Below are 65,802 nucleotides of genomic sequence, written 5' to 3'. Positions count from 1 at the left end.
CATTTCACTGATAACTTTAATTTTGACATATCATGCCTAACCAAATTAAGTTATAACACAAAACAAAGTTTAAAAAATGTAAACAGTTTTAACAGGTGAACCTGCAAACCCGTCATGTTAACTTATCAATGACTTGACCCGAAACCGATTGAACACGTTTAAAATTATGCAACTGACCACCATATTATTGAATGTGATCCATTGTTCTGCTAACTTTGGATCATTCTAGGGTAACTTTTATTAGTGTTTGAATTATTATCAACTTAACGTTAAAATTTATGGATTAGGTATGGTGACATAATAGATAACATAGCCATTAAAAATTACAGAATAAAAAAAGAATTGCCTTTCTAGAAATACGTAGTAATCAACAAGCCCTTTGGTACTTTGTCTCATGTACCTATGTACCTGGCCATAACCTTTAAGAAAACCTATGAGGGCATCCAGGGCACTCCTTGATGAGTGCCCGGGTTCACTTGATGGCGTAAAACACCGCTACAAGTCATTATTTTAATCTTGGCATGATGAGGCTAGAGCTGGCTCACCATCACAGGCTAGATGGGGTGGAATGTGAACATTATCCAACGTTCATGTGGCAGTTAATTGATTAAAAAATAGTAATAATAAACCTTTTTCCCACCATATAAACTATTAAAATTCTTGAAATTTTTCACAAATTTCTTCCCCTACTCTACTACAACTTATAATTCTCTAAATAAAAATCTAATGGAGGGTTTAACCACTTTGTGTCCACCCGACTTATATTAATTTCTTCAGATTCTACTCTTGAATTTCTTGCCATGATGGCCAAAGCAGCGGAAGAATTTGAAGATATGGGTCGATAAAAAAATTGTGCATCATGCACATGAAGGGGCTCATGAAGTTTTAGTGAATTAATTACTTTGTCATGACAAAGCCCAAGGTACAATGTTGCAACGTTTAGAGCGTGATTCCGATGACGAGTAATTTATATTTTATTTCATATGTTTTATTTTTTATTAGGGAAATTGGCCTGTAATAATCCCACCTAGACCTTATTAGCCATTAATAATCCCACCTCAGAATAATCCCCCCACCAGTCCCACCTTTCACTTATTTTTCCTACAATGGTCCCCCGTTAAAAAAACTTAACGGAGTTAAGCTTTTTTCCAAATGACAAACGGATTTTTTAGGGCTTTTGATTAGAACGACGATACGAGTCCATTGATGTAAAACTTGCCTCGAAACGGTGCTCCAAATGATGAAAACGACACTTCAATTCAGGTGTTTAAATTTCCAATTAACCAAAATCAAGTCACTTGGAGCACCATTTCGAAGTAAGTTTTACATCAATGGATTCGTATCATCGTTCTAATCAAAAGCCCTAAAAAATCTGTTTGTAATTTGGAAAAAAGCTTAACTCCGTTAAGTTTTTTTAACGGGGGACCATTGTAGGAAAAATAGGTGAAATGTGGGACTGGTGGGGGGAATATTCTGAAGTGGGATTATTAATGGCCAATAAGGTCTAGGTGGGATTATTACAGGCCAATTCCCCTTTTTATTATTGTTGTTTTTTTTTATTTTAAATTTATGTCGTTTTTTTTTTTTTGTATTTTAGTTTCATGGTTAATTATATGTGTTTAAAATATGTTGTTTTTTAATATTTTGGTTTTATATTTAAACTAAATTAAAAATACTTGGGTTTAAGTGATCGAGTAATGAGTGTTCCATGTAAAAATGGATGAAATTGGTTCAAGTGATGAAATGATGCGTCGAAGTATGATACTGGTTTAAGTGATCAAATGGTGAGTATTACTAACTATTCTTAATAATAGCATTTTACTTTTCTTTCTTTTTGTTTTATAAAATAATAAAAAAAGTTTATTACACTACATGTTTATAGTATTGGGAACTAGGGTAAAGATCAAATAGGAAGTTAATTTTCTCTAGGAAGGATAGGAAGCCATAGGATTATGACATGTGGCAAATTTTAAAATAAAGAGAAAGGGTATTTTAGTCAATCCAACTCTTTCTTCTTCCTTTTTCAAAACCCAGTAAATTCAAAAACCCATCATTTTCAAAATCCACCATCTTCAACTATTTCTTCACTTTATATCTCAATAATCCCTACATTATAGTGCGATTTTCATCACAAATCAATGATTCAGAACCCGATCATCGTGTTCTTCAGCTTTTTTTTTGAAGAAAACCCAGTTTAATTTCATAAAAAAATCTCGTTTTTTCCGGTGATTTTGGAGATAATCACTCGATTCGTTCGATTCGAGCGTTGATAAGTGTTTCTATCATTCAAATTCCGTCAATTGATGAAGAAATCGGCTTCGATCCATGTAAGAAATTCTTTAATTTCATTTTCATGATCTGGGTTTTTTATTTAGTCATTGCGTTTTACGATCTTTGCGGGGGTCCGGGGGCGGCAGCCCCCGGTAGCGGGGTCCCAGGGGCGGCAGCCCCTGGCGGGGTCCAAGGGGCAGAGCCCCTGGCTGGGGAGCTCGGAAATTTTTTTTTTCTATTAAATTGCTGTACTAAAAACGCATCAGAAAAATTAAATTTCCATAAATTGGCTCATTTCGAAGACAGTAATTCGTAGACAATCCAGACAGTTCACAGTGACAGACAGTTTTATGTGTCCATTGCGTTTTAGAAATAAGACAGTTCACAGTGACAGACAGTTCACAGTGACAGACAGCTATTGCGTTTTAGAAAAAAAACACATTTTTAAGTGTTTTTAGTCATTGTGTTTTAGGTAAAACACATTTTTTAGGTGTTTTCAGTCCATTGCGTTTTAGAATGAGTCATTTTTAAGTGTTTTCTGGCCATTGCGTTTTACATATAAGACATTTCTTTGTGTTTTTGGTGCATTGCGTTTTAGGTAAAACACTTTTTTATGTGTTTTCAGTCCATTGCGTTTTAGAAAACAGACATTTTAAGAGTATTCTGGCCATTGCGTTTTACATATAAGTCATTTTTTTGTGTTTTTGGTGCATTGCGTTTTAGGTAAAACACATTTTTATGTGTTTTCTGGCCATTGCGTTTTACAAAAAAGTCATTTCTTTGTGTTTTTTGTGCATTGCGTTTTAGAAAAATGTCATTTTTTAGGGTTTTTTTTTCATTGCGTTTTACGATACTGGGGTTTTTTCTATTGCGTTTTACGCAACTGGGTTTTAAATTTTTTTTTTCAAAATATAGCAATAGTATACTCGTTTTAAAGATAAAAAAACACTCGTTTTTTTGGTGCAATTTTTATAAAAAAATAATGTCGTATGAAAGAGTTATTAACGTTTAAAAAATGGGGGGAATTGGAGGAGAGAGAAACTATTGGCTTGGATTGACTAGATTGCCCCTGAAAAAAGTCACGCGCCTCTTTTTTTACTTTCAATTTCCCTGATTTAATCTTAGCCCTTGATTAAGTAAATGGATGGTCAAGATCACTTCCTAGCCTTCCTAGCCAAATAAACTTCCTATTATATCTCCACCCTTGGGAACTAAAGCCTTTAGGGATCATAATGGGTCCAGTTTGTGATGGATTTAGATAATTCCAATCTTAAATCCGGTTAGATAAGTTTGTCCTAAACTTATCCTAAATCTTATTGGGTTTCTATTGGATAAATACCGTCGGTTATCGGGTATATCAACGGGTTTTGAGTAAACCGGTTAATCTAAAAAAAATTACCCGTTGGGTATACACGACCATACCCGTCGAGTAACTATTAATCAATTACATATAGCATTATCACTACAATAATAAATCAAATAACTATAATATATATAAAATAACATCCCTAAATGTATATAAAAATTCTCAAATGTATAGATGACAAAAATAGACTAATAGTGTATGCAAATTGTTAGCACAAGAAAACAAATTGACACTCTAAATATACCATAATAGTTACACCAAAAGATTGTGTATACCATTCGGTGATGTTTCAGTTACCTTAATAAAAGAAAAAAAAATGAATATATCATATGTATATACAGGGTAGGGATATGGTAAAAAGTGTCCAAAGTGTAAGAAGTGTAAGAAGTGTTTTAAGCCATTGGATCTTTGATCTAATGGTTGAGATCAATAGGGTATTAAAGTGTAAATTGTGTTTTAATTAGAAGGGGCTTTTGTAAAATTGAAGGGCAATAGTGACTTTTCCAACATTTCAAATATGGTAACCGTTTCAAAACCACCCATCAAACTCCTAAAGATCAGCGAATTATATGTAACCGCCATCAATCTCCAAAAAAAAAATCAGCGAATTTCTTCATACTTTAAAACATTCCCAGATTTTTAAAACGTAATCGCAGATTCAAGTCATGGTGTTTTATCTGGAGACATTGTTGATGGCGTGGTGTTTTATCTGGAGACATTGTTCATGGCGTAGTGTTTTATAAATACAAAACATTCCCAGATTCAAGTCATGGTGTTTTATCAGGAGACCTTGTTCATAGTGTGGTGTTTTAAACATCTATGATTCAAGTCATGGTGTTTTATCAGGAGACATTATTCATGGCGTGGTGTTTTATCTGGAGACATTGTTCATAGCGTGGTGTTTTATCTGGAGACATTGTTCATGGTGTGGTGTTTTATCTGGAGACATTATTCATGCCGTGGTGTTTTATCTGGAGACATTGTTCATGGCGTGGTGTTTTGTCTCCAAATGTTTAAAACACTATGCCATGAACAATGTCACCAGATAAAACACCACGCCATGATTCAAGTCATGGTGTTTTATCTGGAATCCCAAGCAACCTTCTATGAATATAACACCATACAACTTAATAGAACACCAGAATAAAACACTATGATACACATTAACCTGCATCGCTGGACTCCCTAAATATATTTTGTTCAAATCGGAGAAGATGATCTGAATCGGAGTTCGGAGAAGACGATGACGGAAGGTTAACAAGATGACGTGAACTGTGATCAATCCCTAAACATTCTCATAGTCAGTTTTTTTTTCAGTTATATTGTAAATCAATTAAATGACAAAAAAATACAATTACTAATCTACCCTTTTGAATTAATTAAGAGGAGGGACACTTGTCATTCCAAGATTATTTCTTACACTTCTTACAAAAGACCCATTTTTTACAGGATCCTCTACCTGTATATACATATTTAAAAAATAAAATAAATTATATCGGGTATATAATCGGGTAAACAAGTGTACTTATCAGGTAATCGGGTCGGGTAACGAGTATATCACCAAATCCTAAACGCGCGCAAAAAAAAAGAACAACTAATCCCAAACATGAATATCAGACCCCAAACCACTCCCAAATATTTTGGGTTTACCTATCGGATTCGGATTCAATTGACATCTCTAGAAGCCTTTTATTCAATTGATTTCACCTCCCAAACCCATATTTTCAGTTTCATAGCCTACATTCCTCTTTAGGTTGGACGAAGTGGGCATGGAGAAAAAGCCCTCCAGGGAAAAAAGATTGTAGGTCTCACGTGGAGGGGACGACGTTCCCTCACCCCTTTTCCCCGTTTCACTTCCCATTCTCTCACATGATTTCTTCACCATCGGCCTATACTTCCCGACCCTTCTTGACCATCCTAATCGCTTTTTCCCGATGGCGAGCATCTTCCTAAGAGGGCGGCAGGATGGACTCTGTCCAGCCTGAGTAGGAATTTTATTCTCAAAACAATCAAGGATCATCATCAATCATGATTACATTACACTAGTTTCCTACAATGACTTTTTGAAAGTCGCCTGCTCAGCACGGGTTGTGATTTGCTAGATCTCGTAGGCTGGGTCCCGTGAGTTTTACGACAATGGTTTCTATTGGTTAAGAAAAATCTTAAGATCATCTTGTTATGCCTACGGTATATACCCGTTAAGAATCAATTCAAACAAACTAAAGATACCAAGACTACTCGATTTTTTATTAAAGTTTAATTAAGATAAAAATAGTTTGGTTATCGTTTATTACAACTCATTTTCGGACACATTTCTTTTGGATTATCATATTAATTTATCTACCCTTTTTCAGGCCACTTGCGTAAGACACCAATTAAAACGTAATTTTGGGAAGTCAACCAAGAAAATGCATTCCTTTTGTATTATTTTAATTAAAAGGTTGAAAGTTAATAATTAAGTAATAAAAAGTAGGCTTGGGATCTAATGACCTAACTTAATCACATTTTGCTTAATCATAGTCATTAATTATGTATGATTAGCTTATTTCATACATTGAATTTAAATATAATATCCTCAATCAGGTATGTCCTCATATACATGTTAAAAATTCTGGCATAAATATATGTATATTCTCATCTACTACTTATTGTAAAAGGTATATATAAACAACCTTCTTTCATTGACCTTACTTGCATTTTAGTGTAAAAAGAGTTTTTGGTTACGGCTCTAAACATAGCAGGATACCGATGTGATCAGTGGCCTAATCATAGTCATTAATTATGTTTGATTAGCTTATTTCATACATAGAATTTAAATATAATATCCTCAATCAGGTATGTCCTCATATACATGTTAAAAATTCTGGCATAAATATATGTATATTCTCATCTACTACTTATTGTAAAAGGTATATATAAACAACCTTCTTTCATTGGCCTTACTTGCATTTTAGTGTAAAAAGAGTTTTTGGTTACGGCTCTAAACTTGGCAGTATACCGATGTGATCAGTGGTGAATCCATAAAATTTTTTAGGGGGTTTTTTTTGGTAGATTTTTACTAATTCTCGTTAATTTTTTTTCCAAGTGATACAAGATTTCCACAATTTGTCCATTTTTTTCATACCGAAAGGGTTTCTAGAAACCCCCCAGAACCCTCTGGAATCCTGGATCCACCCCTGAACGTGATATTAAATAATATTTTTGGACTAATAATACGTAATAACAATAATAAGTAAAATAAAATTTTATAAATATATAAAGACAATAGGTTTGAGCATGACTCTATTCCAATATGATATTTGGTTTGTATCCTAGTCGAGCCTTGCTAATAGGTTATAACTTGTGCCCAACTTTGTTTTGCTATGATGGGAATTTGGAATTTGTATGTGTGGGTTTGGCATCTAGGTTACCCAAGTGTTGACTCGCTGAATATATATTATATATTTTAAAAAGCACTTAAGTTTATTCAAAACACTTTATAACTTTATAAATTATTCAATATGCTATTAAATACAAGATAAAAAGATTGCAAATCAAAATAAAGTTACTTTTTAATGGATGAAAAAGTATTCAATTTACTTTTTTGAATATTATTTATTAATAAGTAAAATAATATGTATGTCAACATTTTTTAAAGAGTAAATTGCAACAATTGTCTCTGAGATTTAGGTCTGTTTGCCAGTTTCATCCAAAATGATTTTTTTTTTGCCAAATAGTCCTTCACATTTGGCATTTTTTTGCCATTTTCATTCAAACCACTAACTTAGTTTACTTTTTTCTGTTAAGTTGAAAAATATTTGGATGAAACTGGTAAATATAAAACCTCAGGGACGATTTCGGCAATTTACTTAAATTCTTTTTAATGTCTTTTATTTAATTAATTTTGTCACATATATATATATAAAACAGAATATACATGTGGTTCTTATAAAAAAATTAATAGTTTTGTCACATAATTTTTATAAATTTTCATCCAACCACTAACTCATTTTTTATTTCTATTAAGGTGAAGAATCTTTTAAATTTTATAAAGTAAGACAAAAATTAATTTCCAATTTTTTTATATACATCAGTTTTTAAAAAATAAAATATACTTCCAACCTCTAAATTTTATAAAACTAAAATGCTAGTGACCTTATAGAAAATGTCAAATAAACAAATCTTATCATATGTACCAAGTTTGTAATTTATCTTATACTCTTTCAAATTCGCTTATAACAAAAAACAGAAGCTACTACCCCCCCCCCCCCAATCAAACAACGTATCGTTACAAAACCTTAAAATTACCCACCAAATAGTAAGTATAATGCCATGAACCAAAAGTTTCTTTACTCAAACCACTCGGAATAAATATTAGTTAGTTATCCTCATAGTATTAATTAGATAAATATTTTATTTCTACCAACATATTTCTTAGGTGCTCAACACATTTAAAAATATGTAACATTTTACATTTTTTTCTATCTCTACACTTGATTAAATACTAAAAGTTGTAATCGACTGTTATGTGCTGCACACCATTGATATTTAGTTTATATATCGTTTTCTGTTTATAAAACTGATCTATATAAAAAAAACTGGATATTAATTTCTGTCTTAATTTATAAATTTAAAACATCCTTCACCTTAATAGAAAAAGTAAACTGAGTTAGTGGTTTGGATGAAAATTTATAAAAATTATGTGACAAAACTATTAATTTTTTTTTTTATAAAAACTGCATGTATATTCTGTTTTATATATATGTGTCACGGCCCTCGGCCCCGATTTGACCCGGTCCAGAGCCGCGAGACAGGAAATACTGTGGTATTAAATTTAAGTGACAGCGGAAGTCTTTTAATACAGGATCTTGTAATATTAAAACTGTCCGTTTATATAATTTAGGGATAAAACCTTGTAATTTTACAATAAGGTGATTTCACTAGGAAATCTTTATTTTACAAAACATGTTTCTTTTATTCATTTACATTGAGCCACTTCTCTAATCTGGTAGTGCTTCACGGCACTTTTCTTGGATCACAACAGATTACCTGAAACATGTTTGAAAAGGTTTTGTCAGCGGGGAAATACTGAGTGAATCATTCAGTTTACTGAAAATGACACATTTGTTATAATTCACAGTATTAAGAGAGATTACAATGTTTCTATGTCAACCAATTACCCACAGTATTTGTCACTCGGCCGGATCTGTGACTGTGGTCATATCACTGTTGGGTCCGTTCACCCACAAGTGACGTAAATCACTATTTAGGTCCGAGTACCTAATAGTGTATATCATGATTTAGGCTCGCTCACCTAAAATGATAAAAACAGTAGTAATGTGCACAATACCCCACATACCGGCTGTAATTGAAGACTACATAAACTTAATCACTGTAATTATAACTTTGGAAAATAATTTGGAGTATTGTAAAACAGTTGATAAAAAGAGAATGACTCACATTGCAGATTTAACGAGCAGTGTATAAGCCTACTGATTAGCCTTGATCAACCTAATTTTAATTAACAATGCACATAATCTGGGTTAGTAACTAATACAACATTTACGACAATTCACGAGATTAAACCCTCACAACGATTGACAAAGTGCGATACTTAAACATTCAGCGGATTCACAACGAATGACAGAGTATAGCCCGAGTTCGGGCAGCACTCAAACATGCTGTCGGAATCACGACGAATGACAAAGTATAAACCCTAATTTGAGCAGCACTTAAACATTCGTTGGATAGTTTCAATCGATCGGACGTTGAATCGTAATAGCGATCGAGTTAATACCCGGCATCGTGGCAGCGCCTCGCTATACTAATTAAAATTTCGACTTCAGAGTAGTGAGAATTCGTTTTTACGAAAAGATTTCGACACCAGTGGACTGTGCATGCAACAGGCTATTTATAGCTGAAATTGGGACTTCACGCGGCCCGCGTAAACCCACCAGTAACATTTACGCGGCCCGCCTAGCCGCCCAGTCTAGGCGTAGGCTTGATTGGTCATGAGTAGGCCCCCCAGGTAGTCAACACGTGGCCCCGGCATACTTATCCGGTCAACCTCAAGTTGACGCGGCCCGCGTAAGACCTGGATTGTCTTTTACGCGGCCCGTCTGAGACCCTTAAATGTTTATCTGATAACTTCCTAGTTGACACGGCCCGTGTAAGGCTATGCTCAACCTTTACGCGGCCCGCCTGAGACTCAAGAACTTTGTTTTCTTATTTTTTCTCATGTACAATAAGGTTTTAGAGGCCCGAGGTTTGTATTTATAGGTTAGTTAGGGACATTTTTGAAGGTCTTTACATCCTCCCCACCTTGATTAAAATCTCGTCCTTGAGATTTATTGAAATAAGTGTGGATATTTGCGTTTCATCTCTGATTCCAGCTCCCAAGTATACTCCGATCCTCTCTTTGAATCCCACTTGACTTTGACCAGCACTAGGCGCTTGTGTTTGAGAAACTTGACTTTCTTGTCTTCTATTTGCAGTGGTTTTTCTACAAATTTTAACTTTTCGTTTACCTCTATTTCTTGAAGAGGTACTACCAGGGATTCATCTGATAAACATTTCTTGAGATTGGATACATGAAATACATCATGTATTCCAGCTAATTCTTCTGGTAGTTGTAAACGATAAGCAACTGGTCCTATTCGTTGGATTACTGGAAATGGTCCGACGTACCTTGGACTCAGTTTTCCTTTCTTACTGAATCGTACTATTCATTTCCAAGGAGAAACTTTCAAAAGTACTTTGTCTCCGACTTGAAACTCTAGTGGCTTGCGACGATTGTCTGCATAGCTTTTCTGGCGATCTCTAGCAGTCTTCAGTCTTTCCTTGATTTGAGTTATTTTGTCTATGGTTTCTTGCACAATTTTCGGACCTGATAGTTGACTTTCTCCTATTTCTGCCCAACAGACTGGAGTTCTGCACTTGCGTCCATACAGTGCTTCGAATGGGGCAGCTTCGATACTTGAGTGATAACTATTGTTATAGGAGAATTCAATTAAGGGTAAGTGATTATCCCAATTTCCACCGAAATCAATCACACATGCTCGGAGCATGTCTTCCAGGGTTTGTATCGTCCTTTCACTTTGTCCGTCTGTTTGAGGATGATATGCCGTACTTAAATTTAGTCGGGTTCCCATTGCTCTCTGGAAACTAGTCCAGAAATGGGAAGTGAAACGACTATCCCTATCTGATATGATGGAGAGTGGAACTCCATGTAAGGATACCACTTCGTCTACGTACAACTTTGCTAACCTTTCCATGCTAAAGGTTTCTTTCATGGGTAGAAAATGAGCTGATTTGGTTAATCGATCCACAATTACCCAAATCGCATCATTGCCTTTTCTGGTTTTGGGTAACTTGGTAACAAAATCCATTGTTATGAGTTCCCATTTCCATACAGACATTTCTAATTGTTGCAGTAGTCCTGAAGGTTTCTGATGTTCTGCTTTGACTTGTAAACAAGTAAGACACTTAGATACATAACTAGCTATATCTTTTTTCATTCCTATCCACCAGAAATTATTCCTTAAATCTTGGTACATCTTATTGTTTCCTGGATGTACGGTATATCGAGATTTATGAGCTTCTTCTAAAATCTTATTTCTTAATTCTCCCTGCTTAGGTACCCAATTCCGTTTCTTGTGGAATCTCCAAATTCCATCATTTCCTTGTTCTAGTTCCTTTACATAACCTTTCATTCCTTCAGCATCGTCCTTGATTGTTGTTTCCTAAACTTTCTTCAATTGTTCCATTAAATCTAATTGTAGATTTAATCTAAGCATACGAACTCGTCGTTGTTTCTCATGATACTTACGACTTAAGGCGTCTGCAACTGCGTTTGCCTTTCCCTCGTGATATTGAATATCACAGTCGTAATCGCTTAGGATTTCCATCCATCTTCTTTGCCTCATGTTTAATTCTTTTTGCCCAAATATGTACCTTAGACTTTTATGATCTGTATAAACAGTAAATTTACTTCCATACAGATAATGTCTCCAAATTTTAAGGGCAAAAATTATTGCTCCTAACTCTAAGTCATGCGTTGTATAATTCTCTTCGTGCTTCTTTAATTGCCTGGAGGCATACGCAATTACCTTCTTGCGTTGCATCAGTACACATCCAAATCCTAATTTTGAAGCATCATAATATACTTCAAAATCTTCTGTTCCTTCGGGCAAGGCTAAAATTGGAGCATTTGTCAATCTTTGCTTTAAGATTTTAAAAGCTTCTTCTTGTTTAGGTCCCCATTCAAACTTAATTGCTCTACAGGTGAGCTTGGTCAAGGGTACAGCTATTTTGGAAAAATCCTTAATAAAGCGTCTATAGTATCCAGCTAAGCCTAGAAAACTTCTAATTTCCATAGCTGTTTGCGGGACCTTCCATTTGGTGATTGCTTCTATTTTAGCAGGATCTACGTGAATTCCTTCGTGATTCACCATGTGACCTAAAAATTGTACTTCTTGCAGCCAGAATTCACACTTCGAGAATTTGGCGTAAAGTTTTTCCTTTCTTAACAAAGTTAAGAGTGCATGTAGGTGCTCACAATGTTCTTCCTGACTTTTGGAATAAATAAGTATATCGTCAATGAAGACAATTACGAATTTATCCAAGTATGGTTTACAAATCCGATTCATCATGTCTATGAATGCTGCAGGAGCATTTGTGAGTCCGAAGGGCATGACTGTAAACTCATAATGACCATACCTAGTTCTGAAAGCAGTTTTAGGTATGTCTTCCTCTTGTACTTTCAATTGATGATATCCGGATCGTAAATCTATCTTAGAAAAATACCTAGCGCCTTGGAGTTGATAAAAAAGATCATCAATCCTAGGTAATGGGTATCGATTCTTAATTGTAACCTTATTTAGTTCCCTATAATCAATATACATCCGCATCGATCCGTCTTTCTTTTTCACAGACAACACTGGTGCTCCCGAAGGGGATGAACTAGGTTGTATAAATCCTTTGCTTAATAATTCATCTAATTGCGTTTTCAGTTCTAGCATTTCAGTGGATGCTAATCGATAAGGTGCCTTGGCTATTGGTGTAGTTCCAGGAATTAGATGAATTCTAAACTCTACTTCTCTATCAGGTGGTAACCCAGGTAATTCTTCTAGAAAGACATCTGGGTATTCTGAGACTACAGGGATGTCCTGAAGTTCCTTACTTTTAGTGTTAATGATTATGGAAATCATATACACTACTTCTTGTTTTCTTGAATAACTAGCCAACTTCATTACTGAAATGAAGTTTAATGGCTTTCGAGGTTTATCTCCTGTAATTAAAATTACCTCTCCTGTGGGGGTACGAATTTCTACGGAATTCTTATCACACAGGATTCGGGCATGGTTGACTACCAACCAATCCATTCCTAACACCACATCGAATCCGGCTAATTTCATAGGTAACAGGTTGGCAGAAAACTTATGGCCTAATAGTTCTATCTTTCCTTCTTGCAAAACCTCATTTATGTTAACAGAATTCCCATCTGCCGTTTCAACTGTAAAAATATGCTTAAGGGTGGTTACTGGTAAATTAAGAGCTTGGCAGAATAAAGTATTAATAAAACTTTGGTTTGCACCAGAGTCAAATAATACTTTTGCATAAACGTTGTGAACTAAGAACGTACCGGCTATGACGTCAGGAATTAGTTCAACTTCCTGAGTAGTCAACTGGAATGCTCTGGCATTCTTCTTAGTAGCTCCTTCGGCCGTCTTAGCTTTATTGTCTGCTGGTTTGGTTAGCTTAGGACATCTTGTTTGAAAATGTCCAGGTTCTCCACAGTTGTAACAGATTATTGCTTTCCTTCTACATTCTTCTTCCCGATGTCCTATAGCTTTGCAAAAGTTGCAGGTCACATTGCACCTTCCGAAGTGTTTCTTCCTACAATTTCTGCAAAAAGGAGGATTTGAGGATTGCCCAATTCCTCTTTTCTTAGTATTACCCATACGAAATCCTTGGGTAATCTTTTGAGCCAAATCCTTCCTTCGATCTTCTTCTCGTGTGCGCACTAGTTCATCAGTTAGGGTATTTGCTAATTCCACAGCATCGTCAATAGTGCGTGGTCTTGCAGCTTTAACGATATTACGGATCTCACTAATTAATCCCCAAATATAGCGAGAAATGAGCACCGGTTCTGGCGAAGCCAGTGTTGGTACCACTCTAGCATATTCAATGAATGTCGAAGTATAACTGCGACAATCTACACCCGTCATATGATGATTTAAGAACTTATTTGTCATTTGATCTTTTTCATATTCGGGACAAAATTTTCTTTCTACAAGACTCTTAAATTCTTCCCAGTTCATGGCATAGGCCATCCTTCTTCCTTTTGCTTGCAATACCGTGTTCCACCATTCTAGTGCTCCTTCTTTGAACAAATTTGACGCATACATGACCTGATCGTCCATGTCACATTTACTTATTGCAATTACTGCTTCGGTTTTCTCTAACCATCGCAGTGTTGCAGTGGCTCCTTCATTACCTGCAAATTCTGCTGGTTTACAGGCAAGGAATTCTTTGTAAGTGCAACCAGGCGTTGCAACTTTCATTTTCTTGGGAAGTGGGGCCTGCCGTGGATTATTATTGTCATGATTGCCACCTCCATTTATGCTATTACTGCCGTTATCTTCCGGAGTACGTTTACTAGGAATGATTTGTTGTGGTTCAGCAGGTTTCTGAGCAGCAGCCAGGATTGCCGGAATAGCATTGGCTATCCCTTGAGCAACGATATTTTCGATATCTTGCCTAGTCATATATTGATTTTCCTGATTTTGCTCAGATTGGTTTACTTCATTTACTGGTTCATTAGCATTTTCCATCTGTTTATTATTGTAAGTGTAGCTTATTAGTGTCAAATAATTGATAATCAAATATATAGATTAAACACACAACTACAACATGCATATATAGCCAAAATTGTCGATTTCTCGACTTCTATTCTTATATAGATTATATAGGCATCCATACACACTGTTTATCTTACAATGTTTTATTTCCTATTTTACAGTGTTATATGTTTGTTACTACTTGTTATTATACAACCACAGCTTCCTAACCCATTATTTCTTTGTCAACTGGTATTTCAGTAGCGACGCTCCCTTTCATCGTATTTCCAGGAGATTTGTTCCCCCATTTCCCGGATCCTATTCCCTGTACCTATCAGTTCTTCACCAAACTGACGAAGTTCGGCTAAGTTTTCGTTGCTCATTGGAGGGTTGGGGATAGGTTCTGGATCAAACTGTGGGAGAAGGGTATAAGGACTATTGATTATGTTTTGAAATTGCCAGTCGTTTGTCCACCACTCTTCCATTTCGCCTAAAGGTCGAGTGTGGATTAGAGGGTCTGGAATAGCTGGTTCCAGATTTACTGGAAGTTGGATTTCAGCCGGATAAGGGTAAAGATTGTTGTTGATAGGGCTAATGACATCACAGCTTGCCAGTAGACGGTCTATTTCTTCTTGAAATATGATTTCTTCAGTTTGTTTAGAACTCTCTCCTATTTCTATTCCCTTTTTCCTAGAATTTTCCCTGATTTCTATCTCTGCTGGCTTAGAACTTTCTCTGGTTTCGATTCCTTTTCCTTTGTCCATAGGGTTTTCTACTTTTGGGAGTTTTCTAGTGGCTGGCTTCATCCTACGTACTTTCCTCCATCCTACATATCTTCTTCTTTTCTTAAGCTTTGCTTTTTCCGGAGGTGGAGCTTGAAATTCCAGGGGTTCCTCCACATCAGCAAAATAACCAGTAAAGTCGTTGGAGACTTCGATTGGTACTGGGTATAGATTGAGATTCTGAAATGCTTCAGATAGCTCACTCATGCTGTTTAGCATATATGCAAAATGCACAAAAATGCTAAGTTAAAATCTTATAAGGAAATCTAAACAAATATTTAGTTTTATTGCATATCGAAAGACCAATTTTACAAAGGATAACGGAAAATTTAAAACACACTAGGATTTATTTATTTACGGAGTAGTGATTTTCTACTAGATCAGGCTTATTGGTAGTTTAGAGGTTTGCATTCTCTGCTACGGTATCTAACATATAAAGATCTGCCCATTTTTCATCTAATTTGTCTTCCCAAGGTGGATTATTGCCTATTTCCTGAATTTCTGGATTAAACCTCACTTTCTTGAATTGGGGTTTCTGACTTTTCCTAATAATTGAAATTCTTTTCTTTGTGGTAAGAGGATTTTCATATTGTGCTTTACGGACAAAAATCCCTTCTTCCAGATCTGCTGGATATTTTGAGGAAGAGGTTCCTTTTTCTTTGGGTGCAGTATCTAATTTGTGGTAGATGGCAGAAAGTCTTTGTTTACCCATACTGTAACTTAACAATTAATCAGTTAATAAAACACATATTCACAGAATGGCAATTAGAAATTCTTAAATATTCCTCAATTACTTTAATAGGCTAAAATCAGTGATAAGCTTAAAACAGTGGCTCTGATACCACCTTTTCCTGTCACGACCCTCGGCCCTGGTTTGACCCGGTCCAGAGCCGCGAGACAGGAAATCCCGTGGTATTAAATTTAAGTGACAGCGGGAGTCTTTTAATACAGGATCTTGTAATATTAAAACTGCCCGTTTATATAATTTAGGGATAAAACCTTGTAATTTTACAATAAGGTGATTTCACTAGGAAATCTTTATTTTACAAAACATGTTTCTTTTATTCATTTACATTGAGCCACTTCTCTAATCTGGTAGTGCTTCACGACACTTTTCTTGGATCACAACAGATTACCTGCAACATGTTTGAAAAGGTTTTGTCAGCGGGGAAATACTGAGTGAATCATTCAGTTTACTGAAAACGACACATTTGTTATAATTCACAGTATTAAGAGAGATTACAATGTTTCTATGTCAACTAATTACCCACCGTATTTGTCACTCAACCGGATCTGTGACTGTGGTCATATCACTGTTGGGTCCATTCACCCACAAGTGACGTAAATCACTATTTAGGTCCGACTACCTAATAGTGTATATCAGGATTTAGGCTCGCTCACCTAAAATGATAAAAACAGTAGTAATGTGCACAATACCCCACATACCGGCTGTAATTGAAGACTACATAAACTTAATCACTGTAATTATAACTTTGGAAAATAATTTGGAGTATTGTAAAACAGTTGATAAAAAGAGAATGACTCACATTGCAGATTTAACGAGCAGTGTATAAGCCTACTGATTAGCCTTGATCAACCTAATTTTAATTAACAATGCACACAAACTGGGTTAGTAACTAATACAACATTTACGACAATTCACGAGATTAAACCCTCACAACGATTGACAAAGTGCGATACTTAAACATTCAGCGGATTCACAACGAATGACAAAGTATAGCCCGAGTTCGGGCAGCACTCAAACATGCTGTCGGAATCACGACGAATGACAAAGTATAAACCCTAATTCGAGCAGCACTTAAACATTCGTTGGATAGTTTCAATCGATCGGACGTTGAATTGTAATAGCGATCGAGTTAATACCCGGTATCGTGGCAGCGCCTCGCTATACTAATTAAAATTTCGACTTCAGAGTAGTGAGAATTCGTTTTTACGAAAAGATTTCGACACCAGTGGACTGTGCATGCAACAGGCTATTTATAGCTGAAATTGGGACTTCACGCGGCCCGCGTAAACCCACCAGTAACATTTACGCGGCCCGCCTAGCCGCCCAGTCTAGGCGTAGGCTTGATTGGTCATGAGTAGGCCCCCCAGGTAGTCAACACGTGGCCCCGGCATACTTATCCGGTCAACCTCAAGTTGACGCGGCCCGCGTAAGACCTGGATTGTCTTTTACGCGGCCCGTCTGAGACCCTTAAACGTTTATTTGATAACTTCCTAGTTGACACGGCCCGTGTAAGGCTATGCTCAACCTTTACGCGGCCCGCCTGAGACTCAAGAACTTTGTTTTCTTATTTTTTTCATGTACAATAAGGTTTTAGAGGCCCGGGGTTTGTATTTATAGGTTAGTTAGGGACATTTTTGAAGGTCTTTACAATATGTGACAAAATTAATTAAATAAAAGAAACTAAAAAGAGTTTGAGTAAATTGCCAAAATCATCCCTGCGGCTTTATATTTGTCAGTTTTATCCAAATATCCTTCAACGTAACATAAAAAGTAAACTAAGTTAGTGGTTTGGATGAAAATGGTAAAAAAAATACCAAAGGTGAAGAGCTGTTTGACAAAAAAAGTAATTTTGGATGAAACTGACAAACAGACTTAAACCTTAGGGACGTTGACAATTTACTCTTTTTTAAAAGCTAAAGATTATGAATTTTGTATATTCATGATATATTAAAATATTTGGGGCAATATATTCGATTTCTATGCATGTCTTCCTTAATTTTAGGTAGTGTTTTGTATACAGAAATGGAAGCAGAAGTGGAATGAACCATTGCGAGAGAATGATGAAAAGAGTGTTTGATTGGTCGACTGAATGAAATCGTCCATTTCAAATTGCATTTGCATTTTCTCAAAATTATTACATCTGTCCCGTTGTTTTTTTTCCATTCCCTTTTCGCCCTTTATTAACAACACGACAACCCACCACTATTGCCACCGCCATCCACCACCGTCGCCTGCCGTCGTCACCCACCTCCGCCATCACCGCTACCGATGTCGCCGCCGCTAGCTCCGACCACCACCGCCGCCACCCGCCATCCATCGACAACACCACCACTGCCAGCACTGCCACTGCAACCACCGCCGCCACCACCGCCCCATCCGCCACGGCCGCTACCGTCATCCGCCGCTACCGCCACCCACCTTCGTCCCCACCACCGCCACCCATTGTCGCCACCGCCACCTCCGATCACCACCACCACCCACCTTCGTCACCGCTGTCACTGCCACTTCCGATCACCGCCACCATCCACGTCTGCCACCGTCACCCACCATCGTTGATGCCACCTCCGATGACTGCCACCACCCACCGTCTCCACCCACCTCCGCCACTGCTGTCCACCGCTGCCGCCACCACCCATCGTCGGCGTCGCTACCACCTCCGGCCACCGCCCCACCACCATCGCCACCGCCACCATCACCATCGCCATCGCTGCCACAACCTCGTCGTCACCCACCACCACGTCGTTGTCACCACCCGCCGCCGGTACAACTACCACCTATCACCACCCACCATCATCGCCCACCACTGACCACCACCATCCGATTTTATTCCTTCGTCTTTTCTTGCCAACCAAACAACAAAAAATAATGATTTATTCCATTCTCATATGATAAACAAACAAGACATGAATGGTAATGATCAATTTCATTACCTCATCCATTCTATTAACTCGTCTATTCCATTCCACCATCCATTCCATTACCCCATACCAAAGCTTAGATAATTCCATTTCTTTCGCACCATTCGTGAGTCTACCTCCTTCAAAACAACACCAAAAAAATGTTAAAGCATCACTAAAGGGTTGCTTCCTTAACAACGACAACAAATGTTAAAGCATCACCAGTGGGTTGGGTTGACAAACTAACTGGCCACATCACATAGGTATATACTAAACTTGTCCAATTGGTTATCCCTAGACATGAGATTCTTGGATTGTGGTGCCGGAAAGAAAATAGATTATACTATATAATAAAAGAAACCATTTTTGGGACACTTATCATCATATTAGGCCATGTATCTTATAGATAATTATTATTTAATTTAATCTCTTCTAATTAATTATAGATAACTCTCCTATTAAATATTATTTAGTTTAATCTCTTATAGATAATTATTATTTAGTTTAATTTTAATTTAATCTCTTCTAAAAAAAAATTCATAATTATTTATTAACGAAAATATTTTTTTAATAAAATATCTAACCATAAATTTTAAAATTCGTTTGATGAAAAGGTAACACACTCGAAAATATTTTTTTAATAAAATATCTAACCATAAATTTTAAAATTCGTTTGATGAAAAGGGAACACACTCAAATATCTTATTTATTTATTATGGGGATTTTAGTTATTGTCTATTAGTTTACTTTAAGATATTTATACATAGTTAGGTTCCATATTTGTTTTGTCATATTATATTTATATTTATAATTATTATTAGTATTATTATTAAATTAAATATATAACTTGATTGTTCATACTTAGGTCCTTAATTTGTTTGTCGTATTATTATAACTAAATATATAACTTGATTGCTATTACTAACCACCTATAGTATATAATATAATATATTTATTTTTGTATCATTTTCAACAATTACATGTTTTTTTGATGAATTTTATAATAGTAACATACATCATCTTTATATTAACCCATTTATGTCAATTTGGTATATAAACGTCTCCATCTTTGGTTTGCATTTACAAGAAATCTATACATATAATAAAGTAAACCATTTGAAGGACACATGGCGCTTTCTAGAGTGCTCTCAATTGTTTTTTCCCGCTTAAATAATGGATAAACAAAAAATTAGAGATAAAGAATGACTCCTATATATCCTTTTAATCACATAAATTATATCTTTTTATCTTTTATTCTTTTGTTTTTTATATTCATTTATCTTGATTTAAGTGTTAATCCATTAAAAACAAAAAAAAATAGAGATAAGGAATGACTTCTATATATTCTTTTAATCACATAAATTATATTTTTTTAATCTTTTATTCTTTTGTTTTTTATATTCATTTATCTTGATTTAAGTATTAATCCATTAAAATTAAATAATTGTTTATGGAAATTATATATTATGAGAGAGACGAAGAAAATCCTTTTAGTAATGGTGGATAAATATAATTATGAAAATTCTGATAATAAAAAAGACTCACGTTATATTAGATTATTATTTAAGATATATATACTACTACATAATTTATTTAGAAATATACTAGGTTAGAACCCCGTGTATTACACGGGTTGAATAAATGTAATTTATATATTAAATAATAGAAAGTTATATATTTATGAACTCCGTATATTGTACGGGATAAATAAATGCAATTTTATATATCAAATAAAAAAATTATAACTTTAAAAACCATGTGTATTACACAGATTAAATAAATGTAATTTTGTATACTAAATACTAAAAATGTCGTATCTTTAAAAAAAAACTCGTGTGTATTCAGGTTGAATAAACCTACGAAATAATAAAAAAAATTACATCCTTAAAAACGTGTATGTTACACATGTTAAATAGATCTAAAAAGAGTTATATCTTTAAAAACCATGTGTATTGCACATATTAAGTAAATGTAATTTTGTATATTAAATACTAAAAACGTCGTATCTTTAAAAAAAACTCGTGTATCCTTAAAAATCTATCAAATAATTAAAAAAATGCATCCTTAAAAACCTCGTGTATTACACGTGTTGAATAAATGTAATTTTGTATAGTAAATAATAAAAAAAATTATATTTTTAAAAATCCTAGGCTTTACACGAGTTGAATAAATATAATTTTGTACACCAAATAATAAAAAAAGTTATAGTTTTTATAAATTAGGATAACATTTAATGTTAATTTATTAATTATATATTTAATATAAGATAAGTAGGAAAGAGAGGTATTTGTTTTAAAAATTTATTAAATTAACAATTTAAATTTGAGGATAATATTTTATTAAAGTATTATAAGATTTAATATTAATTTATTATATTTATTTATTTAGTTAATATAAGATAAGTATAAATTTGAGGATCTTCAATATGAGGGTTAGTTTTCTCAGTTAAGTGGAGAGTACATTTTTTCGAACTAATAAATTAAGACCACTATCATTTAAATAAAACCTGGGTTGTTAAATGTATGTTCACATGACTGTTAAAACTCGTGAGAAAGTCGACGATACAGTCTGTCTTCTAATCGATGGTTCAAATGCTTTCATATTTATAAACTTGACAAACATCATAAGATTTGATCATACATGACATAAAATTTTGTTTGGATATCAGAAAAGCGTCTTAAAAATATCGTTTTATAATTGTTAAACCTTCGTTATAACTATTTGATTTTTTATTTACTTAACCCGTGTAATACACGGGGTTATAACCTAGTATTTATTATATAGTTTAGATTATTCAACCCGTGTAACACACGGAAAACTAACCTAGTTCCATATATATAATTATCCTTAGCTTAAAATACTTTAATTTCCCCAAGTGAAATATACAATTTGGATAATAATTCAGGTAAAAGATGAAATTTACAGAAGTTAAAAGATAGGAATTGAAAAAAAGACATTAATGAAGTAATCATATAAGGTACTGAAAATTGAGAGTCATGAAATATTTTCAAATTGAAACGATTCGATAGCTCACTCAAATTTATCAATCATAAAAAAACTACTCCTACAATAATTATGCACGAACTAGGGGTCAGTGCCTGATCGGAATATCCTTTGTAATTCAAATTGCTTCTATTTTTTTACGGAATTTTATCTCGAATTTTAAAGGCAGTTTTCAAAAAATAATAGATCTCGTCAGGAGTTTTTGCCCCTTGGACCCTACTTCCAGGGGAGTTGCCCCTTGAAACCCCCGTTACTTAGAATTATAATAAACTCAAACTAGAGGTGGCAATCTTGACCCAAAGCCTTTTAAGTGGGTCACTTTGGGTTGCTTTTAAAATTATATGGGTTGGTTTGAGTAAGATATTTTAACTAAATGGGTCACAATGGGTCACTTAAAATTCTATCTTGTTATTTTCGGGTTAAAGCGGGTCGACAACATTAAAGAAATGGGTCGATGTGGGTTAGTGTCTTAAAGAAATGGGGCATGTTTCGGATCGGAATGGGTTTCAAGCCGGCACAAGTATCCGCACAAGACGGGTTACGGCATGAAACGGGTTTTGGATCGGAACAGGTTCAGTTCAAATTGAGTTTCCGGGCGAGACGGGTTTCGGCACGATGCAGTTTTTGGATCGGAACGGGGTCGGGTTTCGAGCCGACACGAGTTTCAGCACGAGACGGGTTTCGGATCGCAACGGGTTATGGGCCGACACGAGTTTCCGCACGACGCGAACCGTTTCGACGCGTACCGTTTCGACGCGAACCGTTTCGACGCGTACCGTTTCGACGCGAACCGTTTCGACGCGTACCGTTTCGACGCGTACCGTTTCGACGCGAACCGTTTCGACCCGTACCGTTTCGAATCGAACCGTTTCGACCCATACCGTTTCGAATCGAACCGTTTTGACGCGAACCGTTTCGACGCAACCGTTTCGATGCAACCGTTTCGACCCGTACCGTTTCGACCAGTACCGTTTCGAATCTAACCGTTTTGACGCGAACCGTTTCGACGCGTACCGTTTCGACGCGAACCGTTTCGACGCGAACTGTTTCGACGCAAACCCACTCTCAACATTTAATTTTTTTTTCTAACTATTTTTCATTCATTTTGGTTTTAGACCAGGCTGTTTATTTATTTTGAAAAAGCTACAGCTGTACCACAACCGCTTTGGTTCCAATTTCTTTCAGTACCAATAATCGAATTTTTGAAATTACAAAAACAGTAACCATGAACCATCTAAATATTGTTGGTTCAAATCCAATTTCTTTCAGTACCACTTGTATAAAGAACACCCTTTTGGGTGACTTCCAGAACTTTGACCAAATTTTAGAAATTGCAAACGTAGTGGAATTGCAACCCGACCCGACCCGAAACCCGTTCTGACCCGAACCCGGTCTGACCCGAACCCGTTCCGACCCGAACCCGTTCCGACCCGAACCAAAGCAACCCTTTTTTTAATTGACCCGTTTTGACCCGAACCCGTTTCGACCCGAACCCGTTTTGACCCATGACCCGACCCGACCCGACCCAACCCGTTTGCCAGGTCTAACTCAAACAAACGTGTATACCCACACCTCCTTACTTGTTTGAGGGGTATTATAATTCATTTTTATTAACAAATCAATCCAATTACACTAACATATCTAACAAAGTCATGAAACCATAAAAATCTCTTTGGTTAACTATTAAATTTATTAAATAATAATGCGTAAGAATTGGGTTTAATACACAAATAACATTTATAGTAAAATGGCAACTTGTTTAAAAAGCACATTTATAGTAGGTATTGGATGATTGTCAATCATTCTTTTGGTTGAATCGTCATATCATTTGATATGAGAATGAATTTATCATCCTTAGACTTATGTGGCAACCACTTAGACATATAATGCATTATAACAACTTAGAACAAAGTGTATATGGTTACTTAATGAGAAAATAGATAAAAAAAATAGAAATAGTTACACTGTTACTTCATGTGGTATATCCATTGTACGACTTTAATACATATTTATTGTAAACTACACTATTGGTCTTAAGATATGCATAAACGTAACATGGTTGGCCACTCACCATAGATGAGGTTATCTTTTTCAGGATAATCTTATTTGACCCAATAGATAACTTAACATGCTTGTATTGATATGATGCTAAACTCTTTGATGTTATATTTTTTGAATTAATTACATGGTTAGTTCATGTGGTATGTCCATTTTACGATTTTGATACATATATATATGTTTTCAAGTTTTAAACTAAATTACTGGTCTCAAGTGATGCATAAAAGGATTTTAATGTTGATGTAAGGATTTAATGGATGCCATAACGAATAAAATCAAGTACAAATTTTACCAAAATTCTAGTCCACATCTTTTTACGGTAAAAACAAATGGTTTAAATTAGGAAGAGTTAAATGCCAGGATAGTCCTTGTGGTTTGATTTTTTTCACCTTTAGTCCATAAGTTTCTAAAATTACCTCTATAGTCCCCAACTTTTTTTTAATTTTCGTTCCCGGATAGTCCCTGAAAAGGTTGGGGGTTAGTTTTATTAGTTAAGTTGGTGTAAAATGACTATAATGCCCTTAATATAAAAAATAACTATTAAGTCATTAAAATAAAATAGTTAATATATTAATTCAGGTGGGACCCAAACACTCTCACCCACACACATAAAACCCAGGTCATAACTTTCATCTTCTTCACATGCCAAAGCAAACCCTAACCCCATCTCTCTCTCTCGTCTGTATGATACCAACCCGGCGACCGGAGAGAAGTCCGGCCGGCGCCGGCCATGTTAACCGGCTGACAACTGTAGGATCGGGGAATCTATCAAAACGAGTCGATCAGAAGAGTTCTAGACCAAATCATAGGCGGAATTTATTGATTTGATCTTCATTCAGCTTGATATGCACTTAGAAGTAGATTAACTGTCGATTGTATTGATATAACAAGGTTACACGAGCTGGCGACACTTCGGCAGAGCTTCTCTAATGGAATCAGAATGTTCTCCAAGTTACAAATGAAAAACCAAGACCCACTATATATATGGATGCCCAGTTCGCACGAACTGGTCACTTCGTGTGAACCTGCTGGTTCAGACCTGTTTCCCGTTTCTTTCGAACTACGTGTCCTGGTCTATCTATTCTATTACATGACTCGATACAAGACGAAGTCAACAGATATATGCACCAACAACAACACCCCCTAAACCTCCCATCTTCATCACCTTTATGTACCAATTCACACACACCTCTGATTATAGAGAGAGATTGTTCGAAGGAGAGAGTGAGCGGCGGAGATCGAAGACGGAGAGAGGGAGATCCGGCGGCAACAGTGTCGTTTGCGGCGACTGCTCTGATCGTTTTCCGGCGATTGATGTTCAAGACGACGACGGTTATGGTTGATTCCGACGAGTTTCACGGCAACCCCCCCCCCCCCCCCGGTCTCCTTTTATTCCGTTCTTTTTCTTCTCTTCTGAAGATTAATGACGATTTTTGTGGTTTCTCCAAAAATCTGATGATGGACGCCGGAGCTACGCCAGGTTGGTTATGATGGTAGATGATGATGATGGAAATTGGTGGTGATGATGGTCGTGGATTGTTGTTAGGGTGGAGAATATGGTAAAGGTGGAGGTTTGCGGTGGTTGGAAGTGGTTGGTGCATCGGAGGTGGGTGGTGAGGTTTCTAGGAGGTGAAAGGGGATGAGTGGTGTGTCAGAGGTGTGTGGTGAGGTGTATCGGAAGTGAAGGTGGAATGGTGGCTGATGGTGAGGGAAGGTGGTGAGGTGTGTCGGATGTGGGAATGTGGTGAGAAGGTGGGAAGGAGACAGGTTGTGTTTCAGGTTGGTTTCAGATGCTAGATGGTGGTGTATGGGTAGCAGGTTGGTTTCAGGTGGAGATGGTGAAAGTGAAGAAGATGAAGTATATCTCTTTTAACTTTTTAGTATTAATTTAACACTAAGGGTATTTTTGTAATTTTACACTCACTTAACACCAAAAACTAACCCCATCGGTTTCAGGGACTATCCGAGAACTTAAATTGAAAAGTTAGGGACTATAGAGGTAATTTTAGAAAGTTAGGATCTAAAGGTGAAAAAGGCCAAACCACATGGACTATCCGGGCATTTAACTCATAATAACCATGTTGGGTTGATAAATAAGCCCGAAACAAGATCAATACAATTATTTGTCTTAAATACATCAATTTTAGACGTTTTGAATGAAGTTTAATTTTCAAAAAAAAAAAAAAAGAATACATCAATTTTAATTTGGAAACACTTAAAACCATACAGATCACTGACGGACCACTATACACCAATTATGGTGGAAACCTAATAAATTTGGGAAAACTCTCTTGTGGAAATCAAACTCAGAACATAATGATTTAAGCCTTATTTCATCCCTAAAATACCACTAGGCTATAATGCCATGTTTTTTTTTTTGTGTTGTCTTCAGTCTCTTGCTGGCTCTTTATATTTATATATAAAGTGTGGGAACATAAAATTGAATACAGGTATCAGTACCGATGTTCAGTACGGTATGGTAGTGATACGGTGCCAGTTTAATGAAAGTAAAAACAATAAAAATAAATGCGGGCACCGCTACCGTTGTTATTCGGTTTCTGTTCGGTTCACTACGGCAGTGGCATAGGATATGTTATCAATCAGAAAACCTGAAATGAATACATGTATAGATACCGATGTTGTTCGGTTTGTTGTGGTACGACACCAAAACGATATCTATTTTCAATAAATTTATATCGGAATGTTGAAAGAAATTATAGTTGTAAAGTTAAAGTTTTAAATATGTTAATATTCTCAAGTTATTAGAGAAAATCAAATTAAAATACAAAATTCATATGTATAATAATAACTAGGTTTAAAGAAGCTCGCCGCGTTGCAACGAATTTATTTTGTTATTTAGTCTGTGTTTACATGTGTTTTGAAATCACTACGAACGTGTTGCGAACGGAACTGTTGACAAGAATAAAAAAAATATAGAAAAAAAATACTAAAAGATAACCGAAAGAAAATGAACCAAAAAAGTTGTATGGGAACGATTCTGTTCGTACGAAACCCGTGGTCAGAGATGAACAAATTGTTTTGGGTACCGGTACCAAATTTGCCGAACCGAAAGATCTTAAGTACCAATTCGGTACCGACTTTTGGCGTTCCTGGTACCGGTTCACTACCGTTTTTTTACCTTCAAATACTGGTACCATAACCGGTATTTTCCGTATTAGTACCGATTCTGTATCGGTTGGCACCGAGCTCATCCCTACCTCTGAAACTAAAAAAATTTAAAAGTTGAAGAAAATCAACAAAAAAAAGTTTTACGATACCGTTGTTCGTACGGTAACCGTGATCAGGGATGAGCAAATGGTACCGGGTAGCAGCACTGAATTTCCCGAACCAAAAGATTTCCAATACCAATTCGGCACCAACTTTTGGCGTTTTCTGTATTAGTGCCGGTTTTTACCTTCATGTACTGATATCGAACAGGACTGTACCAGTATTTTCGATACAAGTACTGGTTCGGTACCGGTTGACACCAAGCTTATCCCAACCCCTAATATTAAAAAAAATGATTAAAGTTAAAAAGTAAAGAAAATAGCTATTATTATATTATAATATTATAATAATAAAAGTATTAAAAAAACTATACATTATTATAATATTTAAATCACTATTCATTTTAATTCGTTTATTAATATCCTATATACTAATAAATAAAATTCTTTTTTGGACACGTGTCACTTCCTGGTGATTTCTCACCTTATTTTCCTATTTATCTCTCATATTAAATAATAATAATAATTTTAAACAAAATATTAGACAAGAATAAATATTTAGATAAGGATAAACACTTTTTTTATTATGTTAATATTAAATAATAATAACAATAACAATAATAATAATTTTAAACAAAAAAATAGATAAGAATATCGACGTTTGTTTTTATTATAATCATAGTAAATAATAATAAAAATTTTAAACAAAAAATAGATAAGAATAAATATTTGTTTTTCTATAAATAGTTCTAAACAAAAATTAGATAAGCATAAATGTTTGTTTTTATTATGAGTAGATATATATACTTTGGAATTCGGTGATTGAAATTATGGTAAATTAGGAATCAAATGTTTCCGTTTGATATATACTTATAATGGTATTAGGGGCTGTTTGTTTACCTCTTAATAAGGCTCTTAATGGTTCAGACCTCTTACTGGTTCAGCACTTAATGGTTCAGATTGTTTGTTTCACGAGCAGATGTCTAAATGGTTCAGACATTTGCCTTTGAATGGTTAAGATTTATACCGAGTGTGAATGGTTAAGACCTCTAATTTGAATTCGTCAGACATTTGCCTCTGAACGGTTAAGCATTATACAGGCTCTTACTGGTTCAAACCTCTTACTGGTTCAGCACTTAATGGTTCAGAATTTTACTGGTTCAGCACTTAACCATTCAGATGTTGTCAAACAATCCTTATTTTTTTTCACTAGAATTAAATAATTATTCTAGGTCAGGCATATGAGTTTTTCTTAAGATATATATCTTTTTATCATTTATTATATAAAATTATATTTATACAACCCGTGTAATACACGGGATTCTAATCTAGTATAGTAATATATCTATCTATTATACTAAAGCAAAATAATGGTTGACTATTTGACCATGATGTGGCAACTCTCTTTGGCCAGAGAATTCATTTTTTGAGCGCCATTTCTCTATTCTATCTATTCTCATTCAATTCTCCTTACCGCTTACAATTCCTTCATTCTTCTTTCACACGCTCCTTGGATTATATATGGAAACTTGAATAATTCTTCAATTACTGGAACATCATATGGAAGCGTTTCCAATCTTTTGCAATTAGTCAAAAGGGTTATTCTTCTACATTGAAACCCTAATATGTTCGAATTGAACCATTATGTTAATGCTTTCATTATATTTAATTTTGTAAAAGAGAAACAAGAGAGAGATGGAGCAGATGAGAGACGCAGACGGGAGATGGTCATCTTCTCTGACGACTGGGGTCAGCGATAGGGCTTTCTTAGTAGCCAGCGACGGCGATGGTTCCAAGGTGATTGTTGTCATCGGTGGTCAGCAAAGGGTGAGATCTGTCTTCCAACGGCTAGGGTTCCGCCATGAATCACTGGCGGCAACGAACATTGATTATTGACATAGCTGGTAAGGCTTCTCCTACTCTTCGAATCAGCGTAAGATTTATTTAATTTGTTACTGGATCCTCTCTCGATTAGTTTAAAGCGTGTTTTTTGAATTGATTTTGCATTGTTAATTTGGGGTTTGTTGAAATATTTTTGGCAAGGTTTGACTATCATGTTTCTGAGTTATTTTAAAGGTTTCAAACTTTTATATGTAGTTTTTTAAAGGTTTGACCTTTATATGGTCAAGGCTTGATGAATTTTGCGTAGTGGATATTTGTAAGATGAGAACTGCTTTAGTTTAAGATGAGAGTGCTGATGGAAATTGTAAAACTGTAAAAATGTTTCATCTTTTGTACATTACTAATCTTGAGAGGTATAATGGTATATGCAATTATGCATGAGTATACAGATGCAGTACCTTCCAGCTTATTAGTCTATATAAGCATATTATCTTAATCCGTTATAGGATTATAATGAATATCGAAAAATTGTTAAGCAACTTCCTTAACTTTTAATAAACATAATTAATCCATATTTAGCTTCTTGAGAATTTGTGAAGGACATTACGGAATCAACTAAATGGAGTTATTATTCAATTAATTACCAAATGCAATTACTACAAAATTAAAGAAATGGATAGTGTAAGACTACAAGTGTTTATGGGTCAAACAAACCTGTTTTTTTTTTAACGGCAAATTTCTTTACTCCTATCTTTTGTGGGACTTGAACCTAAGACATCCCCCTCCCAAGTTGTTTAAAGGCATTACGTTTGCCAATGGTCCACCACTCCATTGGTAAAACAAACCTGTTTTAACCATCATAAAAAGTTTTACTCTTATCAAAGTTGGGCAGCCTGGCCCATTAACCATCTTTATTCTTGATCTATGAGAAAAAAGAAGCATCAATATTGTTCTTTATATACTCTCTGCATAAATGTATTTTTTTTTATAACCAGAGTGTGAGTTTTCACTATAAAAGTCTATAGCATCTCCCTTTTTAACTCCATTTAGGTGATACCACAATTATCATGTCCAGTTCCTTTGTTCACTTATTACAACCCATTTCCTAAGCTTGGAGTGGAGAAATTCATGGTTAATGTGAAAGAGTTGGAGTACATGGTAACTTATAAGCTATTTATACTCGATTTTCATTCTAATGTAAGTTTTCCTTTTATAATAAGAACATAACTTATATTATAACGTTAAATCTAGCATTCGTGACATTCTACCAACCAGGCTCTCAATGGCTTTCACATTTGTTGGAAACTCTACTTCTATTCAAGAAATCTTTAGACAAGTGAGTGAGTAGTTTACTACCATGTTTAGGCGTGAAGCTTTCTTGCGATGGTGTACCGGTGAAGGAATGGATGAGATGGAGTTCACCGAAGCTGAAAGTAACATGAATGATTATGTAGCTGAATATCAAGAATATCAAGATGCTACATCAGATGTAGAATATGATGAAAAGGGTAAGGAGGAAGAGAAAGATCAATATGAAGGGTAAATTTGTAAAAAAAAAAAAGAAAAACAAATGGTGTGTTTTGTTTTTGTCAGTTCTATATGATGTAGTTTGGAGTGTACTCTTTAAGGTTGTGGTTTTAGATACTTCATGGAAATCGGTATCATGCGATATGTGTTGGATTTAATACTAATGGGAATGGTGAGACTTCAAGGTTGTGCCCAAGGTAATCTTAATAAGCTTTCATGGGACATGTTTCCATCTAAATATTAAATTAAAACATTGTTTAGTTTTCTTAGATGCTCTTCCAGCTTTAATTATGTCTGTTATTATATTCAGTCGATCTTTTCGCTACATAGATGATACATTTTATATGTTTATGCAGGTGTTTAGTTGAATGAAGGTCCCCTCCTTCCGAGGTAGTTATAACTCATTTATATTACACTTTTTTTTTCAGTGCAACTTTCCAATTTTGTTTTTTACCTCAAATACGTTTACTTCTCTTCAAGGTCTCAATAAACATCCAAGTTAGTTACAGGTACGCTCCAATTAAGCACCACATCTACAACAACAATCTCAATCAACCCATCGATACAATATGATGCCATGATTATCAAGTAAGTATTCACTGTTTTTTGTCGTTTTTAATGTTTTTTTTTTTTGCTTTTTTTAGACTAAAAGACCTTTGTACCTATTACATAGTCAAAAGTAGATCTGGAGGAGCATGTTTAATGTCCTAAATTCATGTCTGAATACTAGGTGGAGGATTTATAGCATCTGCAGCCTGAAGCTTAAATTGAATGTTCATGTTATGCATTGAGTTCTGTGGCTTAAATGTGGACAAATTTGCCTGTTGGTTAATAGGTTGTGTATAGCTAACACGAAATTAGTGGAATGCAATATTTGGTGCAGGCAACGTATTAACAGGTACCACTTTCTTAGTCCTCAAAACACTTTTATTAATGTTGAATTCTTAAGCAATATGTTGGCTAAGCCTTGGGTTGTCATTAAATGTTTAAATTAACTTTGACCTTTTCTAAGCATAGTCACAGGATTTGCAGAAACCCCACATCTCGCGGACCAGATCGCTCGTATTGGAATTGGGTACAGAGTCGAACCGAACGCTACGGGTTCGTGATTCGGATCGGAAATATTGGTCGTAAGCGACTGTCACTAAATTAGTTCCAAATAATATCAATGATCTAACCCGCTACCCCTTTTATACTGTTATTTGTTTCCGGTCTCTATTTCTCCCTATCATCTTTTATTTTAGAATCCCTAAATAAATTTTTCTTTGTTGATAACAGATCCTTTTGAGAGCCGATCTTTCTTCCAACCGGTTGTAACCAGGTTTGTTTCTCATCGATTTGTGTTATTTTGATTCCCCATTGTCTTACTGAATTTGATTGTTAGTTTTAGTGTTGTATTTTCACTTAGTTTATTGAAAGCAATTTACACTAATTGAAAGAAACTTGTCGAACATCTGATTACGGTGACAACCGAACCTGCAATTTAGCTCTTCACATTTCAATCTCCATCTGATTATTCTTAAGATCGGATGATTGTTAGGTAACTAGCTTCGATTTTGTCAGTTGCTTCAGTTTTGAGCTGAGCTTATTCGATACATTTCTTCAAGCTATCTGGGTTTTACGACAGACGATTGATGCAATGATGTAGTGATCTATGCTCAATTGTTTTTACTTGCTTCGATGTTGCACGTATTTGGTCGTTTTTTCAACCTTATCAAAGAAAATATTTTGGGCTTATTCGATCCATTTCTACATAATTACTATGTCCATCATTCAGGTACATTCAAATTCAAAGAAACGGTTTTCGTAAAAAAAATATGTTGTGGTAGTACTTAGTCAGAAATCTGAACTACGTATGTACAAAATAGTGTGTAGACAAGATTATTATACAAGAATTTTGGCAGGTTTTCTAATAAGTGTTGTGTATGGTCCGCATGGTAGCTCATCTGAGCTTTCATGTCATGACGAGCCAGAGTCATCACCGGAAGCCACAGTTCATGACAGAGTCAAACGACAAGAGACTGAATTCGTAAGCTGTAAAAAAGAGACTGGCGTTGAAGAAAGCAGTAGTGAATTTGAAAAACTATCGCTGATACGAGAAACTATCCAAGCATTCAAGCATCAGGTACAAACATCTCATAAGAAAATCTGTTGCAGTTTGAAGGTCTATTGTAAACTTCACAAACATGTCATACGAAGATTTGTCATGTACTTTCATTTGTTTGGGTCGACTCCATTCCAATCCAATGTTATTGGGTTGTTTACAATTTACATATGTAGCATCTATTATACTGCAGGAGAACTATTGCATTCTATTCTATTTATAGAATCTAACTTTTGTATGTAGATTGGTAATTTCATTTTTTGTGCACTGTTATCATTTATAAATCTTAGATGTCAAGGAATGCTAGATGATTTTTTTTTTCCTCTACTAATTTGGATCCGATTTGGTTTTAATTGTGGTTTGGTAGTTGTTTCGAAGAGTTAGCTTTTGAAGAACTTTTGATTGTTATTGAGGCGAGGATCGGTATTGTGAAATCATTATATTTCCTGCCATCATTAATGCACTGGCTTGAGTCTTTAATGTTGGCTAGCTAGCTTCGGGAAAAGATCGCTGGCCACATGACTGATATACACGTCTCAATCTCACTGGTTAGTGGTTTAGTGTTATTATTCATGTTCTTTAGACACCAGGCAGTCTTATCGATCAGTCATCAGTGGGGTGAACAGGATCAATGACGCCCACTGTTTCTGAAGTCAACATTGATGAAATCCGATCGACTTCTACCAACTCTGATAGGTACCCTGCTTATCTTCATGCTCCCATGACCAGTTCTCCAAACCTTCCTCCGAACATTTCCGGTACAATAATACACCTCAATTGTTTGTTTGCGTGCTTGTGTTTTTCAGATAATTGTATGCGATTTTTTAGATGTTGTTTGTTATCATTTCAGTTATTATGAATTATGATTTAATTTAGTTTTTAATCTCAGTTATGGGTATTTTATTTTTTGGGTGCCAGTTTACCGTTATGTTGGATAATTATTTAGGGGTCTTTGGGGTAGTCTCACTAATCAGCTGAGAGTAAAAAGTTAGCATGAATCCATGATTAAGATTTCTGATTGTCTAGGCTTAAATAATGAGATTAGAGGTGGGTATGGAGGTGCCTACTGATGTAAAATTGGCGAACTGCTTTTAACCTTGGGCCGGGTTATCACCTATGATGATGATTTGGAAGTGAGATGAATATTTTTATTTGTATTATGCTATTGGTTCACCAGATAATTTGCCAAGATGAAAGTGAACCCAAGAATATTATTTAGTAATTGGACTATTTTGACCAATCAAAAGTCGACATATGGCGCAAGGGTGAAAATTTTGGGCATGCACTAGCAAGGAGAATCATCTGGACCAATCTTGAAACGACACATGGCAAGGAGACGTGTCCAATTGCCATGGATAGGTCACGTGGATATTTTCAAATGAGGGGATTTCACAGGTGTGTTGATGGTTATTTGGATACCGTTATCTTCTTTTATTTTCTTTTCTTGATCATGCAGAGATCTACAGAAAGCAACCTACAATTTCACCTCATTGATAGGCCAAGGGGCATTTGGTTCTGTTTATAAAGCTTAGATGACTACTGGTGAAGCAGGAACCGTTCAATTATGCTTAACGAGATAAGTTGACAAACAATATGTATTGTGTTATTCCATCTACCCTAATCAATACGGGTTGCAAAATAGTTCGGTCGGGCAGGTTGGATAACGGGTCAATTTAAGTTGTTTATGGTACTGTCAGAACGGGTTGAGCCGACCCAATATTTTATCTTTAGAAGATCTTCCAGGTAATTGCGTACAAATTTAAAATCACACGCATACATGCTTTTTAATTATATGCTTGCTTGATTATTTGGGTAAACAATTGCCTTTTTTAATGAAATGTCGATTTTTTCTTGAAGTTAATCATTTTGTTGTGGAGATAGGTAATCCACTTTTGGACTTCAATACAAGTTTTAATTCAAGGGGGAGGGAGATAGAGATGTTCATGGTTCGGTTCAAAATCATGAAATCGGTCAACACTTTGTGATAAGCATGACATATTGGATGAAAAAGTAAGTAAATACACCCTTTTATAGTTTTAAAACTCTTAAGATATACGTATATTTTATTTATTGAATGTGATAATTTTACTGAGTATATGTTAATTTTGCATTGCCAGATTTAGCGATTGTCGGTTGTCACATCTTTGAGGGTGGAATGAATCTTTTCATTTGTGAGTTTGTAGCATTCCAAGATGTAAAAAGAGGAGTGTTGATTTTAAGTGAGGTAACTATTGGTACAATAAACTTTGTAATAACTTATATTATTTGTGAATGTTATAAAGTGGAAACTTAGGGTTTAAATATATCCTTCACTTGATTTATATTTTGTTAACTCTAGAGAGTAGCATATGATTTCTTGAAAGTTGGATGCATTACCTCCACTGGTGAGTCCTTTATCCTTGCATAAATTGTTATATTTTAGCTTCTTTTTGTATATAAAGATATCTTCAATGAGTTGTGAAATTTTTATGGTTTTTATGTATTTCCGTTATTTCACATACTTTCTATGATTTATGTTAATATTTGAATGTACATGTAATAAATTATTTACGTATTAAAGTATAATTTTTTTGTTGTGTAGCCATCCGTGTATTACACGGGCACTTAGACTAGTAGTAATAATATATAGTAATAGCTAAGTATAATAATAATAGCTAAACTTGTTTAATTCAAATACAACTTAAACACCACTTATTTATTTATTAAATCTAATGATACAACATTATGCATGAAAATCATAAAGGCACTTGTCTAATATTCCATTCTCAAATAAAAACCGAAAACATAATCCAGATTATACAATAAAAATGTGGTGGATTCTATTCTCCATTTCTAAACCTTAATCATTGAGCTTCATAAATTGTTATGAACTCTAATCCACATTTCCACACCCTTAATCATTGACGAACACCTAATCAACCAACCCCCAACCCCCCACCCCCCACCCCCTACCCCACCCCACACACACACTACAAAACCACCATCCCTTCACACTCTGTTCTTCCCCCTTCCCTTTCTTCACTTCATTATTTCAATTTCTACTATAAAACTTAAAAGTTTCAAAACACAATTTGTTGTAGCTCGTATTGTAATCAATCTCTAGAATGTTTTTCACATTCCTCTTCCATTCTTCTACCAAATTCAAGCTTCTAGATGGAGACTCGGAAACAAAGAGATAACCGTTATTAACCGATATCAAATTAACAATCCGTCAATCTCCGTTGTATTTTGAAGTTAATTTTCGACTCGAACGAAAATTGTTCCGTTATTGAACGGTTGAACCTCATCTACTACTCCTACCGGTAAATTTGATTTCCTTGTTTTCTATAACGATAGTGTTCTTTTCACATAATAGAATAAAATCTGCATGGAAGTGGAATGAAGATCTCATTTCTTATGTTGCTCAAAAGGAATTGGAATCGAATCTAAATCTCTTTAAATCCTTCAAGTAGTGATTTCAAGTGATTTAGATTCAGTTTCACTTCTTTTTTTTTTTGTTTAAAACGAACATAAGAAATGAGATCTGCATTCCAATTCCGTTTGATAACCATTTCATTATGTGAAACGAACACTGCTTTAGTAATAATAAAAGGAATTACCGAGTAAATGTACTGATTTCTGTTGCAGATATGTCTACATCCGTGATGAGCGATGCCATGATGATTCCAGCAGCAAATCTAACAATCGAAGCGACGGATGTAGAATCCGTGAAGTGCGATTGTTGCGGATTGACGGAGGAGTGTACGCTAGAGTACATAGAACGGATACGTGAAAGGTATCTAGGGCAATGGATGTGTGGATTATGTGGAGAGGCGGTTAAAGACGAGATCGTACGGAGCAAGAGGTTGATTAGTACGGAAGAAGCGATGGCGCGCCACGTGTCGTTTTGTAGAGCGTCAATCTCGTCAGGTCCACCGGTTGATCCGACGGTTAGTTTGATCGCCACCGTGAGACAGATTCTCCGGCGGAAGAGCTGAAGGTGCCGGATTTACTTGAGCGGAGAGTTGGATTCGTAAGATTACGGTTGAGTCAGATGAAGATACCGAAGAATTGAACCAGTGAACTGTGAAAATAGAGTAAACTACGAAAATGGTCCCTGAGGTTTGATCAATTTTGTCATTTTAGTCCAAATCTTAAACCTTTTGAATCTGGGTCTTTGTGGTTTCAGTTTTGTTGTCATTTTCATTCAAAAACAAAATCTGGTCAGATTTTTCAGTTAACATTCAGCTCTTTTGTGTTTTCCTCCCTTTCAATGAAGAGCAAAATGGTTAGATTTTTTTAATTTGTTATAATAAAACATTAAAAGACCATTTGCCTTTCATTAAAAGTGAGGAAAAAGACAAAAAAGTTGGATGTTAACTAAAAAATCTTAGGACCAAGATGAAAATGACAACAAAACTGAAACCATAAGACCAAGATTCAAAAGATTTGAGTTTTAAACTACAATGGCAAAAATGACCAAATCTCAGGGGCCATTTTGACAGTTTACTCATGAAAATAAATATCTGTTTTGAGCTTTGATCGAATGAAGGAATAGTTTTTTTTTTTCTAAGTAACGTTTTGAATTTGTGGTTACGAAAATTGAAAGCTAAATGCATCTTCATCGTTAATGTTGTGATTATCAAATGGATCAATGACAAAAATCGAAATTTATTACTTTTGACTATTTGGGATGCTTTCAAACTCAAGAAGAGAGACTAAGGTGGTGTTTGTTTTTTGGCCAGAAGTACTTCTGGCCACTTATGTCTGCACCGCGCAGACGCGCGCAGATGTTTGAACTCTGCAGCTTGTTTGTTTTCCGGAAGATCTGCAGACCAAAAACATATGCCTTACCTCTTCCCCACGCAGACATGGCCTTAAGTCTGCGGACCTCTTCTCACCTCTTCTTCTCACCTCTTCTCTTGCCCACAGACCTCCACCACCCCCACCACCACACATCTCCGCCATCAGCAACGTCGGCCACCACCACCATTTAACCACAATCCACCCCCGCCCCTTCGTTTGAAACCGGCCACAACCACTGATTTGCTTTCCGTTGGAGTCAATTAAAGTCACCAATTTGCCTTGATCTGATTTCTGGCCGGAGAAGACAATCGCAAACTACAATCTTTGTATTTTGGCCGGAGTAGAATGAAGAGTCGGCGAATTGTTTGGTTTAGAATGAAGAATCGGTGTGTGGGTGAGGGAGTGAGGGTGGGGGGTTGGGTTTTATTTATATTTATTAAAGTTATTTTTTTAATTAACTCTATATATAAAAAAAAAAACAAACCCTCTTCTCCTTGCAGACTGCAGACATTTGGTCCACCTCTTCTTCTGCAGATGCCTGCAGATGTGGTCCGCAGACTGCAGACCTTTTCCCACAGAAAAAACAAACACCACCTAAAATGAAAAGGGGTAAAATGGTTGTGTTTGTAGATGGATATAAATTTGTTTGTATATGTGGTATAAGAGAATCAAAGCACATGGTACAACCTACAAAACCAGATTGAAATTAAGTTATTTTTGACATGTATATTATAATTCTTTAGAAATGGTTGGGAAACATGCAGGCAGGTAGGAAATGTTGCATGATTAAGGTAAAAATTTTACTAGATTAGGCAAACTACCTCCCAAATAATGTTGCCTTCTAGATTCATCTTAATAATTTAGGCTTCTGGATTCATGTGTGACAGGTTGGTTGGGTTGTCAAACTAGGGTGTAAAAAAGTTGGTGTCAAACTAGGGTTCCAAAAAAGTTGGTTTGAATTTGTTCAGCTAAAGCACATCTCACTTAATTAATATAACTCGAGTTTGATTCTCACATGAGTGTGTTTTTTTCAAATTTTTACAGGGTTTTCTCCTATATTGGTGTATAGGGTTTTCTCCTATATTGGTGTATAGGCATTATGGGTTGAGATCATGTACAAACAGTGCTAACTGTAAGAACCGTAAGAACAGATCTGAACCATTGATAGTTTAAATCAAGGGTTATGGTTGATTATAAATAAAACCCTTATAATTAAAAATTAGTACTAACAAGTTAGGGGTAATTATGTAAAATTGCTAGTCATTTGATATTTTCAATTAAATACAAATTCCACCAAGGTTTTTTAAACTAAAATAACTTTTATATACTTCATTATTTAAAAAAAAATATATATCATAAAATCAAGTATTTTTTTATCTTTAATATGAGTACCATATTGCTATACTTTTTTTTTTGTTTATAAAAGTAACTTTTAAAAAAGTTACCAAAGGTTGTTTTATAATTGTGCTGATAATGTGCTGATTATGTGTTAATTACAATATAATTGCCCATCGAGATATTTCATAAAATTTGTTAAATATTCTTCCCATAAGATTTTATCCTGCTTGAAGCTGATTTGAATCAGCACTTTGAAAACTAACCAACACGTGTATTAACAACACTTTAAAAACATACCAGCACATATGCTAACAACACTTTAAAAACATATCAGCACATGTGCTAACAGAACTTTAGAAACATACCAGCACATGTGTAAACAACATATTAAAAACATACTAAAAATAAGTAGCACATGTTTTAGCAGCACTTGAAAAACAAGCACAACAGGGAATTAAATTTGTTTTTTGCTGCATTTGAAAAACAAGCACAACAGGAAACTAAATTTATGTAAATACACATGCTAACTGCGTAATGGAAAATTAATTTCAAGTTTTTATTTTAGTTTATCTGTTTATTTCTTTATTTGAATTCTTGGTACTTATCTTTATTGACTTTTATCTTAGTTTAAAACAATCATATAGTTGTCATAATTTGTTACAAAGTGCTGATTAACAAATTGTCTGTTGTTGGAGGAGATTGTGCTGATTAATAAAGTGCTGATTAACAAAGTGCCTATTGTTGTGATTTGTGAAGATTGTGTTAATTTACAAAGTGCCTTGTTGTTGGAAATTTTCAAATTTTGATTTGAAATAGTGCATTAATATAAGGGATAATTAAAATTTGGAATTAATTAAATTCAAAAAATAGAGTGATAAAGTCTAAAATACCCTTTCCTAGTTTTTTTAATGAAGAACACATGTCTAATAGTTGTTGGTTCTTATAGTTTTTACACATATTGAGGTTTGTATTTGATCTCATCTCTAGGCATTATTGCTTAGTGGAGATGAGTATAATCGGGTGATTCCGCTGGTGGCACGATGATACTCCAATGGTCCGTCAGTGATCTAAATTTACTATTAAAAAAATTACAAAACTTAATTAGCTCATATTTTATTTAATATTGTTTTGTTTACATATATAAATAATTAGTTTTATACATATTTATAACTTTATATGTAACAAAATACACATTTAATTGTTTTTGTAATAAACTATACATTTATATATTAGTTGTGTAAATAAAAATTATTATATATTTAGCACTCGGATTCATTTATTAAAGGAGCTCTAACATTAAGGTCGTCGGGTGTGGAGGGGCTTGGGTTAGGGACATTGCTCAACATGTGACGAAAATGAGATCCACAAGCTTATGGTGAAAAATGAGAGGTGTGGCGTGGCGTGACTTAGTTTTGCGTGGCCAACCATGTGAATATTCTTTTAATTGAAGGGCATCCCCGCCCCAACCAACGCCCCACCCCCCACAGCCTAATAAGGCTCATAGTTAAAAGAGTCCGCATCCTTCTAGATTTTAAGAGATTTTAACAAGTCAATCTTGGTTGAATGCACTAATCATACATATTATTAGCAGTCAATCTTGGTTAAATCTTCATCCTACTAATTGTAATTTTTTTAAGCTTAATATTTATCGTTATAAAAGTTGAATGCAGTAATCATACAAATTATTAGAAGTGAGATAAAAATAGCAATAATAATGAAACTTGTATAGAAAAGTCACTTGTAAACACCAACGATTTGTTTTAGATAGTGATTTTAAATCTTATGCAAAAATGATAAATTTATACATATGGTTCCATTTTATATAAAATTAAAAAAAAAACATATAACCAATCATGTCAATATTATTAAAAGAGTTAAATGTCAAATTGTTAAAAAAAAATCACCTTACCAACTCGAATTTAACAATTTCAGATCACTAGATGATTCATACACGTAACTATACTTAACCTAAACCGTAAACCCGAAAGTAGGTTACCACCATGCTTTCCCTGTACAGCAGACGAGAAACCAAGATGAGTTTCAAGAATGGCACATACTTACAGATTAGAATGAAGAATGTAAAACATGATACATGAATGATATAAAGTGAAACAGGCAAATTTACTACTTGCTAGCCAAAGTTGATCCCCTGTGCAAGTGGTAGTTCGCTCCCATAGTTGATCGTACTGAAATAATATAACTTTTATAATCATATTTGACATACTAATTGTCTATAGAAACAAGTAAATAGTGATTAGTGAAATTTACCAAGTTGACCACCTCATATACTGTTTCCACGAGTCGCTTCCTGCTTCACGACCGCCCCCAGTACCCTTCTCACCGCCAAAAGCACCGCCAATTTCAGCACCATTGGTTGGTATATTTGCATTAACAATGCCACAATCACTTCCTTGAGGTCTACCATAAAAAAATTAAAAAAAAAGAGTGAATTTCAAGAATTGTCCTTTATCTTTATACCCATTTTCAGGCGTTGTCCTTTATGTTCAAAATTGACAAGTTTTGTCCTTTATGTTTTCATATCATACACGTTTTGTCCTTTAGGCCTAACCCAATTAGTTTTTTTAGTTAAATTTGGTCATGTACTCTGCACATGAGGGCATTTTTGTCAATTCAAAGGTAAGTTCAACGGCAGATTTACAGCTCAAAGCTTCTGCAACTTTTGAATTGACAAAAATGCCCTCATGCGCAAAGCACATGACCAAATTTAACTGAAAAAACTAATTGGGTTAGGCCTAAAGGACAAAACGTGTATTATACGAAAACATAAAGGACAAAACTCGTCAATTTTGAACATAAAGGACAGCGCCTGAAAATGGGTATAAAGATAAAGGACAATCCTTGAAATTCACTCAAAAAAAAAAAAACGATATTACTATGTTAGAACTGAAAGTTGATTTACTACATACATAGATATTGTCACTCACCCAATCCATTTAAAGATAATGTCGGATGAGCGGGTGAATATAGAACTAGACAATCCTTGAGGCACCGAGTTGTTTATTTCAACAGCTTCTTCAAAAGTCTATATAACGACGACATGTAAAATATTAGATATATGATTGCATTCATAGATTAAATTGCCCAAAACTGACCTTGAATTTCAGGACATATAGGACCGGACCAAATAGTTCTTCTTTCACAACATCGGCACTCGGTGAGATTTCAACTATTGTGGGTTGTACAAAGTTTCCTTTAGATTCTATAATTCGAACCACCTGTGAGGATTTTCCCTCCCTGTAAAAGGGTCAATTTTTAGGGGGTTCAAATGGGTTGGGTAGGGTTGACCTGCAAACATTCTGCGTTTTTCGAAGAGTAAAGTACACGGATGGTCCCTATGGTTTACCATAATTTTGGATTTAGTCCCTAGCTTTCCAAAAGTACACAGATGGTCCCTGTGATTTGCACTTTGTGATTTTCCAAAAGTACATGGATGACCCCTACTAAGTACTTGTTTCTTTTAGAGTAAACTGCCAAAATGGTCCTGAGATTTGGTCATTTTTGCCACTTTAGTCCAAAACTCAAACCTTTTGAATCTGGGTCCCTGTGGTTTCAATTTTGTTGCCATTTTCATCCAAATGCAAAACCTGGTCAGATTTTTTAGTTAACATCCAACTTTTTTGTCTTTTTCCTCTCTTTTAATGAAGGGCAAAATGGTCAGATCTTTAAAATTTGTTACAATAAAATGTTAAAAGACCATTTTGCCCATCATTAAATGGGAGGAAAAAGACAAAAAAAAAAAGCTGGATCTTAACTGAAAAATCTGAACAGATTTTGATTTTGGATGAAAATGGCAACAAAATTGAAACCACAGGGACCCAGATTCAAAAGGTTTGAGTTTTGGACTAAAGTGGCAAAAGTGACCAAACCTCAGGGGCCATTTTGACAGTTTACTCTTTCTTTTATGATAGAAGTGGAAAATGAGATTACAAAGTGCAAACCACAAGGACCATCCGTGTACTTTTGGAAAGCCAGGGACAAATTCCAGAATTTCAGTAAACCACAGGGAGCATCCATGTACTTTACTGTTTTCTGAATTTCATTGAGTAATTCATATATTAAATATGATAACAGAATGATCCAGTTTTCACATAAAGCAATTTAGGTCACAAACACTTGACTACACCATGGATGACTTTTATTCGGTTCGACCCTTTTTTATTTTAGTAAATAACGATCCTTTTTCTTACGTAAAGCCATGGATGACTTTTAAAAGGTCAAACCTGTTCCCAATTTAGTTATAGGATTCAATTTCACCTGCAAGCAATAACATATAACCCATATTGACCCGTGTGCACATAAATTTGTTGAAACTGTCTCTTATAATACCTGAGATTTAATAACTTTTATTCCCTTCTCAAAATTCTCTCTTGATGCTCGAGTGTGCAACGGTCCAAGCAATGTACCTTTCTCTAAAGGATCCCCAATTTTGACTTGTTTATATGCTTCTAATAATTGATCAACAACAGAGTTGTAAACCTTTTCATGAACAAGCTGCAATAAAAAAAAAATCATAATTAGCATTAAAGTAACATAAATTTTTTTAACAAAATGTAGAAATTGTTTCATAGTTGATGTTACCAGTCTACGACATGTTGTGCAGCGTTGACCAGCTGTACCAACAGCAGCAAACAAGACAGACCGAACAGCAAGTTTGATGTCGGCATCATCCATGATTATCAAAGCGTTGTTACCACTTAATTCAAGCAGGCATTTACCAAACCTTTGACTCACTGTCTGTTGAACCATGAGACCAACCTGCAGTTTGCCACGTGTCACATGTGAAACAATAGCAATGTCTAAAAATAAACACCTGCATTCATACATATAGTCTGAATTCTGATAGATACATTCATAACACATACATGAAATTTTATGTATGCATTCCCTAACCAACATAGAAAAAAGCAGTGTCTTTAGATTATTGAGTTCTGCATTTAAGTGATAACATAATCTTAATTAATTAAGTTACTACCTTTGAACTTCCAGTGAAGGAAACTAGGGGTATACGGGTATCTTTTGCTATAGCTTGACCAATTTCAGCACCCCCACAAAATGAGGTGAAAATAGCAGCTGGTAAACTGTTTTTTTCTAGCACTTCTCCAATTAATTTGGTCATAGCTATTGTTATCAAAGGTGTAGTTGGAGCACCTTTCCTGCAATCATATCGTATAATGAAATTAAAAAATCAACAATCGACAAATATAATTGGTTAAAGAGATAGAAAAGATTATACGATAAAAAAAATGTCATTTTGGTCATAATTTTCATATCGTAGAGCCCCTATGTAACCTATTATATACACTATTAGACAATATGATAATTCGACAGTTAGTGACTATCATGTGTGTGCAGGGGTATTATGGTCTTTTGTATAGTGTTTGTTACAAAGTTTTTTTAGAGAGTTTTCATGTATAGATTCCTTTTATCAGCCTCTATATATTGAGGTTGTACTGTACATTTTTCTTATGAGATATACAGCAGATTATAAACGATCAATATACAAAATCTCTTTCTGGTTCAAGTGGACTTACCAAACAACACAGTTCCCGCAGACTAGAGCAATGCACGCATTCCATCCTACACAACAGCAATTAATTAAGTAATTCATAATTAATAAAATAAAAGGTAAAATTCAGTTGTTTAATAATTGTATTTTTGGTTATATCTGCAAATAAGAAGTCTAAATCAAAATATGGACCCCGGTCAGCTTCGTTAATATATCACCTTAATACTGTTAATAGACTTGACATGGAATTTATTTGATTGATATATTAATAAGGGATATAATGCTCACCAAGAACAGCACAGGGAAAATTGAAGGCTGTAATGACACCAACTACTCCAAGGGGATTCCACATCTGTACATAGTTGATAATACATAAATGTAATGGATTGATAACCATCTATTCAATTAATTTAATTAGACGCACCTCGAGCATCATATGATTTGGACCTGTCAAAAACAAACCAGGATTATTAAAAAAGAACTAATGTAGATTGTAACGTATTTCACATAGAGACAAAAACTATACTTGCACATACAAAGCAGAAAATCAACAATGAAATCCAAATTCATATCCACACTTAAGGTCCATGAAATTTGGCTTATTAAGTTGATATGCAGATCTCACAAACACGTTCAGAAGTGGGAATTTGAGCAGGTTGGGTAACAGGTTGAGTTGGATTGGATCGATCTGCACACACTTTATCGTACATCTTCTATAGTTTTATAAATAATTATTGAATTGTATATTTGTATTAAATTGCAAAAAAAAAAAAAAAAAAAAATGCTACTGCAGCTTGTGTTACTTTCAATTGGTTTGAGCGGCTCATCGTGTTGCACTTTGAACTAAGTTTCAAGCCCGTTGGAAATATAATAGAACTCGAATCACCCAACTTTTAGATAAATGTACCGAAACTGCCACTGGTAGACACAAATATGTCGTCCGCCATTTCCACCAATAAATGATCTTATATATTTCTAAAAAAATTTAAGGAGCTAGAAATAGGGCTCACGTTCAGAGGGTATGACTGATCCATTTAGTTGTCGGCTTAACCCCACTGCAAAGTCGCACATGTCAATAACTTCCTGTCATTAACACGAAAAAAGAAATCAAAACGAGCTTTCATAGTCAAAGTTTTAGCATAACACAAAGTGAACCAAACCAGCTATACAAAGTGCATAATGCTTCATAGGAATAGAAATTCATCCTCATAACAGTTTCATAGATGCAAAGAAGTGATGTATATCACTCATTTAAATCGTTTAATACGAGGACCATGACCAGGTAATTTATAACTAAAGACGGTTAGAAAAAAAAGGTAAAACACATACTTGAACTTCCCCAATTCCTTCTGGAAGAATTTTTCCCATCTCAAGTGATAAAAGCCGACCAAGGTACTCGAGCTTGGATCTCAATGCATCACCGATCTGTCTAACAATCTCACCTCGTTTTGGTGCAGGAAGCTGAGGGAAAAGTATATAACAATTACACAACATAAAAAGAGATTATAGATCATTCTATTGTACTCGTTATAAAACCACAGCAGTAAGAAGAGATTATAGATCATTCTATTGTACTAAAAAAACCACATCAGTAAGCTAGAATGAGTTGATATGAGGATCACAACTATAAGGAAATTGGAAGGAGTAAAATGCACGGATAGTCCCTGTGGTTTGGTGAAATTTCACCTTTAGTCCCCAACTTTTCAAAATTACACTCTTAGTCCCTGTGGTTTGATAAGTTGTTACTCGGATAGTCCCCGAAGCGAATGGAGGTTAGTTTTTCTGGTTAAGTGGGTGTGAAATGACAAGGACTATCCGAGTAACAACTTGTCAAACCACAGGGACTATCCGAGTAACAACTTGTCAAACCACAGGGACTATCCGAGTAACCTTCATCCGCTTTGGGGACTATCCGAGTAACAACTTGTCAAACCACAGGGACTAAGAGTGTAATTTTGAAAAGTTGAGGACTAAAGGTGAAATTTCACCAAACCACAGGGACTATCCATGCATTTTACTCAATTGAAAGACCTCAATAATAAAAAAGCAGTATTTTGTGGGAACTTTCACTTACTTGAATCCAAATCTTTGAGGCTTTGAAACATGCCTGCATGCCCTCCTCATAATCTTGAGAAGAAGCTTCTACAACTTCCGCAATGGGCTGGATCAACAAGATAGCAAACAATTACTTTTTAAAAAAACTTGCCACTCAACAAAAACCCTACCCTTGACTGTTAGTCTGTTTCAACCAATATTTAACATCAATACAGTACTGAAGATCTTGGGATATACTCAGTGGCGGATCCAGCAATTTTTTTCACCGGGTTCCTTTTGATAAATTCTCACTAATTTTTTCCAAATCATACAAGGTTTCCACTAACTTTTTCCATTATTTTCCAAACCGAGGGGGTTCCTGGGAACCCCCAAAACACCCCTAGATCCGCCCCTGGATATACTTGTCAATTTAGAGTTTAAAAGAAAACACAGAAGTGGAGTTTGCTAGGTTCAACTTTCGGTCAGTTTTGCTTCAATGTATTTCCAGTACATGATATTCTTCATCTAAGACATCCTAAAAGTGACCAAAATTGTGGCCGGTTGAATTTGTATATAATGATACATAAATAGGAAATGTTCTCATTTTGAGCTTCACTGCTTGTAATATATAGTTAGGCTGGATATCATTCATGTGGCTACCTCAAGTAACTGGGAATAAACCATAGAGAAAATTCAAATAACTAGTAAACCCGTGTAATTTCCTACTACCATGTTTGACAATACGTGTGCCGTTCCCATGCGTTTTGATCCCAAAAGTCAATGCGCAAAGCGCACGCATGACGTATGTAAGGCGTCCATTATTACAAAATACTTAAAAAATTATTGATAATATATTAACTTCTCAAACTTTAAACACTAAAATATAAGATATTCACATCATCTTTGGTCATGTTTGTTCAATCAGATTGCAAAAACTAAGACCCATTGCAATTGATAGCATAGTCTGTTCAAATACTGATTAACTGCATCAGAGACCGCTTCACGCATCACACGCGCATCATATGATGTGTGCATCAACTGCAGCAATGTGATTTCAACACATCATGTGATGCGCGCCAGGGGCGTAGCTTTAGGGGGGGGGGGGGGGGGGACCCCGAACTTTTCGCTCAGTAGTGCCCGGTATGTAGTTTTCGTTATAGAACTTTTTAGGTATATACGTTTTCAACCCCCGGTCGGAAATCTCAAGCTTTGCCACTAATGCGCGCATCTTAAAACCAGCTTTCCATAGCAAGAATCTAATCTAGTGAGAATTAATAAAATCCCCAAATATTGCAAATAAGTACTACCATAAGTTATAACCCTAACTCTACCGTTCAAATTTAATCTAATCATCCAAAAGTCACAAAAACTTCAAAAATCCAAATCGAATCAACCTATATATCATCAACATACAACAGTAATCAGACTACCTTATTGTTAGCAGGATTAACAGACGACACAACAGAACCACTTCCCTTCCAGTAACCGTCAACAAAACTACCATAATTTCGAGGCTCAATGCCGATCTCCGTCAGAAATTCATACTCCTTAGCAAAACAACTCATATCTGCACAAAACAGTAGAATACTTACAAAATCAACTATACGTATATATTAATTATTAAACTCAAATTGCCGGTGACAATTGCAGATTATGTTGTTGTGTGCTATCGGTGACGGTAGATTGAGTACCTGTAACGGCGTTGGGGAAGAAACGGCGGTTGTTATGAGTTTGAGATGGTAGTTATAGAGAGAGAAAAGACGTATATCCGGAGAAGACTGTGATACGACAAAAATGGTGAGTGAGCAAGCAGCCATGGATGGAGAGTGATAAGCATGGCGGAGCTGACCAAAAATTTCGAGGGGGCATAAAGTAATGGGACCCAAAAAACTTTTTTCCTATCGTTATGTTTAGGTTCGGGTCGGGTTGGCTATTCGATTCAAATCGGGTCAAATAATAATAGTTCCAAATAAAATAAAGTGTATATTTACCAAACTACCCATCATTTATATACAAAGTTTATAAATATTTAGAATATACAATTTAGGAAAAATAATCTGGGGGGCTATCCTATATAATTTTAAAATTTTCGAACGAAAAATCGGAACTTGTACACTTCTAACCGAAATATTGGGGTGGGCGGGTGCACCCCCGAGCACCCACTATCCTCCGCCTCTAAGCATGTCACGTTCGCTAGTCGCTACTCTATCAAACTACCACGTACTACAATTTATATACTTTATATAGGGCTGAAAATTTTACACGAATAGAATACGTGACACCAACCTAGACTAAGTTAAGGGGGTGGGGGTGGTCATCACTCATCACTCACAACATCCAATCAAGTGTAGTACATGGTAGTTTGATAGAGTAGCGACTAGCGAACGTGACATGCTTATCACTCTCCATCCATGGCTCACAACTTTTTAGTGGCAATGGTTATCACTCGCAACACCTAACAATAAACCCCCACACCCCTCACATCCATCCATTTTTCACGCGTGAAAAAAATCACGGAAACCCATCACGTACAAACCATCACGCGTTGAACTATTATGTGACGGTGGACTTTTTGTTTGTTCCACGCGTGGAGAATGGCCCATCACGGACCACCCCACTGCCCTAACATGTATTGTGTATGACCTTAACAGGTATCGTGTACCAAACAGGTAGACATGAGATTACCTGTTAATTTTCGTGTATAAACATGTTAAATAATTGTTTACCTGTTAATACCCGTTAGTACACGATAAGAAATTAAATTAAATAAAACTCATCAGCCATGTGCGTGTGGGTTCCTTAATTCCTTTCTATTTTCATTCCTCATTCAATTCAAAAAAATAAAACCCTAAACTCCTTCTATAACTCTCAGATAGCATGTCGTGTTCGTGTTTTTGTTCGTGTTAACAGGTATTAACAGGTAATTTTCGTGTATAACAGTCGAACAGTCATGTTAACAGGTATTAACAGGTAATTTTCGTGTATATCGTGTCGTGTTCGTGTTTGAAAAAGGACACGATAAGTTATAGTGTCGTGTTCGTGTATGGGATTTCGTGTATCGTGTCTTATCGTGTACAGGTATACACGATATGCCAGCCCTACTTTTATACATCATTATTATTCATTCTTTATATTTATTTGTTCAAATAACTAGTCTTAGGGTGTATGGGGTGGTCGCGGCAAAGCCTGCGGGGAAGACTTTTGCCGCACGGGGAACCAAGGCCATCACCAAGATTGCCACGTGGGGAGGAGAATTATGGTGAACTGTTGCCGTTTGTGGGGACTTCAGGGAGAGGGGTAAGTGGTGGGGCCCAGAATCTTCTCAACCAATCATGTTTTGTTTTGTTTTTTTATAGTTTGAGAGAAATCACCCTTTGTGTTTTTTAGGAAGAGAGGAAATGACATGACACAATATAATTGGGTGGGTGGAAATTTCTCCCCGTCTCATTAGGCATGCACCCATTTCTCTGTGTTTCGGTTACTTGTACATACTATTCATAACACAATCTAAATAAATATTACATTGAGACATAGATAAAAATATGTCCAACAAAAAATAATTTATAATAAAGTTTAGGAATTATAGGGTAACTTTATTAAAGTGCACGAGTAGTAGTTGTTGTCCACCAATAGTAAACGGTCACTATTTCTCAAGGTGGCCAGGTTGGTTTGTCATGATAGCAAGAAGGATTGATCTTGATCTCCTTGAGGAGAAACGTGATATGGCCGCCATTCGCGAAGTGTTGAAAGCAAGCATGATTCATGAAAACGACAAAAACATTCATTGTTATCACCTTGGGCACGTGCCATTACTCACGAAACATTCACCTCTCAGTGGTCTTGGCTCTGCGCACGCAAAGATGCATACGCTAACCAAGACTAGGAGGACTTATAGAGGAATATACTGAATCACACCATTAATCTCATACCAGAGACACGTGGCATGAGGAAATTCAATACAAGGTCATAATATTCTATCTTACGGTGGACTCGCATGCTGCCCATACACATCCTAAGTGTGGATGCCTTTTCCACAAACGAGAGCAAAGACGGCGTTAGCACACTCATGCACATCATTAGCATGGAATGTTCCCCACCAATAAGAGCATGACAGGCGTCGCTAAAACCGTTAGGACAGTGGGGACCGCCACACCTGGAGGAAAGCGATGTCAAACTAAATCCACCATAAATAGAAGAAAGATTTACACCTCTCATGTAAGGACTCTCTCTCTCTCTCTTTATATATATATATACTCTCAACCTAAACCTTAATTCTAAACGAATACTTATTCTTTCGCCTGAGGGTGGTTATAGAAAGGAATCCCATCATGTGGCGAGCTTAACAGTGTGTTGTTTTGTAGGTAGTCACCGGTGAACGAAGTTTGAAGTCTCTCTTAGGCCGATTTGCTAATGGAACCGATCGAAGCCATACCACGCTAAGATTTAATTCTCCACTATGATTACATCACATTCCTTTTTTTTAGAATTAAAAAAAAGCAACAACATTTATGGAATATCCTACCATCTTTCCAATGGTATTCCAAATGCTAACTCCAGCTAGCTGGTAAGTCATTACACGTAAAGCTCATTTGGGGTTTCCGATGATATTATACAATTTTTTTTCTTTCGTTTGATTTAAGTTGGGCTTTAACTTAATGTATTAATTTCTAAGTTGGGCTTTAACTTAATGTATTAATTTCTATCTTAATATACATAAATTTAATCCTTTTAAAGGAACAAGCGTAAGGCTTGTTTGTGTTCGTTTATTTACTTTAACTGAATAAATAAACAAACATGAACGCCAAAAATAACATATTTTCTTGTTTATGTTTGCTCGTTAAGAAAAATGATTGTATTCCTGTTTGTCAATTAATATATTCTAAACTAGCGAAAATGAGCGAACAAAAATGAAGGTGTTCTTATTCGCCAGTCTATCATCTAATGCGGCTTTAAAGTTTGAATGTGGCGATATATGGATTCATTAATGATGGCTATTAGAATTACTAATAACCATGTTCGCTTGTTTTATAAATAAGCAAACTTTCATATCAAATGGTTCACAAAAAAAATTTCTAATTGTTTGGTTCATTTACACTGCTACGTAGTTTTTTTTTTATTGTGAGCAAAATTGGATATAATTGATCTTACTTTTTTTTTTGGTTTGGACAACATTTGTATTTTTAAGTTGAAAGGTGAAACACATTACAGAATAATATCAAAAGTAATGTTAAAACCAACTATTACTAGTATATTAATAACCTTTGCATTTGTTATCATATCTTGACGCTTTGGCCGAGTGGTTAAGGCGTGTGCCTGCTAAGTACATGGGGTTTCCCCGCGAGAGTTCGAATCTCTCAGGCGTCGAACATTTTCATTTTTGCAGTTTTTGTGTTACTTTTTTCAGGCACTAAACATCCTCCACCAAAAAGGCCAAATATAATGGATGGAGTGATGGCCTGTCATGGCCATACCACTTTTGAATGTAACACAAACTCATAATAATTGCAATGCATGCCCCCTTTCCAAAACAGATGATACGTGCATGTAATATAACCAGTGTAGTTCGGCCAGTATCAGATATGACATCGACACTTTGGTATAACAATCGAAGGAACAAATGCAAAAATAAAATCGTGCTATGCCCAAAAGGATATCCTAACATGTGTTATTACATCAACTTAAAATCACAAAAAAACGAATATCAATGACGATCATGAACTCATGATGGGAGAGAAGTGGTACCGATGTTAAATTGGAATCGACATTATGCCGATATTGTTGGGAATATGAGTTTCGTTCGTCATGGTATTGGTACTTGATATAGCTTACGATACAAAAGAAAACATACTCATGTGGATCATGGTACCGGCACTTGATATAGCTTACCATCAAAAAAAAAACATACTCTCGTGGATATAACTCATTTTTCAACAATTATTAGCATATTAATAACCTTTGCATTATACCGATATTGTTGGGAATATGAGTTTCGTTCGTCATGGTATTGGCACTTGATATAGTTTACGATACAAAAGAAAACATACTTATGTGGATCATGGTACTGGCACTTGATATAGCTTACAATACAAAAAAAAAACATACTCTTGTGGATATAACTCATTTTTCAACAAAATTTATACCGGAAACCACAAAAATAATTACGTGTACCACTACCGTAATTGTTCTGGTGGTTTCGATTCAGCTCGTCACGGTAAAAAACAAAAAAAATCAATAATATTTGACCCGTTTGATTTTTTGAACAAAACTTTTATTTAAATTTAGATTAAAAAAACCATGTCACAATGGTAAATTAGGTATTTTATAAAGCATTACATTATAGTATTGAAATAACAAAATGAGTAAACAATGTCAGTTTATAAGAAAAAACATGTTATGTAGTTTTGATAACATGTACATTTGTGTTTTCATGTGTTAGATCTTAACGTCATGAACATTTTGATGATAACATATATATTCAAGCAACATCGTGGTAAATATCACGGTCCTTGCCACTTGCGGACAATCTACAATATAGATTCATGGATCTGGACATGTGGATTGTGGATCCAAACCGATCCCTTCATCTTATGATTGGTGTACGATGCAAAGTCCATCCTTCCTTGTAGGGTAGGGGGTGAGCAAGTTTCGGTCCGGACCGAAAATAACCGAGAACCGAACCGAAAATATACCCAACCCGACCCGAACCCAAGTACCTAGGTGTTTAGATCGGTTCCAATTTTTCATACAAAGTACGGTCGGGTCGGGTCGGTTCTCGGTTCTTTTCATTGTGAAACTCGACTTGGACCTATGGCCAGAACCGACCCTATATTTAGGGTAGTGAATCGGTTCTGTATTTTATGTTTGATCGGTTCTCGGGTCGGGTCGGGTAATGGTCGGGTCGGGTTTTTCCTTTTGCTCACCCCTATGTGAATAACGAAACTAAATTCATGGGTTTTGGTTTACCATCAACAGGTTTAGGCTAGTTTTGGGCTCAAGTGTCGAACCTGCTTTGTTGTGTTTGTGTCAAACCGACGGGTTTGCGGGTTGACATGTATAACTTAAAATTTTGGGTATCTTTATGTTGAAAATAAAAAAAAAGTGGCATTAAATTGCTTTAAACAAATAAAAACATGTAAATTTGAGTTTTAAAGTACAAAATCGTAAAACACTAAAAAATCTGATTTAGATTAAGTTGGTAGTGTACTAGTGTTCATGTCAATTTGTGAATACACATGTTGTGTTGTGTGTGACACGATTTTTGAGTTTGTGTAAAATTTTTATTTTCATGTCAGGGTCGACCAGTCGCCCGACAAACACACCCCGTTTTGCAGCCTAATGGGGTTTCTCCGTAATATGAATCCAACAAATAACTTTTATGAGATATCCAGTTGATTGTAGTACATGAAATGAGTAGTTCTTGTGATTTTAGAAACGGTATTGTGAAGTACAAGAAGGCAGTGAAGAAATAAGGAAGTGATATAGATGTAGTTTAAGTTTATGTAGTGAGTGTTAGCCCTCCTGCCCCGGTAGAGGTGTACAAAAAATTGGTTCGGGAACTGGAATTAGTTTGTAACTTGGAACCGGTTTGGCAAGAAGTTGTTATGAACCAAACCGAACCACATGTTTGTAATCGGGGTGGGAATCCCTCCATCAACACCGGTTAAAACTGAACTGGTAAAAACCCGGATCAGGTTTGAGTCGAACCGTGGAAGCGCGGAACCGGTCCTTTTAACTTAGAAACCGATTTGGGGAAAAAAAACTGGTTTGTAAATATGGTCGTGGGATGACAATGTTTGGAGTGATTAACTCAAACTAAAGAGATTTGATTTGAGTTAACAAACGGGTTAGTTGAAAGTCATTCGGGTTTTTCCAGACGGTAATATATATTTTTTTCTCTCTTTTTACTCAAGTCGAGTTCTAAATCGATGCAACAATTGGTCTCTTAATATATATAATTTTTTATAGTGAAAACGTTGATAAATTTTTTTATTTGGTTTGGATAAGAGTTTAGATTTTAAGAGTAAAAAGTGGACCACAGTATAAGATAATATGTTATAAAAATGCTAAAACAAAATAACTAATATAATTCAATTCTTGTGGATATTCTAGCATATTCCGACGCTTTGGCCGAGTGGTTAAGGCGTGTGCCTGCTAAGTACATGGGGTTTCCCCGCGAGAGTTCGAATCTCTCAGGCGTCGTACTTTCTTGATTTCACATTTTTTAAGTTTTTGTGTTTCTTTTTCTATCAGGTGTAAATGTGTAATGGATGGACAGATACCATTTTTTAATGTAAGGCATACTCATATTAATTGTATCCATGCCCCCTTCCAAAACAACTCGATGAGTGTATGTAATATAACAAGTGGAATTCGGTTGGTATCATATATGACACTAACACTTGGTATAACAATCGAAAGAACAAAACAAGAAAATAAAGTCGTACTCTCGCGGGGGTGCCCATGGGGGTATTTTGTTTTTTTTTTTTTTTTTCACAAAAATTTAAATGTATATAACGGTGGGGACTCAATTGTTGAAAAAAATGCAACGTTGGGGTAGGTTGAAAAATAAAAGATAGGGGCACTCAACATACAATCTGGTGTTAACAATAAGGACTCAAATTACTCAACAACTTTTATGAGATACCCGTCTTCCCAATGGTATTTTTAAAACGGTGTTGTGAAGTATAAAAGGCAATGAAGAATAAGGGCGTGATATGGATGTAGTTTTTTTAGCAAGTGTTAGCGCTCCGCCGTAGAGGTGTACAAAAACCCAGTTAAGGAATCATAATTAGTTTGTAACTTGGAACCGGTTTGGCAAGAACCGGCTATGAACCAAACCAAACCACATGTTTGTAATTGGGGTGGAAACCCCTTCATCAAAACCGGTTAAATCCAAACCAAACTGATTAAAACACGAAGCCGGTTTGAACCGAACCAGTCCTTTTCACTTGGAAACCTTTTTGGCAAAAAAGAAAAAAAAAACAGTTTGCACATATGATGGTGGGACGACAATGTTTGGAGTGATTTTGTAGCGATAAAGTACAAGATGGGAGAATCCTAATTACAATAGTATGAAGTTCGAGTACCCACGAATGAGCATGTAATTTCAACATTTTTCTTTTTCAACCGCTTAACTAACTCAAGAGATTTGGTTTAACAATTTATCAATTAACAAACGTCATTGCATCATAAAAGTATTTTGTGTTTTCAACGATAACAAATACTTTTTTTTCTTTCTTTTTATTCAAGTCGAGTTTTAGATCGATGTAACAATTGGTCTCTTAATATATATATATATATTTTTTTTATTAGTAAAAAAGTGGATACAATTTTTTACTTGGTTCGGAAAAAGTTAGATTTGTTAGTATAGTTTAGTTCTTGGGGATATTCCAACATATACCGACGCTTTGGCCGAGTGGTTAAGGCGTGTGCCTGCTAAGTACATGGGGTTTCCCCGCGAGAGTTCGAATCTCTCAGGCGTCGTTTCTTTTTAATTTTTCTGTGTGATTGTTGCCATACCATTTTAAATGATGCCCATGCTAATATTAATTCCCCTCACTTAAAATACAATTTTTGTTAGGAATTCGGATTAGGTATGTAGTATTCATGTGCCTGTGGATGGCGATAGTCCACACTAATATTAATTGCAATGCATGCCCCCTCGGGGTACGTGAAGTGTGGAAGAACTATTTAAAAAATGCCATGTGTCATATAATCGATTATAGATAAATAGTAAAATAATAATTAAAATTATATTGAATTCTTTATAATTATGCTGACAAACAATTAATTCTTTATTTGAATCTCTTATTTGTTTTCAATGTGACGATATAATTCTTCATAAAGAAATGTGTTGATATCATTCACGCATGTGCTAAAATCAATTATCTTGATTAATTTTCATGTGCTAATATACTTCAAAAGTGCTACTTTTATGTATGTATTATTTTAATATGTGCTAATTTAATTTTTTTTAAATGTTATTCTCACGGTTTGTAGGATAAATATGTTTTGTACTGTAACCAACCCCTATAACTAAAGTATGAGCTGATTGATTCGGTTTTTATTCTTGATCACAATTAATAGCTTTGGTTATGAGATTTCTCTAACCATAAACATAATCCAAGTTGAATTATCGTTAATCAGTTATGAAGCTCGATTATGATTAATTTTGGTTAATCCAATTTTTTTTGTTGTGTTCTAGGTTTGTATTTTGAACGGTTTAAACTAAATAAATATGGTTTGGGTTTGAACCAAGTTTTCATGATTTTGAATCTAACTTATAATAAAAGACTCTAAATAATGACACATGTCATTCTCTCATTGAATCTCATAAATTTTATTTATAATTATTTAATGAATTTCTTTTAATATTAATATTAATAACTAATATATAGATATCATTTTTTATCCTTATCTTTATCTAAGATTAATAAATAACTTTAATTTTGCAATTTAAACCCTTTGTTTTTTTTACTTTTAACCTAAAGTCTTTTATCTTTTGCAATTTAATCCCAACTTTTTTTTTTATTTTCAATTTTGGTCTACCATACTTATCATCTTTCCCATACTAACCCGGAGGTGGCGGGTTCGAGTCTTGCTCGTTCCTAATGCCCCTACGGTAGCGGATTTACCCCCAGACTCAGGCTTGCTGGGTGGCGGTCTGCGAGGTGGGATCACCTCGGCGGTTGGGAGGACCGTGGAATATCCCCCCTACCATACTTATCATCTTTCCCAAGTTTTTCGTTTCGTTCTAAATTTTGTGAGTTAATGCATCGCAACGTGCGTGTGGGGTTCAACATTTTTTTCGTATATTTTTTCCCGTTTGACTGGCCTGTCGCAACACATCTATTTTTCTTCGTTTAACAAGTTCGACCAACGTGCATGTCCTGGATTGACTTAGTTATTTTTTTCTATGTTTTACGTTTCGGTTTAATTTCTCTGCAACGAGCGTTCGTGATTCAAAGATTTCATGTCTACTTTTCGCTCGGCATTATTTTTTTCGTTTTTATTTAATTTGTTTTTACGAGTTTTTCCGGTGTTGTTGGTCGCTGACAGTGGTATAGCATTGATACTACTTGACACAGTTTTACAACATCCGTGCAACGCTGGGGCTTAATAGTAGTATATCAATGTAAGAGTCAAGAATGAAGAAATTTTATCGATTTGAACTAATTAGCCGATTTTGAAATATCCCATAAAATTAGATCAAGCTTAAGAATCGAGAAAATGATATTAATTTGAAGACGCATAAGTTTTATTCTATTTGGTTTGATTAAGGGTGAGAGGGGCATTTCTCTTTTAGGGGAGTCCCCTTTTTTACGCACGGCCAATCAGCACACGCCACGTCAACCCCTCTTAACTCCCTTCACACCCTCAATTTGATGACGACACTTCTCTCTTGGGGGACTTGTTTTTTATTCAAAAAGAAAAAAAAGAAAAAAATAGAAAATAATTTGATTGGTTGAAAAGCTTGTGGGCCACCCTCTCCCTCTCTCCCTTCATGCGGTAACCTCCCACCTATCCCATTCACCGAATTGGGTCACCGCAAGGATGGCGGCGGTGTTCCCGCTCGGAGAATTGGGTCACCGCAGGCCTCCCCGAGAAGTGCCCCGTATACCCTAACATTTGGTTATGGGGCACTTTTAACTATAATTCATTTATTGGTTAATCGAATATTCTTAATCATCACCGTCATTTAATTTTAGTTATCGGTTAATTTGAATTGGTGCTCGTCGAATTTTTGGTTAATTTCGGTTAACATTTAAAGCTAATTTGCTCACCCATACATACCATCCTAATTGGTTTATGAGTACTGTTGTAATTGGTTTACATACGCCATTCTAACTAGTTTAGATATACCGTTATAATTGGGCAACTTAGACGCGTCGTTATAATCAATAGTTGGTCAATATTTTATATTTTTAAGGTGTCGGTTGTAATATACACACACAAAGCACAAAATACCAATTTTACCTTTAAATACCGGTTGTAATATATCCACTTTTTGGCATTTTCAGTATCGTTACCAGTTCAGTACGGTACCGGTAAAATACCAATTTTACCTTAAAATACCGGTACCGTATCGAATATTTCGATACCAGTACCGCTACTCAGTTTTTACGAATTTTGGTACCGATATTTTTTATAACGATACCAATACTACACTCATCCCTATCCTTAGTTCAATCCTTACCACAATCAGAAGTCACCATACCTTTAAAATAATTAATATTAATTTATCAGCAATCAATATCTTCTTAACTACAACATTAAAAAAACCCCTCACCTTGACACCCTAGTTATCCGCATGTGCTAACGTTGATATAAATGTAAGCAACAAAACTATAAAATATATAGATTTGACATCGAAAGGAGTACTCGATAATTGTGAGTTTACGTATCCTCTCAACTAGTCAACCCTCCTCACCACCAAAATCATGCCTTCTATCACCACCACCACCACCACAAACTGCCGCCGCAGATTATGGCGGTTAGGAAAAAAGAAGAAGCCACCGACGGTGAGACTGGGAGGCCAGCGGCATTCACAGGGAGGCGGAGGATCTGGATCCGCAATGGTAAGGTTAATCCAACGGGTAAGAATTAGGTGGCTGAAGTTGAAGAAAGCGCGTGTTCTAAAGAAGCTAAAAGAGTATTATTTATGTGTTTTGAAAGACATAACGGAACGCGATAGAAGCTTGGAGAAGCATAACCAGCTGCTTCTTATGGAGACGTCGTTCGCAGTCCCGGTTATGGGGATCTCGATTAACTCGTTCAGGTGATATTTGAATATGGTTTTCATGGAGTGCGATGATGCATTTTGATATGGTTTTAGGTCAGATTTGAATTCTATTGTAATAAGTAATACTTCCTCCGTCCCATTATCTGTCCCATTAAAATTGTTCTATTTTGAATTTTCAAAGTCTTTATTTATAAACTTTGACCTTAAATAATTTTGTTTGTGTTAGATAATACTTGATGAAAGTTATATGATTTGAGTGTGTTTTACAAGTGTTTTTATCGGGTTAATTTTCATCAAGTTTTATATAACACAAAAATATATAATTAAAGTCAAAGTTTATAAATAAAGACTTTAAAAATTTAAAATATGACACTTTTAGTGGGACGGAGGTAGTAAGTAATAACTTCTTGTTGAAAAACATATATCAACATTTTTTCGTGTTTTAACGTAACATGTGAATGTGAATATATGTGTCCTGTTTAATTATCTGTCTTTTAATTATCAAAATCTGGTCCAATAGGTGATACACATCTATTATCATGTTTTATCACAAGCTCTATGTGTATAAGCTTTAATTGTACGTAATATATTTTATTTTTCTTCCTTTTAGAATAAACTCTATACTTTATAAATTTATTGTAATAAAGCTTTTTAGTTTTTTTTGTCCTTTTTTATGTGAGTTTTGTTACCGTTTGACTTAGTTATTCTTTTTTACAATAATGTTTTAGGTTTCAGTATCAATTTGGCGACTTAACATGCCACAATGCACGCGCGTACATGTTCAACGTTTTTACGTCTATTTTTTGTTTGATTTAAAAGTTCCGCCGCAACATGCAGATACTAAATACTAGTTATAAATATATTTATCTCACATCAGTTTTGTCGAAACAAACAACGTATCATCATGTTATTAGGTCATAGATTAATGATTTCAGTTTATACACAAGGACAATTTAATATTTATACCACCACTAAAGTTATTTGCTATAAGCTTGTAATTAAATATTGAACTGTTTGACGAATGGTTTAATTTATTTATATTTATATAATATTAAATTAGCAACTGCTTTATGTAGTTGCTAATTGTATATGGTGCATTATATAGATTCTGTGTAGATGTTAATTATTTAGTAAATAAAGGAACATGAACGGTATTTTTTGATTTAACAAATGAACACAAATACAAGTGTCGAACACAAATACATGGGTCGTTCGTTCATTTACATTCGTAAGCTAAAGCTAAATAAACAAAAACAAATAATAATAATATTATTATTATTAATTAATAATAATAATAATAATATCTTTTTTCTGAAATGCTTGGTGTTGTCCAAATCACATTTGTTTTGTTTTCTTCTAAAATAGTGGTAGCATTTAGTGGGAAGTGTTAATGATTGATAATATTATACCGGGGAACAAAATTATGGGCGTTAGGATAAAAGTGATCACACATCAACCTTTTCCCGTTATTTTATTCTTTAAACGGAAGAGTGAAGACCAACTCCAGTTTACGTAGTTAAGTTAGAATTGCAGTTTGAATCATTCAATTAGCTTTTAATAATATCATACTCTCGGTTTTCAGACACAAGCATACCTATTAAGTTTATTGTCCAAAAAATTATATGTATTTTTGTATTGAGTTAAAAAAAGAATTGGGCTATTAGACCATGTATAGTGGGGCGTTATTTTTAAAAAAATTGAAAAAAAACACCCTAAAACGCCCCCCCAACCACTACATAGGGCGTTATTTTTAAGATTTTTTGAAAAAAAATGTTCCCGGCGTTTAAATAAACACGCCCAAAATGATGTTTGAGAGCTTTGACCATTTTGTCACCCACCAATGATGTTTGAGAGCCTCTGACAACTTTTGCTTTTATCCTCACTTTTTCAATAAAAAATTAATTTGCACAGGGACCGAAACATGCACAGCCATCCCTCACATGCACATGACCAATTTTTTTTTTTCTAAATTGGAAGGGGGTTATTGGCATAATGCCTCATTACGCCACTTTTGCTATAATGCCCCATCGCTGACTAGGACGCCACGTGTCGGATAATGCCTCATGTTGGGGGCATTATAACACATTACCACTACACATGGTATTAGTAATTTGTTATAACTACTTTTAAACTTGAAGTGAGTTTAAATAAAGTCTGTAACTAGTTTTTAAACTTGAATTGAGTTTAAATAAAGTCTGAAACTAGTTTTTATATAAATAAATCTTAAGGGTTCAAATTTAGTTTTTTTTATGAGTAAGAATGGGTCACTTGAATGAATGAAGATTATTTAATTTTATTTGGAGTTATTGTTGTTTGACCAGACCCGAATCAAATAGCCGACCCGAACATGTAACCCGAAACATAGTGATAGATTTTTTTTTGTCCCATTACTTTCCACCCCGCAAAACTTTTGGTTATATTCCGCCACTGAACGTGCTCCAATGGGTGAATTAGCTTATAATTGACCATATGACCAATTTCATCAATTCTATGACCAATGCAATACTAAGCCTTCAATTCAACTATTGGCATCTATATAAACATGTTTGGACACTTTAGAGTGTGGTTTACCCTCACTTGACTTTTTTTTATTCATTTCCGACTCTTTGACATGGTGTTAAGAAAATCACTTCAAAATCGAAATTCCATAACTTTAATTGAATTAATTGCATCTACAGTTTGAAAAGGATCGATGGGGGCCAAAACAAGTTGGGATCGTTAGAGGGAATTTTTAAAGTCGAGATTATTATCGACCAACAGGTGAAACTTAGAATTATCAAAATCTAATAACCCAGAAAAATACATGACAATAGAGACCACATAAGGGTTGCTGTAGGCTAGGCAACACAAGATGAAAAGTGTGAGTTGTCAAGGTCAGAATAGCATAGCAAGATCAAGATAGAAGAACAAGATATATAAAATGACTAGTTGAAACACTTATGCGTTGTGCGGATATTCGATCGGTATTGGTTTGTTCAGTTCATTATGGTATCGACACTCGATATGGCAATTGAAAAATAAAACCCAAAAAATAAAGTTGTATAACGTGTGTTACATTAATAAAAACCCATAAATTCGGTCAGAATTGACTTGATACCGATATTATTAGGATAGTTGACATTCACACGTGTTACGACGGTAACATGGCTCTGTTTAGAATAATGTTATAGAAAAATGTAATGGCTTACTTTGATAAAATGATAAGCATAACGCAGTATTTCAAAAGGCTAAATGTGTAGAAAAATTAACAAACAAATGAATATCCAACTCTCAAGATTTAGTTGATACGTATTAAAATAAATGATACATTTTTACAAACTAAAAAGTAGAAAAGTAAACAAACAAGTAAATAGTATTATTCGTAGGGGGAGGTTAACATATTATAGTTTCAAGCGTACACGAGTAAATTATGCATGTTATAAAAGTCAAACTCTAATCACGCATAGGGTAAACTCAAAATCACGTATGAACAAAACAAAAAACATAAATCACACATGACTTTACCTTAATCACGCATGTGGTCAACATCACGTATAAACCAATACATATAATCACGCATGACAAACCCTAAATCATTCATGACAAACCCTAAGTCACACATGTTATATGCATAATTACGCACGTTGTTTAGTGGCCGTGTAAAAAATAGAATGACACACATCTTAATCTTTTGCTCGTTTATCTTCGTACCTAATATTGCATTCTACACTTGTTCATTATTGGTATAGGGAAAGGTTCAAATAAAAACCAATAGTTAACGGGAAAACTAACTAAGAAAAACCTAAAAACATATTAATTTTCTTTTTACCAATTTTCGCTATTTTATGTATATTAAAAAAAATTAAAAAAAAATTTAGTTCACATGTGTAATAGTACATATGTGTATGTGTACTACACATGTGCACTACAATTTTTTTTAATTTTTTTATATACAAAAACTAACGATATTTAATAAAAAATTGTAAAAAAATTAGTGTGTTTTTAGGCATTTTTAGTTAGTTTTTGAGTTTTCGCGTTAAAAGTGGTTTTCAATTGAAATACCAAGCGACCTTCTAATCACTGATACATCGGATCCCATTTCAACTTTAATTGATTTTGTGTATCCTTCAATTCTCGAAAACTTCAACAATCAGAATTATTTCAGTGAGAGGGCTATACTTGCACCTAAGAACGAGGTTGTGCATGAAATTAATGATCGGTTGTTGTCACTATTCCCAGGAGAAGAACGAGAGTATCTTAGTTCAGACAGTCTTTGTCAGTCTGAAGATCCAAACGCTACACAACAAAAACTATACTCTCCTGATGTGCTTAACGGTCTTAAAGTATCCGGCTTACCTAATCATAGGCTAGCACTAAAAGTAGGCGTGCCGGTGATGCTATTACGTAACATTGACCAACAAAATGGGCTTTGCAATGGTACACGACTACAAGTCAAAAAAATGTATAACCGTGTAATAGAAGCCGAGATAATATCTGGAGGGAACATAGGCACACGCACTTATATACCAAGGATTAGTTTGATACCTTCTGATAAAAAAATTCCTTTTGAGTTTCAAAGGAGACAATTTCCGTTGGCTGTTTGTTTCGCAATGACTATTAACAAGAGTCAGGGACAATCACTGTCTAGAGTTGGTCTGTATCTGAAGCAACCCGTTTTCACCCATGGTCAGCTGTATGTTGCTTTATCAAGAGTTAAAACCAGACAAGGAGTTAAACTTCTGATTTTGGACAATGACGGCAAACCTACTAATAAAACGACAAATGTAGTTTACAAAGAAGTATTTCGTGACTTGTGATATCCATGTACTCATTCATCAAACGATCTTACATTCTGTGTAAATGTTCAATAAAAATCATAATAACATTATTATGTTCAATAAACACAATATTACACAAATTTGCATCATCATGTATCTCGAGATATTTCATTATTTGTCAAAAAGTAGTTTACTAATTGATTATTACTTGAACGTTTATTTAATTCAAACGATTACTTCAATAAATTAAAGTTATTCAGTTGTTTTTTAGTCCACCCGCGAACCTCGCGGGTTCTTAAACTAGTCTATACTATATAATAAAAGAAACTAACTTTGGGACACGTGTCACTCATTGAAGACGTCTACATTTTAATTTCCTGCATTTTCATATTTATCTTATATCAATTAATTAAATAATAAATAATCAATTAATATTAAATCTTATCTTACTTTGAATGTCGGATAGAATCATTCTATTTAATCTAATAATATATTATCTTCAAATTTAAATTATAAATTAAAGATTTTTTAAATAATAACACAAAAAAATAATTTTAAACTTAAAAAAACAATAATACGCTCATAAAAGAATATAAAATACAAACAAAATATACAAAATAACTTATTAGACATTAGATCAAACTTTAAAAAACACTAATTAGGAAGAGAAGCTTATAATATAATTCTGTTTTTTTATTTTGATTTTTCAAATTGGGGTTCTAATCAATTCGAATTAAACTTAACCAAGTTTATGACTTGATTCGAATTAAACCGAACCAAATTTATGCTTTTTTAAACGAATCCAATAGCATATTATTTACTATACAAAATTATATTTATTTAACCCGTGTAATACATGGTGTTTTTAAAGATATAACTTTTTTTTTATTATATAGTATAGATTCCTCCCGCTTGCGATATGCGCATATAATGTATATGTGTGGACGCTCGGAGGGCAAAAGTGAAATTGCACTAATTTTAACATTATTTTACTAAGTTCATGAAAATAACGTTAAAAGCGAAGGACGGTTAATCATGTATCATCATCATATGGTGGCGTTGATAGTAGAAAGACAAAAGGTACCATGCACTAATCGGTCTTTATCCCGATTGTTGAGTGTTATGTGCCTTATATCAAAGGCATGATGCAAAACTACTATCGAGCCGGGGCTCTCACTGAAAGCAGTCTCTCTATTCCTACGGGGTAGAGGTAAGGTTGTCTACATCTTACCATCCTCAAACCCTACCTTAGCTTTGCTATTGGTGGGACTGAGTATGATGATGATGATGATGATAATGATTTAGTATATATAATTGGATTTATTGAATCTGTATAATACACGGGGTTTATAAAGATATAACTTTTTTGTTATTTAGTTTATAAAATTACATTTATCCAACCCGTGTAATATACAAGGTTACAAAATTACATTTATTTAACACGTGTAATACACAGTGTTTTTAAAAATATAACTTTTTTATTATGTAGTATATATAATTAGATTTATTCAACCCGTACAATGCACGGGTTTTTATTATTTGGTATATAAAATTACATTTATTCAGTACAATACATGGGGTTCTTAGAGATATAATTTTTTTATTATTTAATATATAAAATTACATTTGTTCAACCCGTGTAATAAATGAGTTTTTTAAAAAATAATTGTTTTAATTTAGTATATAAAATTACAATTATTCAACCCGTGTAATACACCGGGTTCTAACCTAGTTGGTATATAATACAAAATTAAAATAAAGATGTGAGTTGCATTATCTTTTAACTTTTCTTCGTGGAAGACATCAAGATCAACCTTCATCATCACTTTATCTTCTTAATTTCCGTAAAGCAAAATCTCTCATCTCTTCTATCAACCATTAATATCTATCGGTTCTTAACTTATGCAATTAAAGATTCCAATGATGTTTAAAAATCAGAACAGATCCGAACTTGGTCATCTCCGCTGCAGTATG

The 65,802-nt window shown here is 34.9% G+C and overlaps 1 protein-coding gene, 3 non-coding genes and 1 pseudogene across 28 annotated transcripts; 4 read left to right on the top strand and 1 right to left on the bottom strand.

Moving 5' to 3' along the window:
* The first annotated feature begins 28,631 nt into the window (after positions 1-28,631).
* LOC110894188 lies at positions 28,632-34,950 on the top strand. Of its 25 annotated transcripts, none has more exons than XR_004874501.1 (10): positions 28,632-29,076; positions 30,380-30,738; positions 30,898-30,931; positions 31,051-31,129; positions 31,272-31,439; positions 31,820-31,862; positions 32,483-32,666; positions 33,013-33,193; positions 33,272-34,655; positions 34,763-34,950. XR_004874501.1 is itself a non-coding variant. In XM_035980801.1 (10 exons), the coding sequence occupies exons 3-9, from the start codon at positions 30,910-30,912 to the stop codon at positions 33,034-33,036; spliced, it is 534 nt and encodes a 177-aa protein (XP_035836694.1). In that variant the 5' UTR covers positions 28,632-29,076; positions 30,380-30,738; positions 30,898-30,909; the 3' UTR covers positions 33,037-33,193; positions 33,272-33,386. The 25 variants fall into 25 exon arrangements, 5 of the variants coding, with proteins under 5 accessions (XP_035836694.1, XP_021997065.1, XP_021997067.1 ...); XR_004874499.1 differs by adding an exon at positions 31,565-31,642 and having other exon boundaries at positions 31,820-32,666; XR_004874498.1 differs by adding an exon at positions 31,559-31,642 and having other exon boundaries at positions 31,820-32,666.
* A 5,662-nt stretch (positions 34,951-40,612) lies between these two features.
* Positions 40,613-48,181, bottom strand: LOC110894185 (annotated as a pseudogene).
* Positions 48,182-51,611: 3,430 nt separating this feature from the next.
* Positions 51,612-51,693, top strand: TRNAS-GCU. Its single transcript has one exon. It is a non-coding gene; the product is annotated as a tRNA-Ser (tRNA).
* Positions 51,694-54,446: 2,753 nt separating this feature from the next.
* Positions 54,447-54,528, top strand: TRNAS-GCU. Its single transcript has one exon. It is a non-coding gene; the product is annotated as a tRNA-Ser (tRNA).
* A 1,202-nt stretch (positions 54,529-55,730) lies between these two features.
* Positions 55,731-55,812, top strand: TRNAS-GCU. Its single transcript has one exon. It is a non-coding gene; the product is annotated as a tRNA-Ser (tRNA).
* Positions 55,813-65,802: the final 9,990 nt, after the last annotated feature.

This window comes from Helianthus annuus, chromosome 12 (assembly GCF_002127325.2).
Source record: "Helianthus annuus cultivar XRQ/B chromosome 12, HanXRQr2.0-SUNRISE, whole genome shotgun sequence".
Taxonomy (NCBI): Eukaryota; Viridiplantae; Streptophyta; class Magnoliopsida; order Asterales; family Asteraceae; genus Helianthus; species Helianthus annuus.
This window is presented reverse-complemented; position numbering and strand designations above follow the sequence as displayed.

What these genes read in the sequence shown, in the direction of transcription:
- LOC110894188 (XM_022141371.2), top strand. Translation starts at nt 30,910, where the DNA reads ATGAAGGTCCCCTCCTTCCGAG. An exon ending in TATGATGCCATGATTATCAA is followed by an intron (nt 31,130 to 31,376) that starts GTAAGTATTCAC and finishes GTTGGTTAATAG; the next exon opens with GTTGTGTATAGCTAACACGA. An exon ending in TGCAGGCAACGTATTAACAG is followed by an intron (nt 31,440 to 31,558) that starts GTACCACTTTCT and finishes TTCTAAGCATAG; the next exon opens with TCACAGGATTTGCAGAAACC.